Source organism: Corvus cornix, unplaced genomic scaffold (assembly GCF_000738735.6).
Source record: "Corvus cornix cornix isolate S_Up_H32 unplaced genomic scaffold, ASM73873v5 scaffold3, whole genome shotgun sequence".
NCBI classification, from domain to species: Eukaryota; Metazoa; Chordata; class Aves; order Passeriformes; family Corvidae; genus Corvus; species Corvus cornix.
Window position 1 is genome coordinate 25,254 of NW_024108688.1, and position 70,081 is coordinate 95,334.

The 70,081-nt window shown below is 52.1% G+C and overlaps 1 protein-coding gene and 1 pseudogene across 1 annotated transcript; one reads left to right on the forward strand and one right to left on the reverse strand.

The window, feature by feature from the left end:
* Nucleotides 1–16,065: 16,065 nt before the first annotated feature.
* LOC120412210 lies at nt 16,066–33,403 on the reverse strand (annotated as a pseudogene).
* Nucleotides 33,404–43,587: 10,184 nt separating this feature from the next.
* LOC120412208 (zinc finger protein 3-like) lies at nt 43,588–45,066 on the forward strand. Its single transcript, XM_039572554.1, has 2 exons — nt 43,588–43,792; nt 43,980–45,066. The coding sequence occupies exons 1-2, from the start codon at nt 43,771–43,773 to the stop codon at nt 44,645–44,647; spliced, it is 690 nt and encodes a 229-aa protein (XP_039428488.1). The 5' UTR covers nt 43,588–43,770; the 3' UTR covers nt 44,648–45,066.
* The last annotated feature ends 25,015 nt before the right edge of the window (nt 45,067–70,081 follow it).

Consider the following 70,081-nt stretch of genomic DNA (forward strand, 5'->3'; position numbering starts at 1 on the left):
TGAGAAGTGGCTTGAGAAGCTAGAAAGAAAGAAAGAAAGAAAGAAGGAAGGCTCAATAATGTGAAACCAACAAGAAAAATGAAAAAATAAGAAAGAAGAAAGAAAGAAAAAAAATTTAGAAAAAAAAGAAAAATATTAAAAAACGAAGAAAGAAAGAAAAAAGCAAAAAGATAATGAAAATGAAAGAAAGGAAGAAAAAAAGAAAGATTAAGTAACATGAAATCAACATGAAAAGAAATTATAAAAAAGACAAAAAGCAGAAGAAAAAGAAAAAAGGAAGAAAGAAAAAAAAAGGGAATGAAAGACACAAGATGAAAGAAAACAAAAAAAAAGAAAGAACACAAAAAAGAAGAAAGAAAGCAACAAAAATAAAAAAAGGAAAATGAAAGCAAAAAAATAAAAAATAAAAGGAAGAAAGCAAGAAAGCAAGAAGAAACAAAGAAGGAAAAAACCATTAAAAATGAAGAAAAAAAGGAAGTAAAAACACAGAAAGCAACAAGAAAAGGAAAAAGAAAGGAAGAAAAAAAGAATTAGAGAGAGAAAGAAAATGAAGAGTCAAGTAAACAAGAAAATGAATAAAGAAAAGAAGAAAGAAACAAGGAAGAAAGAAAAAAAGAAAAAAGAAAGACACAAGAAAAGTAAGTTAAAAAAAAGAAAGCAAAAAAAACCACAGAAAGCAACAAAAAACAAAAAAGGAAAAAGAAAAAAGATTAAAAAATGAAGAAAGAAAGAAAACTAAAAGAAATCTACAAGAAAATGAAAAAAGTAAAGAAAAATAGAAGACTCAATAACTTGAAACCAAGAAGAAAAATGAAAAAAAAGAGAGAAAGAAGAAAGAACAAAGCAAAAAAAGAAAAAAAATGAGAGACACAAAAAAAATAAAAGTGAAAAAGAAAAGAAGACAGAACAAAAAAATAGGAAAAAGAAAGGAAAGAAAAGAATGAAGAAAGATAGCTCAAAGAAATCCAGAAGAAAATGAAAAAAGTGAAGAAAAATAATTGATTAAAAAAAGACTCAATAACATGAAACCAACAAGAAAAATGGAAAAACAATGAAAGAAAGAAGAAAGCAACAAGAAACAATAAAAAACTAAAAAAAAAGCAAACCAAAAAAAGAAGAAAGAAAGGAATAAAAAAGCAAAAAGATAATAAAAATGAAAGAAAAGAAAGGAAGAAAGAAAGGAAATCAAAAGACAAATTAACAAGAAAATGAAAAAAGTGAAGAAAAAAGAAAAGAAGAAAGAAAGACTAAATAACATGAAACCAACAAGAAAATAAATGTAAAAAAAGACAAAAAAGGAAGAAAGAAACAAGGAAGAAAGAAAAAAAAGAAGAGAAAGAAAGACACAACAAAAGAAAACAAAAAATGAGAGAACACAAAGAATGAGAGAAAGCAAAAAAGAAGAAAGAAAGCAACAAAAAAGAAAAAAAGGAAAAAGCAAAAAAAATAAGGAAGGAAGCAACAATAAACAAAAAAGGAAAAAAAACATTAAAAATGAAGAAAGAAAGAAAGAAAACCAAAAGAAATCCACAAGACAATGAAAAAAGCAACGAAAAATAAAAGAAGAAAGACTCAATAACGTGAAACCAAGAAGAAACATGAAAAAAAAAGCAACAAGAAAGAAAAAAGAAAATAAGAAAGAAAAGAAATTTAAAAATTAAGAAAGAAAAAAAGAAAGCAAAAAGAAAGAAAGAAAGAAAGAAAAGAAAGAAAGAGAAAAAGAAAGCAAGCCCTTTCCTTCCATGTGGCTCCCTGGGTGTGTATTATTCCAAACCCATAGTTCAAATCAGTCCATATGTTCACTCTTTGTCCTTCAGTGATTTCTGGGAATGATCATTCATTCTGCTTTTTGTGCTGCTGTGTTCAAAGCTAAAGCCTGGGCTTCTATGAACTGGGTCGAGGTTCCCACTGCACACCCAGCTGCCCCTTTTCCATCTGTACCACGCTGCTCCCACCAGGGTGCAGGTCCAGTGCTGGCTCCTGCATGGGATTGCTCTCGAGATCCCAGAGTCTGCCAGAACACACTTGTTCCATGGATCCCAGGCAGTCATGGCACAAAGACTCCAACCCTTCTCTTAGAAGGGACTCGAACACTTCCCTGTTCCAACCTTGGGGACCTTGAACCAAACCCTGCAAAGCTTTTGTTGCAACTTACAGGCAGGTCAACAGTTTACACAAGTAAAAGTAAAAAGTAAAAGTGTGCTTTTATCTGACCAGGGCTCTTTCTCTGATTTCGTTTGGACCAGGGATCAAAGGTTCTCCCCAGAATCCTTCAGTGCTGCCTGCAGGTCCTGCCATCCCTCAGATCTGTTGAAATTCGTGAGGCCACTGGGTGTCCCAATGGTGCCTTGGTTTCATGGGGCCCCGCAGTGTAACCATGGTCTCCTTGGTTCTGCAGTGTCAGAATGGACCCTTCATTGCAAGAGGCCCCACAGTGTCACAATGGTCCCTTGATTCCATGAGGCCCCACTTTGTCACAATGGTCCCTTGGTCCCATGGGCCCCGCACTCTGACAAGGGTCTCCATGGCTGCATAAGGCCCCACAGTGACACAATGGTCTCCATGGTCCAGAGACCAGGGCAGAAGTGTTCCACAAGGCCCCACAGCGTCACAAGGATCTCTCTGGATCTGCAGTGTCAGAACTGACCCTTGGTTACACGAGATCCTCCTGTGTCACAAGGGCTCGTTGGTTCCACAGGGCCTGATTCTCTAACACTTCAAAGATGGTGTTGGACAGTTTCTATTTTCCCGCAGTTTGGTGACGAAAGGAGCATGCTGGGCAGAGCACGGAGATGCTGCTGCTCTCTGCTCAGGGAAAGGGCCCAACAAGGTTGAGGGGTTGGGAAGCTGCTGGAAGGGCCGTGCCCCACATGGTGCAGCTTTCCTGGGAGGGAGGGAACAGCAGGAGAGACACGCACTGCCCCACAGAGCAGCTGGGCAGGGCAACACTGGGCATGAGGAGGAGGAAATGTGCCTCCCAGGGCAGCGCTGTGGCAGGAGAAGCATCCAGAGGGAGGATGAGCTCAGGGCATGTGTGTGTGTCCAAGGCACAGAGGGTGAGGCTGGGCACAGCTCAGGCCAGGGCTGGCAGTGGCAGGGCAGAGCTGGCGGGGCAGCGAGATGCAAGCGTGCAACCTGCAGGGACACAGCAGCAGCTGTGGGACAGCGCAGAACAAGCTGTGCTGGACATGACCAAGGTCCCTGGCAGGGCTGGCAGTGCCCAGGAGAAGCCAAGCCTTGGTGCCCTGGGGCACAGCAGCATCTGGGCCACCAAGGGCTGGGAGGAGACACCTTGTGCTGAGGCACTGGGGCCTCCTGGCACAGCCCCAGCAAGGCTGGGCACTGTCAGCCCCTTGTCCTGCCCTGAGCATCCCCCCACATCCCAGTGCCCCCAGCAGAGCCCTGAGCAAGGCGCAGGTGAGGGACAGGATCTGCCTTCTCTGTGGCTGGGGCTCAGGCCTTGGCCTTTCTGCTGCCCCCACCCAGCCCAGGCTTTGCTCAGCATCTGAGCTGCCTGCACAGAGCCTCTGCCTCCCTGCACTCCTGGCCTCAGGGATCTGCTGCAACGAGTCCCTGGGGAGCCTTGGTCAGGAATGGCCCTGGGGGGCTCAATGCTCCCAGGGAATGCAGGCTTTTCAAAGGACTTTGGCTTTGGCTTTTGCCTGGCAGTCTCTGAGAGCTTTGTGCAATCCTGGCCCCCAATTATCTGCTCTAATGAGTCCCCTGAGAGCCTTTGTCAGTAACAACACTCAGTGGGGCTCATTAATGCTTTCAGATACTCAAGGGTAATTAAAGTACCTCTTTCTCACACTGAGTCTCTGAGAGGTTTGTGCAGTCATGCTCCCCAATTATCTGCTTTAATTAGTCCCTTGAGAGCTTTGTATTGACACTCCATGGGGTCATTAATGCTTTGACATACTCAAGGTCTTTAAAGTACTTTGGATTTTCCCTTTGACACTGAGTCTCTGAGAGGTTTTTGTGCAATCCTTGCCTCCAATTCTCTCCTCCAAGTAGTCCATGAGGAGCCTGTGTTGGGGATGGACCTCAGTGGGACCCATTAATGCCTCGAGACACTTTGGGTGTTTCCTCTGCCTTTGACTCCTGGAAAGGTTTGTTAAATCTCCTCTCAGGCCCTGAGGTTCCAGGGCTCAGCTCCAAATGCACCACGGGGCTCATTAGGATCAAGCAATTCCTGACAAACCCTGGCTCTGCCTTGATTTCCCTCTGGCCTGGTGCAGTTCATTAAGAAGGTTTCCTGCTGCAGTTATGGAGAAATATTTCAAAAGGGCTTCTAATAAATCCACATTCCTATTTTAAAGGGTTTGTTTTATTACTGTTCTCTTTAGAGAAGAGGTGATTGCAGCATTCAGTGATTGATATTGATCCAGGGTCTGTCCTGAGGAGGTCTGGCCTGGTCACAGAAGCTGTGCCTTGAGGTCTGACCCAGTGTGGACAACCTTGCTCCACATTCCCAACTCCATCCTGTCTCTCCTCACTCACCTGGGACCTGCTGTGCTTGGAGAACTGGCTGCACTCAGGCAAAGAGGAGTTTTCTTCTTTTTGAAGCAGTCTAAAACTCCTGAGAGTCCCGACTGAAAACAGACACCCTCCTCAAGTGTGTGCCAAGCCCAAGGTGCCACCAAGACCACTCTGGACCTGCTCTGAGCCAGATGTGAGGGTCGATTATCATCCCAACCTGTACGGGGGCCATTACAAGGGGCTGTGGCCATGGACACTTCACTGACCCCACTGATGGGTTGGATGCCATGGCAATCCTCAGCAGTTCCAGTTCCCTTGAAAACCATGCCAGGACCCATTTCTACAGTCAGGGTCCATGGTCACTTGCACACAGACCTGTGGCTGCCCTCGGCTGCCATGGCAGCCCTCAGGACAGAGCGGTGCCGGGGCTGGTGCCAGCTACAATTGCAGTGACACTCGCTGATGCCCTCAGGTGCCACGGCAGCGGCCACAGGGACCCGTTCCTCACTTTGGTGCCACGGACACCAACGCCTGGCGCCGCTGCCATGGGGATTGGCACGGTCACCTGCACTCAGGGCCCGTGGCTGGGCACTGCTGCCATGGACACGGGCATGGAGCCCTGGGCCACGGTCGGCTGCCGTGGCCACCAGCCCAAGGTCCCGTGTCCAGGGCCGGGGACATGGAAAGGAACCCGTGGAGCCGTGGTGATGCTGGGTGGCCATGGGGTGCTGCTGTGGGCTGGGGCAGAGGGAATTTCCTTGCCAGGCCTTTCTCTGGGGCTGTATTTGGGTCTGTGCTGAGCACAGCGTTGGTCACACAGAGATGGTTTTGTTCTTGCTGAGCTTGCACAGAGCCAAGGCCTTTCCTGCCCCTTGTCCGGCCACACAGGGGAGGGGCTGGGAGTGTGGGGGCGCTTGGGAGGGGTCACAGCCAGGACAGGTGACCCCAACTGACCCCAGGCATATCCCAGACCACAGGACATCATGCTCAGTGTATAAAGTGGGGGGACAAGGAGGAAGGGGGGACACTTGGAGTGAGGGTTTTTGTCTTCCCAGGTAACACTCAGGCAGGACAGGGCCCTGTTTTGCCAGTGGGCAGGGTCAGCACCAAACACACAGACACCAACTGAAGCAATTGTGCAATTTATAGAATGCAAATCTGCAAAGAATCCAGAAGGAGCAGCTCAGCAATGTCCCCAGTCATCACTGCCAAAGATTGCCTGCAGTGATTAACCAAGATCCAGCACCAGTTACCCTCAGACTTTACCATCACCCAGAGCCACCCATCAGCAGGGGGAAGCTGTCCCAGCCAAGGACTGGAGAGCCACTCCCGGATACTGGGAATTCCTGCAGCTGCCTCCAGCCACAGCTGAGGCTCCAACCCCACTGGGAGAGGGCCCAGCTTTGGTAGCGCTGAATAAACAAACTGACAGCACTTCTAGTGCGGGAACATCTGCTTTCATCCTCCTCTTGGGTTCCTCCCTAAGCCTGGCCAGGGCTCAAGCAGGAGCCAAGGGAGTTGACTTTGACCATACAGCCCCAAACAAGGCCAGATGTCGGATTTCATGGCCTTGACTTTGACCATACAGCCCCAAACAAGGCCAGATGTTGGATTTCATGGCCTTGTCCGGCTTCTAAAGACAGAAAGGTCAGTACATGTTTCACTAATGAGTACATACATCTATCACAGTGCTAATGATCATGCATATTTCAGTAATGAGCAGATACAAAGATAACCTTTGGTTGGGAGGTTCATCCAGAGGTCACCTTTGGCTCAGGGCCTGTTGTTCAGGCCTCAGTCAGGCCTCTTGTTCAGGCCTTGGCACTTCATGGACGGAGTTTAGTACTGGGCTTGACAGTGCTGGGTTAAGGGTTGGACTTGATGAGCTCAAAGATCTTTTCCAGCAGGAAGGATTCTGTAATTCCAGGATTCTGTCTGCTGCATTCAGCCAGGTCCAAAGCATTGCTTTGGTCAAAAAGTCTCCTCTTGCTCAGCTCTTGTGGCCTAAGGCTTCAGCTCCTTCAGCTCCTGGTGCTGAGCTGCTCATGCTGAACGAGACGACTCAGAGAGAAGAATACAGTTCATCCAATTCCTTCTGGCACACGGAGAGGGGAGGCTGTGAAAACAGGAGCATTGTTTGCTGTGGCCTCCTCTGTGCCCTTCACGCCTCTCAGGGCTTTGAAACAGCCAAGAGCTTTCTCCAAGAGTGCAATGAAGCAGCTGTTCCTGCTCCCAGCTCTCGCCCTTCCCAGGCTCTGCACTTGACTGCTTTTGTCCCTCTTGCTGTGCCCTCTGTGCCCCTGGGGCTCAGTGGCTGCTGCCCAGGGCTGTGGAACTGGCACAGATCAAGTGCTTGAGACCCTCCTTTCTCTGCCCTTGGAGCTGCACAGCAACAGGGAAAAGCCTCAGCCATGCAGGGTCAGAGCTTCCGGGCTCTTTCTGAGCAGCTCAGCCAGCGGGAAGGGAACTGCTCCACACAGGAACCAGGAGCAAAAGACATTCCTTTTTAGGGTATATTTTCTTTTTTTAAAAAAAAAGGAAAAAGAAAATTAAAAAAATCTAGGTAAAATGTGAAAGATACAAACAAAACTCAGCTGTGTAGTAAGAAATCTTCTGTAACTTTCAATTAAGAGGTAACTGATCTTTTGAAGAAGAGAACTTAGTTATTGTCTTGGGGTGACTTCATGATGTGTATCCCCTATTACTGCACTATGCCCAGAAATTAATTTTGTGCCTGAGCCTTTAAACTGAGCCTGAGAGAGGGGAGAGGAGAAAATCGAGCAAACTGTTCAAAACAGCTGCTTAAGGACACAGATACGCACTTATGACCGCATAACCTCAGCAGAACCTAGCCCATGTTGTGCCACCTTGGATTGCAGATCCTGGGCAAACTTCCAAGCGATCACCTCATGCTTGTCATGCTCCCCTGAATTTGGGAGAGCCTTATACACTGGGAAAGCTTGGATCTCCCCTTTTGGGGAGTCACTACCATCCTGAACTTCTGGCACAGCCTGTGGATGGAGTGTAACAGCTTCCCAATTACCCCCAGAATCCTCAGATCTATTTGGCATTCCAAGTGTTTCCAATAATTTCCAATCTCCCTCCTCCAACACTCGCATTTTAATTGACTCTAAGAAGCGATTGTAGTGGGTCGGACGCACTGTTACCATGCAGTCCTGAAAGGTCCAGGGGCGAGACTGGAGCAGCCTTTTCCTTCTCTGCCCGGCTACGGCAGTTTACACCCCGGGGCCAGAACCTCATCTGCCTCAGTTGCTGACGAGGAATCATCAGGCAAAGGCAACTCTGAGATGCTGGGAGCAAACAGAGGTGGACGGAGAGGCGCACTTTGGCTAGGTTGGCTGGGGCAGAACAGACAGCACAGACTACAATTGGCTGCGCTGCAGTTTGAACATCAGCTTCTTTACGGGATGCCGTCTCGGCCGGTCCCGACCGAACTGGTACTGGAGCTGCTTCAGCCGTCTCCGGGGCTGCAGCTGCACCCGGCGCTGTGCCCGTCTCTTGCACCACGCCAGTGCCCAGCGCTGCCGCTGTCCCCCACGCCGCAGCTGCACCCAGCACCACGCTCGTCTCTTGCACTGCGCCAGTGCCCAGCACTGCCGCTGTGGGTTCCGGGTTTGCTGGTGCTGCTGGCTCCTGTGCAGCGGTCGTGCCGGTGCTCAGCGCCGCTGCCGAAACTGCTGCCAATTCTCGCTCCCTTGCCGCATTCGGCGCTGCCGCTCCTGGCCGCTGCTCTGCAGCCGCCAACCACTTCCGGGTTTTCCTGCGGCAGCACTACTTCTGGGTTTGCCGCTGGCTGCACCGCTTCCTCGTTCAGAGCCGCGTCTCCCACGGGCGGTGTGGGCCCAGCGCGCCCCGCACAGCCGGGTGCCTCTGGCATCTGCAGCAGCTGCTTTTGCAAGCTGAGCAGTTCCTCCAGCTGCCGTGATATGTTCGGTAACTCTGTCAGCAAAGGCAGATGCTGTATTAAAAGGTCGATGGCTCGGTTCTGCAGTGGTGCAGAACAGTCCAGCATCAAGGAGGGCAGTGGACCACACCCAGGCAGTCTCGGTGCAGTCAAGCCTGGCGCTACACCGGCTAAGAAGGGACATCCGGGCGGTTTTGGCTCTGCTGGCACATACGCAAACAGGCTAGGAGCCTCTCTGGGCGTCCATGTTGCTAAGCCGCTAATTCACGGCCCGGGATAAGCCATGCCCACCGCCGAGCTGAGCGGCAAGGCAGGCTGGGCGCCCTCCCGCTGCCCCGACACCCCTGCCTCTGCCGGTGCAGGGTCCCTGGGGATGCGGAGTCCTGCGATTGTGCAGGCGCAGGTGTTTTTTCAGATTCACCACCACTTGCCCCGGCAGCCCAGTCAGTGGGGTCCCTCGCGGACATTCCTCCATCACTCATTACTGAAACAGGCGAGGCAGCTCTGCTGCCACAGTCAAGGTCTGTTAGCAGAATAAATAATGAACACCAGGTTTAGTATAATTCTAACACTGCTGGGTCCCCAGTCGGGAGTTCGTGCTGGACAGCACAGCCAAGTTCCTGCCATAAGGCAAAGTCCAGGGCACTATCTCTGTCCATGGAAATCCTTTTTAAAGTAGCCCAGTCTAATAATTCCCGAACTGAGTTCTCGGGAATGGAGGTATGCATTATACTAAACACACCTTTCCAGACCATTACCACAGCGTCGGTTTGTGAGCCGCTGTTCGCCATTTCTCAGTCCCATCGGACCTCCCGGACCCAGGGGGGGAAGGGGAACAGCGTACCTCTAGAGAAGTTTGGCTTGGCTTGCAGCAGCAGGACACTTCGCAGCGTGCAGATCACGTCGGGCAGCACCAAATATTACCGCAGGACTGAGCCCTAGGGTATATCACTGTGTCCCGCAGCCATAGGGAGGAGGAGGAGAGAAGATCCAGCAGGCAGGAATTGTGCAGCAAGACTGATTTATTTAATTATTTTACAAACTCTTTTATAGACTTCTTTCTTCATAGTCTAATTGGACAAGGATCAGCCACCCCTTGGGGGTGATAGGCTAAAATCCTAAAACATCCATTGTCAAAATATTTTTCTACTGTACCATAAACAAGACTTTTCAAGGCTGCAGGTGTTTGGTTGTTTACATAACTCTGCTACCACTTCTGTGAGAGAAAAGTCTCTCACGGGGTTAGAAAATAGCAAAAACATCCTTGCTAGCAGCATTTTTGTATCCACACACCTCTGCGTTCTCCTGCTGCAGAAGCAAGAGTGGAGGAAACACCCTTCTTGCTTTTCAGACAGCTTTTGGCTCCTTTTCTCTGGAGGGAGACAGAAAGTTGAACTTTGTTTTCCTGGGACTTCAGTTTTTCCCTTCTTCTTTTCTGGATTGTTTCAAGATCAAAACACATCGGGAGAATTTTCCACCAAGCCCCCGGAGGTGGGCCCACACCCATCCAGCTCCAAGGAGGAGGAGAGAGAGACCACACCTACAGAAGGACTTGGAAATCTTCTCAGGTTTCTCTCCACAGCAAGAGGTTTTATTTTTTAGCATTATTATCCTTTTCCTGTGTGTTTGTTAAATAAATAGGTTTTTTTATCTCTTTCACTTTCCTCCAAGGAAAATGTCTTTTTTTTCCTGAACCTGGTGGAGGAGGGCTGGTTGTAACCTGCCTTCTATCAGAGGATATTTTCCTCCAAGTTTTTCCAAAGCAGAACAAATATTTAGTGGCGCCCAGTGTGAGGCTCGAAGGAAGGTGAAACAACCTGTACTAATTACATTTTGGGTTGAATTTAATTACTTTGTGTTGGGGTAAAGTAGTCACCATGTTAGTTGAGCTCATAATGTCTCTCTGGCTTGATGTACTCATGTCTTTCTGGTCCCTAGGCCTGTTTGCCTATTCACAGCTTGCTCCAATCTTGTCCCTGATACGTAACTTTTACAGAGCAGGGGCACCAATCCGGATTTCTATTCTTCTGTGCTTGGTGATAATGATTTATAAGAAGTTAACAGAGGTACTGGCAGTTGTACAAAGTGTGTATGATATGTGGTTTCTCCATCCTAACCCCAGTCCTAGTTTCAGTAGCCTGTTTTGGGAATTTATTAGTAATTGCACCCAGTTTGTTAGAAGAGGATGAGACAGGGTTTCCCAGCCTTTCATCTCATTTCCCTTTAAATTTGATACGTTAGCTTTTGAGAATGTTCAGTTTCCCCTGGATGTTAAAGAGACCACCTTCCTGGTACTTTATCTGGTAAGCTCCCTCTATGTGGTTGCAGCTTGTCTAGAATAAGAGCTCAGATGTACAAGGTGACTGATGAGACACCTGACCCAGAGGTGGAAAATCCTGAGTGGTGTGGGGAATGGGAGGATATGGGCCAAACCCTGAAGGAATTCTCTGACCCAATCACTTGGAATTTCCCCTCTGAAAAAATTCAGAACCCAGCTGAGGTGGGGAAATATCTGAAAGAGAAATACGGTGACAATTCTAATGAGAAAAAGCTCATTGCAATATGTTAGGCCTTGGCATATGCCTATTGCACACTGCTAGGTACTGTAGAGCAGCAGATAAAGGCAGAGGGGCGGGAAGATAAATCAGCTGACACCCCAGTCACTCAGGCTGCAGCCAAACCAGACAGCGAGCCTAAGCCATTGACAGTGGCTCTTGTCGTGAGGAAAAAGCACACAACCAAAACCGATTGCACAGTGAAAGATGATGATGATGCAGGGCAAGGAACCTCAAAGCCACCAACTGACTCAGGCACAGAAACCATTAGTGAGTTCATGTCCATAAAAGACCTTCGTAGCCTAAGAAAGGACTACACCCCGACGGTATGATGAATCCATAATAAGTTGGATGGCCCATAGGTGATGATGTGATGCTGGACGGTGCTGAAGCGAGGCATTTGGGATCCCTGTCATGTGATCCATCTATCGACCAAGCGATGATAAGGAGGGCTGAGTCTGTCAGTCTCTAGACATGGGTCTTGAGTGGCCCGAGGGATAGATATCTGTGTGGAGATGATTTCTACATGCAGCAATCCCACTGGAAGAGCATAGAACAAGGGATCCAGCGCCTGAGAGAACCAGCGGTGGTAGAGATTGTCTACACACATGACCCAGGATTGAGGAGTCCAGACAGGGTCAGTGTTGACCCAGTGACGTGACAAAAACTCATACGACTTGGGCCACAAGAATATGCCTCTGCTTTAGCAATAATGAAACTGGATGACAGTGGGAAATGGCAGTGAAGCTCCGAGCATATGTAGATGCCATGCATGGCCCAACACATGGAAGAATCGCAGTGGTGGAAACATGTCTGCAGAAAGTGGAAGATAAGATGGAGAAGAATCACCAGGAACACAAGAAGGAGATTAAAAAGGCCCTTCTCCAAATCTCGGCGTTACAGGCCAGAGATTCGGCTATCAAACACAGACGTTCCCCAGAGAGAGAGAGAGAAGGTACATCCCACAAAGTGAGCTGTGGTATTTCCTGTATGATAGTAGGGAAAACATGAGGAGGTGGGATAGACAACCCATGTCTGCTCTGGCAGCACGAGTGCGTGAACTGAAGGAGCGCAAGACTCAGAAAGGAAGTTCCACCAAAAAGGAAGTAGCTCCAGTTGCCTGGAGCCAAACTGCCAGAAATCATGGAAGAGAAGATGACATGTCCAATCCCCTTGAAGGAACCTCTAAGAAGCATGCCCAGGGAAAGAAGGATAACCAGGCCTAGAGGGGCCCTGCCTCTAGCCAGGTAGAGGCCGGGGAAAACCGTGTTTTTGGGCTCTGTGGATTTGTTGGCCTGGCACATCAGAACCACAAAAATATGCCTTGGTTGACACTGGTGCGCAATGTACAACAATCCCATTGCAACATGTGGGGGTAGAGTCTGTTTCTATTGCTGGTGTAACAGGTGGATCACAAGATTTGACCCTGGTGGAAGCTGAGGTGAGCCTGACTGGAAATGAGTGGAAGAAATCTCCCATTGTGACTGGCCCAGAGGCCCCGTGCATTTTGAGCATAGACTTCCTCCGAAGTGGGTATTTCAGAGACCCAAAGGGATAAAGGTGGGCTTTTGGAATAGCTGCTGTGGAGACAGAGGGCATTAAGCAAATGAACACCTTGCCTGGACTATCAGAGAGCCCATCTGCAGTAGGCCTTCTGAACGGGGAAGAACAACGAGTACCAATTGCTACCTCGACAGTGCATCACCGACAGTACCGGACAACTCGAGATGCTGTGATTCCCATCCACAAGATGATCCATGAGTTGGAGAGCCAAGGGGTGGTCAGCAAAACCCACTCACCCTTCAACAGCCCCATCTGGCCTGTCTGCAAGTCTGACGGGGAATGGAGATTGACTGTGGACTATCGTGCCTTGAATGAAGTGACTCCACCATTGAGTGCTGCTGTACTAGACATGTTGGAGCTCCAGTACGAGCTGGAATCTAAAGCAGCAAAGTGGTACGCCACTATTGACATTGCTAATGCATTTTTCTCCATTCCTCTGGCAGCAGAGTGCAGGCCTCAGTTTGCCTTCACCTGGAGGGGTGTGCAGTACACCTGGAACGGACTGCCCTAGGGGTGGAAGCACAGTCCCACCATCTGCCATGGACTGATCCAGGCTGCACTGGAAAAGGGTGAGGCCCCAGAACATCTGCAGTACATCAACAACATCATTGTGTGGAGGAACACAGCAGCAGAAGTGGTTGACAAGGGAGAGAAAATCATCCAGATTCTCCTGCAAGCTGGTTTTGCCATCAAAAAGAACAAAATCAAGGGACCTGCCCGAGAGATCCAATTCCTGGGGGTGAAGTGGCAAGACAGATGACATCAGATTCCCACTGATGTCATCAATTAAATCACCATGATGTCTCCACCAACCAACAAAAAGGAAACACAAGCTTTCCTAGGCGCCACAGGCTTTTGGAGGATGCACGTTCCTGAATAGAGTCTAACTGTGATCCCTCTCTACCTGGTTACCCGTAAGAAAAATGATTTCCACTGGGGCCTTGAACAGAAGCAAGCCTTTGCCCAGACCAAGCAGGAGATTGCTCATGCCCTTGGCCCAGTCAAGACAGGACCAGAAATGAAAAATGTGCTCTACTCTGCAGCCAGGAACAATGGTCTGTCCTGGAGCCTCTGGCAAAAGGTGCCTGGGGAGACTTGGGGTCAGCCACTGGGATTCTGGAGTTGAAGCTACAGAGGGTCTGAAGCCAACTACACTCCAACAGGAAAGGAAATCCTGGAAGCCTATGAAGGAATCCAAGCCGCCCTGGTGGTCACTGGCACTGAAGCACACTCCTCCTGCCACCCCAACTACCAGTGCTGGGGTGGATGTTCAAAGGAAAGGTTCCCTCTACCCACCATGCCACCGATGCCACATGGAGCAAGTGGATTGTCATAAGACAATACGCCCGTATTGGAAACCCGAATCGCCCTGGGATCTTAGAAATAATCACAAATTGGCCTGAAGGTGAAAGCTTTGGTCTCACTGATGAAGGCGAGCAAGAACAAGTGACACGTGCTGAGGAAGCTCCACCATAAAACCAACTGCCAGTGGAAGAAACACGCTACGCTCTTTTCACTGACAGTTCCTGTCGCATCACTGGAAATGGAAAACAGCCGTATGGAGCCCCACACAACAGGTTGAAGAAGCCACTGAGGGAGAAGGTGGATTGAGCCTACTTGCCGAACTCAAAGCCATCCAGTTGGCTCTAGACATTGCTGAAAGAGAAGTGGCCAAAGCTCTACGTTTACACCGATTCGTGGATGGTAGCCAATGCTCTGTGGGGATGGCTGGAAAGGTGGAAAAAGGCCAATTGGCAGCATAGGGGAAAATCAATCTGGGCTGCTGAGGAGTGGAAAGATATTGCCACTCGGGTAGAGAAGCTACCCGTAAGAGTCCGCCAAGAGTGGGGCTGATGAGGAACACTGAAAAAACGAACAGGTAGATCAGGCTGCGAAGATAGAGGTGTCAAAGATAGATTTGGATTGGCAGCACAAGGGAGAGCTGTTCCTAGCTCGATGGGCCCATGATGCCTCAGGCCATCAGGGCAGAGATGCCAACTATAAGTGGGCACGATATCAAGGGGTGGATCTAACCATGGACAGTATCTCCCAGGTTATCCATGACTGTGAGACATGTGCTGCGATCAAGCAGGCCAAGCGGGTGAAGCCTCTGTGGTATGGTGGGCGATGGTCCAAATACAAGTATGGGGAGGCCTGGCAGATTGATTACATCACACTGCCTCAAACCCGCCAAGGCAAGCGCTATGTGCTCACAATGGTAGAAGCCACCACTGGGTGGCTGGAGACCTACCCTGTGCCTCACGCTACTGCCCGGAACACCATCCTGGGCCTGGAAAAGCAAGTCCTTTGGAGGCATGGCACCCCTGAGAGAATCGAGTCTGACAATGGGACTCATTTCAAGAGCAGCCTTATAAACACCTGGGCTAGAGAACATGGCATTGAGTGGGTGTACCACATCCCTTACCATGCACCAGCAGCTGGGAAAGTGGAATAGTGCAATGGCCTGCTCAAAACCACCTTGAAGGCACTGGGTGGGGGAACTTCCAAAAACTGGGAGATACATTTAGCTAAGGCCACATGGTTGGTGAATGCCCAACCGAGCAGGGCCTGCCCAATCCAAACCCCTGCATATAGTAGATGGAGACAAAGGCCCAGTAGTGCATATCAGGGGACTCTTGGGAAAATCTGTTTGGATTACTTCTGCATCGAGTAAAGACAAACCCATCCGTGGGGTTATCTTCGCTCAGGGGCAAAGTTGCACATGGTGGATAACGCAGAAGGATGGAGAGACACGTGTACCGCAGGGAGATTTGATGTTGGGCGAGAACTGCTTGTAATGTTTGAATGTCTGTATGTTTGTCGAATGTCACTGCCACTGTTTGAACACAGCTGTATATATATGTATAATGTGCGTGTTTAGAGTCGAAATGTATTACTTTGGGCATTGAGCAGATGGTATGGAATAATGGGTGGAATGTCCTGGGGTGATGTTATGAAGCCACTTTATTCCTTAACCATCTCCTTAAAGCCCAAGGACGCTGCTTCTTTAAGATGGACCCGGGGGGCAAGAGCTACGGGACCCAGGTATGGGGCGGTTGAATGGTTCCGCCCAACGGCTCGGGGGCTTCAGGGTCTCAGCGGGGCTGAGGAGGGAGTGTGCTGGGAGTGCAGTGCTGTTCTTTGGGTTTCTTTTGAGTTCTGGCTAGCTGGATAAGTTTGGTTGTTTTTTCTTCTTTTCCCTTCCTTTGCCTCACTGCCTCCCTTCCCTCCTCGTCGGTCCAGGGAGCCTGTGGGGGTGGTCCCGGTGGGGACGTGGGGTGGCCCCAGCTGATCCAAGCCCAAGTGTCTGTTCCCTGTCCGGGAACTTGTTGTATTTTGAGGGGGTTTTTTTATCCCGTTCTACCCTGTTTTGTTTGTGTGCTAATAAACAGTTTGGGGTTTTTCCCCCCACTTTCACTTCTTGTGACCCATTTGTCTCATTGACGGGGGAAGAGGGGAGGCCCTTTTCCCTTTGGAGGAGACACTCAATCCAGAGTCTTTCCTCCTGAAGTTTTGTCTCCAAAACCGAGATAGAAGGAAACTATTTAGGTTGAAAAAGATCTCCAAGATCATCCAGGATTGCTGGATGCCACCAGAAGAAACAACTGGACAGAGCAGGTGAGAATTTTTGGGCTGTAAACTCAACAAATCAGCTCTTCCCAATGAATTTCCGATTTCAATCAGAGTCCCGATGGATGTTCCAGCCCCTGCATTCACCCAGGTGCCTACGGGGATCCAGGAGGACGTGGAGAGCACCAGCCAGGGCTCTTCCCAAACTGGATCACGGGAAATGTGGGTCACCAGGGCTCTGCCAAACGTGGGTCCCCCACTGGGGGATGAAGTTGGAGTAGAGGATGAAGCTCTTCCTGCACTCGGGGCACTCGCAGGGCTTCCCTTACCGGTGCCTCCGTTGGTGTCTGGTCAAGTGAGAGCTCCTGGAGAAGCTCTTCCCACACTGGGGACACTCGTAGGGCCTCTCCCCGGTGTGGATGCGCCGGTGGGTGACGAGGTGGGAGTTGTACCTGAAGCCCTTCCTGCAGTTGGGCAGCGGAAGGGCCTCTCCTCTGTGTGAATCCGCTGGTGCTGGAGGAGAGTGGAGCTGGTCTGAAACCTCTTCCCACACTCGGAACACTCGTAGGGCCTCTCTCCCATGTGGATCCTCTGGTGCTGGATCAGGTTGGAGCTGTCTCTGAAGCTCTTCCCACATTCCCCACACTCATAGGGTCGTTCCCCCATGTGGATTATCTGGTGGCGGAGCAGGTTGGAGCTGTCTGTGAAGCTCTTCCCACATTCCCCACACTCATAGGGCCCTTCCCCAGCGTGAATCCTCTGGTGGCGGAGCAGGTTGGAGCTCTGGCTGAAGCTCTGCCCACATTCCCTACACTCATAGGGCCGTTCCCCAGTGTGGATCATCTGGTGGCGGGTCAGGTGGGAGCTCCACATGAAGCTCTTCCGGCATTCTTCACACTCATAGGGCCGTTCCCCAGTGTGGATCCTCTGGTGGGCAATCAGGTGGGAGCTCTGGCTGAAGCTCTTCCCACATTCCCCACACTTGTAGGGCTTCTCCCCAGTGTGAAGCCGCTCATGGACCACCAGGTCTGAGCTATGGCTCGATCTCCGGCCACCTTCCCGGCACAGGGTTGGTCTGTCCTCCTCAGAGCTGCGTTTGCAGCCCCTCCTCCTGCGGGGACTCCGCGCTTTTTCCTCTCCGTTGGATTCCTGCACCATGGAGCCGCTCAAAACGGCCTCTTTCACCAGGTTCTGCTGTGGGGATTTGTCCTCCCTGGGCTCCATCCTCAGCTCCTTGTCTGGGGGAGGAAGGACAAGGAGAGGATGGGATTTGCCTCTGTGCCACAGGGAAGGGCAAGGAGATCCCCCATGTCTGTCCCCGGTAGGACCGCGTTGGCAGTGGGGTTGTCCTGCAGCTGGGGGCGATGCTGGGCTGGGAGATGGAGCAGCAGAGAGGGGAAAGGGGCAGTGACTTCCTCCTCACCTGCCTGGGTGTCCCGGGGCATCTTCCTCTTCCTCGCAGCCTCCTCCTATATCTGGCCAAGGTTTGGGAATGGGAAATCCTGGTCTGGGGGAAACAAGGGATGAGCACATTGAGTTTGAAGGTCCCTCTGCCCAAGTCCATCTCTAGAAGCCACCAGGCATCGTGTGTCCATAAAAACCTGCTCAGAAAATGCCTCCCAGGAGTTCCCTGTCTCTGGTCCCTCCCCTTTGGTGTTCGGGTTCCCCCCTGTCCCAGCTGCTGAGGGTCAGGCTTGTATTGGGGGTCCCCCTCTCTACTTGGTCCCCGCCCTCCCCAGGCTGCTGGGAGTCCCAGGAATCCAAAAAGCTCCCCCCTCTTCTGTCTCCCCACTTAGGAATGCTGGGGGTGATGGGCTCCAAGGAGTCCCCCCTGCCCCTCTCCAGGCTGTTGAGGGTCCTCTCCCATCCCTCCTCCTCCTCCTCCCTAATCCCACCTCCTTCTGCTTCCATCCCTTCTCTCTCTCCTTCTTCATCCCTCCTCTCCCATCCCTCCTCCTCCTCCCCCCAGCACCAGCCACACCCTGGGTCCCCCGTTCCCAAGCCCCTCGCAGCCCGTGGGAGCAGCGGGGATGGAGCCGGGACAGGTCGGGATGGGCAGTGCGGGGCTCTCGGCTGCTCCCACCTGCTGGGGGCGGGGGAACCCAGCCCGGGGAAAAGGAGAGGGAAACATTGGGGGCTGCAGATCCAAACTGGGCCTTGCTGGCCACCCTGCGTGGGGACTTGCAGCCCTTGGGGCTCCTCTCGGGAGCCTGGAGAGCCGGGAGGGGGAACGCAGAGAGGGCTGGGGGATGACTGGGATATACTGGGAGAGACAGGGAGTCACAGGGATCGTACTGGAGGCTCCTGGGGTCATGCTGGCATTGACACGGAGCAACTGGGATCACACTGGGCGCCAATGGAATCAGACTGGGAGTGACTCGGAGTGACTGGGGTCATAGTGGGAGTGGCTACAATGACACTGGGATAATGGCGGGTGTGAATGGACCCCGGCTGGGGGTTACTGGGAGCTGCCAGGCCCATGCTGGGAGCCACCTGTGCACACACTGGGAGGAACTGGGAACAACTGGGAATGACAGGGTGCATGCTGGTGACACCTGGGATGTACTGGGAGTGACTGGGATAATACTGGGGGCAAGTGAACCATGCTGAGGCAACTGGGAGTGCCTGGGAATGACTACGAGAATGTTCAGCACTACTGGGATATACTGGGGAGCCTGAGACCATTCAGGTGGCGACTGGAAGCAACTGGGAATGTGTGGGGGGAACTGGGACCAAGCTAGGGGCAACTGGGGCAAGTGGAAGTGACTGGGACCCGCGGCGGCACCAAGGCCTCGGAGCGGCTCCAAAGGGCCCCGCCCGCCGCCGCTCCCCAAGGCCTCGCCGCTGCTGCCGGGGATCGGACACCGCAGGCGGCCCCGGCCCCTTCCTCTTCTTCCTCCTCCTCCTGCCGGGATTCAGCCCCCGCCGCCGCCCGGCTCCTTCTGCCGCTCCTGCCCGGCACGAAGCGGCGGTGCCGCTGACGGGGCCGGAGCGCGGCTGCCCCGCGACTGCCCCGCGCCTCAGGGCCGGGCCAGGGAGTGACCGCACGGCTGGGGAGGGACCCCCCGCTGGCCAGGGCAGGGACTGAGCCCATGGGAGGGACCCTGTAAGAGACTGTCCGAAAATCCCTCATCTGCCTCACGATCATCACCGAAGACAGAGACTGAGCACAGGAGTCCTGGCCTGGCTGAGGTGGGATTGTCTGCCAAGTGTTGCCTACGGGTGTGCCCACTGGGAACTGGTACGCATTCCTGAGGAAAATTAGTGCAGGTCACAATGGACTGCGCCGTTCTTGCTGCCCAGGCGGGAAGGACTGCACTGAAGTGGACAGGAATGACCTGTCCTGTACACCTGTCCTGTACACCTGTCTTGTACGTCTGTCCTGTACCTGCTTCCCAAAGCAATGGACCCCATAACAATGGCTGTAGATTTCCCAACCTCTTGGCCAGTTGCCCCTCGCTTCTGAAAAGGACTATAAAGGGACTTTCTGAAATAACTGAGTCTGAGATCTCCCCACGGAAGGAAGACGAATCTATTGGCGGAAGACCACGAGGACTTCGTCTCATCCGTTGGTAGCTATTGCCCCTCTTTTTCCCCTTCTCTACTTTGTTTCTCTCTCTCTCTCTCTCTCTCTCTCTCTTACTCTCTTCTATTGCATTACTGTGTTGTGGGCACTTAATAAAGGTGCATTGTTTTGAATAAAACTGAAATCTCTTGTGTCCTTTTACACTCTGAGATCGATAAACGAACCATCACGACCCCCACTTGCATTAGCAGATCATGACAGGGTGCTTCCAATAAACTCAATCCCAGCCCCAATGTGTCGATGGCAGCCCCAAATGGCTCGATCTGTCAGCCCCAAGCCCCGTGTGTATGGAGTCAGGAACCACTGAAGGGGAATTGGTGTCCAGGAGGGGTGGGATGGGATGGGATGGGATGGGATGGGATGGGATGGGGTGAGGATGTCATTGTGGGGGTCGGATGAAGTTTAGGAGGGATGGGGTGGTTTGGGCACTTGGAGTGGGGCACTCCAGGGAGGGAAAGCAGGAGCCACTTTGGGGGAGGCTCCTGCTTCTTTTTGACAATTTTGGGGCTTCTTAGTTACGTCTGGGAGGGTGCCGTTAATTTGGGGAAGGTGCCGTAAAGTCCCCGCTATTTGGGGAGCTGAGGTGATGTCCCCTATATTTTAGGAAGGTGAGGGGAGCCCAATTGGGAGGGGATCCTGCTGCTTTGCCCCCCTTCAGTGGGGTGAGAAACGGATTGAGAAGCTTGAAAGAAAGAAAGAAAGAGTAGAAAAGAACAGAGATAAAAAGAAAGAAAACAAGGAAGCCCGCAACAAGAAACAAAAAAGAAAAAGAGAAAGAAAACAGAGAGATAAAAAGTGATAGAATAGAAAAAGAAGGAAAGAAACGAAAAAAGAAAGGAAGGAAATGAAAAGACAGAAATCAACAAGAAAATTAAAATAGGGAAGGAAAAGATATGAAAACATGAAAGTTTTTTCTTAATAAATATGAGAGAAAGAAAATGAATGGAAGAGAAAGAGAGAAAGCAGCAATAAAAGGAAAGAAAAGGAAAAAGAAAAGGAAAAAAGTAAGCAGAAAAGAAGGGAGGGAGGGAGGGAAGGAGGGAGGGAGGAAGGGAGGGAGGGAGGAAGGAAGGAAGGAAGGAAGGAAGGAAGGAAGGAAGGAAGGAAGGAAGGAAGGAAGGCAGGCTAAATAAAATGAAACCAATAAGCAAATAGAAAATAAAAAAAAGAGAAAGAAAGGAAGACAGAAAGAAAAAAGGACCCAAAAAAGGGGGAAATAAAGAATGCAAAACCAGAAAGTAAACAAGAAAGCAAGGAAGCAAGAAGATACAGAAAAAACTACGGAAAGTAGAGAAAGAAATCTAAAAGTTTTTTTAAAAAAGAAAGAACAAATAAAAAGAAAGAGAAAAAGAAAGAGAAAGCAAGTAAAGAAAGCAGCAAGAGAAGGAGAACGAAAAGGAAAAAGAAAAGCTGAAAAGCAGAATAGAAGAAAGAAAGAAGGAGAAAGAGGAAGATAAAAGATAGAAAGCCAAGCAAAAAACAAAAAAAGAAAGTCACAAGAGACAATAAAAAGAAAAAAACCCCATAAAATAAAAAAATAAGGAATAAAGAAAAAAGCAAAAAGGTAAAAAAATGAAACAGAGAAAGACACAATAACATGAAGCAAACAAGAAAACAAAAAAGAGAGAAAGAAGAAAGAAAGAGACGAGGAAGAAAGAGAAAAAGGACAGAAAGAAAGACATGAGGAAAATAAAAGAAAAAAGAAAGAAAGAAGAAAGACAGAAAGCAAGAAAAAAAAAGGAAAAAGAAAGAAAAAAGATAAAAGATTGAAGAAAGAAAGAAAGCTAAAAGAAATGAACAAGAAAATGACAAAAGCAAAGAAAATAAAAAATAAAAGAAAGAAAGACTCAATAACGTGAAACCAAAAAGAAAAATGGAGAAACAATGAAGGAAAAGGAAAGAAACAAGAAATAATAAAAACTAAAAAAAAACCAAACAAAAAATCCATTAAAAATGACGAAAGAAGAGAATATAACAGCAAAAAGATAATAAAAATGAAAGAAAAATAAAGGAAGAAAGAAAGAAAGAAAATCAAAACACAAAAGTTAACAAGAAAATGAAAAAAGTGAAGAAAAAAGAAAAGAAGAAAGAAAGACTCAATGACATGAAACCAACAGGTAAATAATTTTTTAAAGAAGACAAAAACAGGAGAAAGAGTGAAACAAAGAAGAAAGAAGAAAAGAAAAGAAAGAAAGACACAAGACAAAAGAAACCAAAAAAATGAAAGAAAACAAAAAGAAATAAGGAAGAAAGCAACAAAAAAGAAAAAAAGGAACAAGAAAGCAATAGATAAAAAATAAAAGGAAGAAAGGAAGAAAGCAACAAGAAAGTAAAAAGAAAAAATTAAAAAATGAAGAAAAAAAGAAAGTAAAAAGACAGAAAGCAACAGAAAGAAAAGGAAAAAGAATAAAAGTAGAATAGAAGAAAAAGAAAGAAATAAAGCAACAGGAAACAGAAACAGAAAAAGAAAGTATAGAGACACAAAGGCAAAGGAAGAAAGAAAATGAAAAGTCAGAAATGAACAAGAAATTGAAAAAAGAGAAGGAAAAGGAAAAGAAGAAATAAACAAAAAAGAGTAAATAATATGAAACAAGAAAATAACAGAATAAGAAAAAGAAAAAAAAGAAGAAAGAATGAAAGAAGGAAGAAAGAAAAGAAGAACAAAAAAGAAAGACACAAGAAAAAATAAATGAAAAAAGAAAGAAAGCAAAGAAAGAAAGTAAGAAGACAGAAAGCAAGAAAAAAGAGAACAAAAAGAAAAAAAGAATAATAAAATGAAGAAAGAAAGAAAGGCTCAATACATGAAACCTACGAGAAAAAGGAAAATTGAAAGAAAGAGATAAAGAAAGGAGAAATCAACAAGGAAAAAAAGATTTAAAAAAGAATGAAACCAGGAAGAAAGAAAAAAAAAACAGAAAGAAAGACAAGAATAAAAAGTAAAAAAAGAAAGGAGGAAAAAAGAAAGACAGAAAGAAAAAAAAAACAAAAAAAGAAAAGAAAGAAAAAATATTAAAAAATTAATAAAGCTAAAAGAAATCAACAAAAAATGAAAAAAGCAAAAAAATAAAAAAGATAAAAAAAGACTCAAGAACGTGAAACCAAGAAGAAAAATGAAAAAAAAAGAAGAAATCAACAAGAAACCAAAAAAAGGGAAAAAAAGAGAAAACAGAAAAGAAAGAAAGAAAGAAAGAAAGAAGCAAAAAGATAAAGACATGAACAAAAGAAAGAAGACAAGGAGAAAGAAGAAAAGTATAATAAAGGAAAAGAAGAAGCAAGAAAGAAGGAACAGAAAAAGAAAGAAAGCAAAAAAGACTAAAAAATTAAAAAAAAAGAAGGAAGGAATTCGGAAGGAAGGAAGGAATTCGGAAGGAAGGAATTCGGAAGGAAGGAATTCGGAAGGAAGGAAGGAATTCGGAAGGAAGGAAGGAAGGAATTCGGAAGGAAGGAATTCGGAAGGAAGGAATTCGGAAGGAAGGAAGGAAGGAAGGAAGGAAGGAAGGAAGGAAGGAAGGAAGGAGGGAAGGAAGGAAGGAAGGAATAAAAACCAACAACTCTTGGTATGGTAGTCCAAGAACTGATGATTTATTGAGGAAAAGATAAGAGTAAAATAAAAGGTAAAAAAGTCCGGGCGCAGATATCGAAAACCCCTTTAAGCCGCACCGGCTATATGCCTCAATGCAGTGCTCCAGCAGCGCTGGGTCGGCCTCAGCTAGTCTGAGGCCAGAATTCTTTAATGAAGTCTCTAGATAGAGGTTAGGACCAAATGTGCCAGCGTCGGGTCTCTCCAGCAGCTAGTCTGAGGAGAAAGGACGAATTTTCAGTATGTGTTGGGATTTTTATATCCTCTATGCCCTCCCAGATACGCCCACAGTCCACCCACAGTCCTGCCTCCAAGGCTTCAAATGGCTGGTGAGGGGATTTCTGAGGTAAGGTCTTTCCTGCAATGGCTCACTGCTGCTGGGGGACAGCGGGAAGGGGCCATGTCATTGCCTTCTGTGGCGGAAACGGCTTCTCATTTGGATGCATGGCTGCCACGGAGTCAAGTTGCAGTCCCTCAGGGATAGCTCTGGGGTGCTGCCTGTGGGGACAGTTTGAAGTCTCTGGGGAGGGAGACACTTACAAAGGATTATTAGGTTCAGCATTAAAATCTGTAATCAATAACCGATTTAATAAAAAGAGTGACCTGACTAACACAACTTTATCACTACTTTTCAACATAAACACATACCTGGCAATCAAAAAGGGATATGAATAGTAATCACCATCAAACATGTAACTAGGGAACATAAAAAATTTTAACAGGGAATAACAAGGTTCAATAACAATTATTGACTTCTTAACAACTGATTATTTTTAATTATCTTAATTAATTAGACTTACAAAATCCAAACATTCAACTATGCAAAAGCCAATTCCATAACTTCATGAATAACAGAAAGAAAGAAAGAGGAAGAGAGGAAGAGAGAAAGAGAGAAAGCCAGAGAGAGAGAGGAGGAAGGAAAGAAAAGCAAAAGGAAAAGAGGGAGGGAGGGAGGGAGGGTGACCTCAAGGATGACAAGCTCTTCCTCAGCCTGGGCACCTTCTTCAAAGACACGCTCCACGCCCCATATGCAGGTGAGTGCACAGCCAGGAGGATGCTCCCAGAGCTGGGCATGGCACGGCCTGGCCGGGCACCAAAGGTTCCCCCTTTGCTGGGGCGGCTGCAGCCAATTCTTCAGTGGCTGCCAAGCTGCTTTTGGGCTCTGGGCAGCTGCTGAGGAGGTGGATGTGCCATGGCTGGCTGCAGGCTGGGCGGGCACATGTCCTGCCCTCCTGCTCTGCTCCCAAAGGCAGCAATGCTGGGCAGCTTTGGGCCCAGCTCTGAGCACGGCCAGCACGGCCTGGGCACTGCGGGCGGCTGGGACAAGGGGACAGGAGGCTTCAGCTGACGGGCGGGTTCTGGTTTCTCTCCTTGCAGCCAGGCTCTGCCGATGCTGAGGCTGCTCCAGGCTCTGCCAGGGCTCTGACAGCTTTGCATCAGACGAGCCCCTTGCGAGCACAGCGACGGAGCTTTCCGCTTTTGCAGGTGAGTGAGACTCTGGTGCAGGCCAAGAGATTGCACTCAGGGACACACATGCCACCAGCAGGAACCCAAACTCTCCACAGTGCCAGCGGAACGCCTGGATCTGCACAGGATGTTCTGTCTGTCCCACTCTTCCTTCCTTTTGGGCTGGAATTGTGCCACTGCACCTTCTTCCTCCTCTAGAAGTGCCACGAGTGGGCCAAAGCTGGCGAGTGGGCCGTGTTCCTGAGGCAGTGCAGTCTGGAGCTGATGGATGAAGAATTGCCCTTCTCCACTGCCAAACCAGAGCAAAAAGCCCGAAGTGGGACTTTGTGTCTTGAAGAAAGCCCTGACAATTTCCGAGGGAATGTGCAGCTCACTGGCAGGGTGAGAAGGAAGGGCATCTTCTCAGGGAGTTGGGGTGGGACAGAGTTTAGGTTGCCAGTCCTGCTCGGAGCTGGCAGGGCACAGAGCCGTCCTCAAGCCCAGCCGTGCACCACAGCAGTGTCTCAGGGCTGCTGTGCCAGGTTACGGTGTCATTCAGAGGCGCTCTGCAGCCCTCAGCTGTCCTCACTGCCGTGTTCCCATTGCCTTTTCCTCGGCCCTCCACCACGATGAGCTCTGTGAGTTTTTTCCCAGCTCTGTGTACAGAACAGCTGTCCAAGAGCCGAAGGGAGCAGCATTTAGAAGCAGTTCCAAGATTTCTAGGCAGGAAGGGGAGCTGGTGGCCATCCTTGGAACTTGCCGTGTTCATCAGGAGGGGGTGCTGGTTCTTTGGGAATATGGAACAATGGGAACACAAGTGTTTGGAAAAATCCCAGTTTTCTGTGGATTTGTGTGGATACAAAAATGCTGCTAGCAAGGATTTTCTTGTTATTTTCTAAGCCCGTGAGAGACTTCTCTTTCTCACAGAAGAGGTAGCAGAGTTATGTAAACAATCAAACACCTGCAGCCTTGAAAAGTCTTGTTTATGGTACAGTAGAAAAATATTTTGACAATGGATGGTTTAGGATTTTAGCCTATCACCCCCAAGGGGTGGCTGATCCTTGTCCAATTAGACTATGAAGAAAAAAGTCTATAAAAGGTTTGTAAAATAATTAAATAAATCAATCTTGCTGCACAATTCCTGCCTGCTGGATCTTCTCTCCTCCTCCTCCTCCCTATGGCTGCGGGACACGGTGATATACCGTAAGAGCCAGGCCTGCGGTAATATTTGGTGCTGCCCGACATGATCTGCACTCTCTGACATGTCCTGCTGCTGCGGGCCAAGCCAAATTTCTCTAGAGGTATGCTGTTCCCCTTCCCCCCGCCCCAGGAGTTCCAACGGGACTGAGAAATTGTGAACAGCGACTCACAAACCGACACTGTGGTAATGGTCTGGAAAGGTGTGTTTAGGATAATGCATACCTCCATTCCCGAAAACTCAGTTCAGGAATTATTAGACTGGGCTACTTTAAAAGGGATTTCCATGGACAGAGATAGTGCCCTGGACTTTGCCTTATGGCAAGAACTTGGCTGTACTGTCTGTCACGAACTCCCGTCTGGGGACCCAGCAGCATTAGAATTATACAAAACCTGGTGTTCATTATTTATTCTGCTGACAGACCTTGACTGTGATAGCAGGGCTGGATCACCTATTTCGGTGATGAGTGACAGAGGAATGTCCGAGGGGGACCCCGCTGACTGGGCTTCCGGGGCAAATGATGGTGGATCCAGAAAAACCCCCCCGGTTCCACAGACAGAGCCTGCGCTGCCTCACCCTGCACAATCACAGGACTCCGCGGCCCCCAGGGACGTCGGGGCAGCAGGAGGGTGCACAGCCTGCCTTGCTGCTTGGCTTGGCGGCGGCCACAGCTTATCCAGGTCTGTGAATTAGCGGCTTAGCAACTTGGACCCCCAGAGCGGCTCCTAGCCCGTTTGCATATGCACCAACAGAACCAAAATTGCCCAGGTCTAACTTCTTAGCCAGCGTAGCGCCAGGCATGACTTCTCCGAGACTGCCTGGGTCCGCTGCCCTCCTTGGCGCTGGACTGTCCTTTACCACTGCAGAACCAAGCCATCGATCTTTTAATACAGCATCTGCCTTTGCTGACAGAGTTACCGAACCTATCCCGGCAGCTAGGAGAACTGCTCAGCTTGCAAAAGCAGCTGCTGCAGATGCCAGAGGCACCCTGCCGCACAGGGTGTGCAGGGCCCGACCCGCCCGTGGGAGACGCGGCTCCAAACCAGGAAGCAGCGAGGCCAGCGGCGAACCCGGAAGTAGCGCTGCCGCGGGAAAACCTGGAAGTGGCCGCGGCTGCAGAGTGGTGGCCGGGGGCAGCAGCAACGGCAGCGGTTTTGGCAGCGGTGCCGAGCACCGTCGCGGAGCAAGAGACAAGTGCGGCACCGGGTGCGGCTACAGTCACAGAGATGTTTGCAGCAGCTCCAGTACCAGTTCGGTCGGGACCGGCCGAGACGGCATCCCGTAAAGAGGCTGCTGTTCAAACTGCAGTGCAGCCAGCTGCAGTCTGTGCTGTCTGTTCTGGCTATAGCGAACTTAGCCAAAGTGCCCCTCTCCGTCCACCTCTGTTAGCTCCCAGAGTTGCCTTTGCCTGATGAATCATCATCGGGAAGTGAGGCAGGTGAGTTTCTGGCCCCAGGTGGTAAGGCAGCTGTAGCCAGGTGGCGAAGGAAAAGGCTGCTCCAGTCTCACCCCTGGACCTTTCAGGACTGCACGGTAACAGTGCGTCCGACCCACTACAATCGCTTCTTAGAGTCAATTAAAATGCGGGCATTGGAGGAGGGTGACTGGAGGCTATTGGAAACACTTGGAATGCCAAATAGATCTGAGGATTCTGGGGGTAATTGGGAAGCTGTTACACTCCATCCACAGGCTGTGCCAGAAGTTCAGGATGGTAGTGACTCCCCAAAAGGGGAGATCCAAGCTTTCCCAGTGTATAAGGCTTTCCCAAATTCAGGGGAGCATGACAAGCATGAGGTGATTGTTTGGAAAGTTGCCCAGGATCTGCAATCCAAGGTGGCACAATATGGGCTAGGTTCTGCTGAGGTTATGCAAATAATAAGGGTGATAAATACAGATTTGCTTTCTCCATTTGATATCAGACACTTAGGTCAAATTCTATTTCAACCTGTACAATTTACAGTTTTTGAGAAAACCTGGAGAAAGCTGGCCGACAAGGCTGCATAAAGGAATATGCAGCTCCCTGCTGCTGATCCTAGACAGACAGCAGGAATGGACGCTTTGATGGGGACTGGTCCCTTCTCTGATCCCAGTCTACAGGGTACTTTGTCCTCTAGCGTCCTGCAGCAAGCTCAACAGGTCGGCATGGCTGCCCTGTTGAAAACCATAGAGTTGTCGGCACCCAGAAAGCGATATACTGAAATAGTTCAAGGGAAATCAGAGTCATTCCTCTCTTTTGTAGAGAAAGTCACTGCTTCTCTCGAGAAGCAGGTTGAGGATGACGGGTTAAGACAGTTGTTGTTAAGGCAGTTAGTGAGAGATAACGCAAACGAGGAGTGCAGAAAAATCATAGATGCCTTACCAGGGGATCCTGAGGTAACAGACATGGTCGAAGCCTGCGCTAAGGTGGGATCTGGGAACCAGAAAAGGTCTGCTTTGGCTGCGTTCCTGCAGCCTGTTCACACATCTTCTGGTCGTGAACCAAAGCAACCAAAACAGGCCAAAAAACGGAAGCGGCCTAAGCCGAGCCAAAAAGAGAACACACCAATCCCCCAGTGCAAGAGGTGTGGCAGGCCAGGGCATTGCTTGGACTATTGTAGATCCCAGACTCATGCTGATGGTCGGCCTTTGTCGGGAAACTTCCGCGGGGGTGCAAGGAGGGGGAATTGATCTCTGATGCAGTCGCTCCCCCAGAGAGTGGCACAGGTACGGTCACAGGCCTACCCAGCAACCCTAGAGACAGCACCCAGGGATCAGATGGTTTTGGCATCCACACCGCAGCTGCAGTCGTCTTAGACTCTAGTGGTATTTATAAGGTTCCCTTGGACGCATATGGACCCTTAGCCCAGGGATCCAGTGTGATGCTGGTGGGAAAACCTGACATTGCCCATCAAGGAATCTTAGTGAACTCAGGAGTTATTGATGCTGACTTTAAAAGCCAGATTTGCTCTATGGTCTCCACGTAAAAACCCCCTGTAACTATTCCTGAAAAGACCTGCCTTGCTAAATTAGTGCCTTTTAAGTCTTGTGTCCCCAGGATAGAACAACAAACTCACGAAGATAACGGCCGTGGATCTACGGGACTTCCACAGGCCTTCTGGACTGCAGACATCTCTGACCAAAGGCCACAGATGACATGTACCCTGATCCTGCTGAACGCCCGTCCGCCCTGGACTCAGCTTCGAGGTTTGATTGATACAGGTGCTGATGTAACTATCATCTCCTTCTCTGCATGGCCTCCCTAATGGCCTTTAGCCCCGGTGGGATCGGCCATCGCAGGATTAGGAGGAACCCCACAGAGCTATTTAAGCAAACGGCCTGTGATGGTGAAGGACTCAGAGGGGCACACAGCTGCAATTAGGCCTTATGTTACTACCACTTCCCTTAACCTTTGGGGATGAGACGTGTTGGCAGCTTGGGAGGTATGGATTGGGACAAAATTTTAGCAGGGGTCACTGTTTGTAAGGGCACACAGTATCCTACACTGCCTTTGCAGTGGCTGACTGACACACCAATCTGAGTCAGACTGCTCAGTTAGTTGAATTAAGGGCTGTTACCATGGTCTTTCAACGATTCTCACAGGAACCTTTGAATTTGGTTACTGAAGCCAACTAGAAAAAGCTCGTATACAATTAATCACCTTACAGTACCACAAAATTCAAATTATCCTGTTATTCTGAATCATTTTCTCTCAGTCTGCAGGCGAGACACAGCTGCCCCGGGCAAAATTCTGGGTACGGAATTTACTCATTAACCAGTGGGAAGGCCCTCATGAGCTTATCGTTTGGGGTCGTGGGTATGCTTGCGTTTCCACAGATACTGGGATACTGTGACTACCTTCAAAATGCGTTCACCCTGACCTACGGCACCAGAGGCAGAACAGGCAACCTCCAAATGATGACCAGAACACCAACCATCCAAATGGCGGCCAGAATGTAGATCATCAGCCTAATGACTCTTCTGATGATGACCAGGATGTCAACCATCAGGTAGATGGTCCTTCTACAAGCAGAGACTGGGATGGTCCTTCCACAAGCAGAGACTGAACTTTAAATTTCTTGTCATGGAGTCCGATAGTTAAAGCCTTAAGGACATATTTAGAATTAATAACTGATGTAAATTTCTATTTAGGATTAATAGTAGAGTTGTTATCTAACAAAAAGGGGGAATTGTGGATACAAAAATGCTGCTAGCAAGGATTTTCTTGCTATTTTCTAAGCCTGTGAGAGACTTTTCCCTCTTACAGAAGAGGTAGCAGAGAATGTAAACAACCAAGCCACCTGCAACCTTGGAAAGTCTTGTTTATAGTACAGTAGAAAAATATTTTGACAATGGATGTTTTAGGATTTTAGCCAATCACCCCCAAGGGGTGGCTGATCCTTGTCCAATTAGACTATGAAAAAAAGTCTATAAAAGAGTTTGTAAAATAATTAAATAAATCAATCTTGCTGCACAATTCCTGCCTGCTGGATCTTCTCTCCTCCTCCTCCCTATGGCTGCGGGACACAGTGATATACCCTAGAGCCCGGGCCTGCAGTAATAGATTTGTGCAAAGGGGGGAGCAGCAGAAACACTTTGTGTCTGCTTTTGGGGACACAAGGTCCAAGGAGCTGCGGTGGCAGAGGGTGACCTGGGCTGGTGGCTGCTGAGGTCCTGTTTCAGGACATCCTGGAGTAGCACAGCACAGAGCTCCAAGCACCCACAGCCACACTGCTGCAGTCTCTGGGTTGCTGCACCTCTGACACTGAACCGTGCCGTAAATCAAAGCTCTCCTGATGGGAGAGAATATTTTAAAAGTCCTTGCAAGTTGTTCCAAAAAATAAACCGAGACTTTTCCTGGGGTTCCAGTGCTGCTAGATAGTTGTTCATTAAGTCTTATCAGAGAAACAGAGCCGCCAGCGTGACCCAGGTTCAACACAGAGCACAGAAAGCAGGCGGGAAGTTGAATTATCAAGATTTACACAGCCTTTTAAAGATAATTTAACCAATGGTTACTAGAAATGTATATTATTTTTACTTTCCTAACAATTATTCAGTAACACAGCCAGGAAATGCAGAATTCTTTGTCCGATCATCCCAAATTATTTTACTGCAGAATATGGAGTAGAATAAGAAGAAGGAGGTTTGGAGAACAACAAAAATCCTCCATTTTGATATTTTTTGCTCTTATCTATTTACTACAAAGAGAAGCCCAAAACCTCTAAATTTTCACCCTGTGACAATCTATCACCTAATTCACACCATTGTATTTTCTAGTTCTTGTCTGATCGTAGGCAGTTTTTTCCAAGGTTGGAGGTTAAAACAATGTTGTTCAGGGGGGTAAAAACGCTTCAAAACAGGCAGAGAAATATTCTCGGCACTCTGGGTTCCTACACCTCCTGGGGGAAGCAGGGGCTGGCTCAGGAGCTCTGTGGGGAGGGAAAAGGGGATGACACCGGGTTGGGGGTCACACACGCTCTGGGGGGGACACGCACGGCCCCTGGGGACCCCTCCTCCTGCAGCGCCAGGAGGATGAACCCCAACATGGGAGTCCCCAACCCCAGCAGCATTTTGGGGGGGAGGGTCTGGTTGAAACTTTGGGGGTCTGGGGGCACCACAAGCGCCCCAAAACCCCCTCCCAGCCCAACAGCCTCTCCTTGACCTCTCAAACCACCCCACAGATCCCAGCCAGGAACCCCTCCAACCATTCCCTGCAACATAAATAACCCCAAGAACCACCCAAATTCTCTCCAAGACACACAGCCAAGGCAAGACCCCCAAAACTCCCTCACAGACCACCCCAAAAGCCCCCTCCAAGCACCACTAATGCCCATCAAGACTGACAGAAGCCCCTCCCACTCCCCCCAGGAACCCCTAAACCCCCTCCCAGCACCCCATGGCACTGGCCAGGAGAGCTTGGTGGACAGGAACATCCCCAGCTGGGAGCAGCTCAGGCACTTCAGCAGCGATTTGGGCACTTTGGAGGTCACACCCCAAAGGGGGAGACCCAGGCCAGGGACTGGGACAGACAACCGGAATTCCTGGAGAACAGACGGGCTCAGGTGGACACGTTCTGCCAGCACAACTACGAGATTGTGGCCCCAATCTGCCTGGCTTCGCAGCCCTACAACACCCAAATCCCCCCCAGTATTCCCCTGAACCCCAAATTCCAGGAAAATGGTCCTGGTTTAGATCTCTCTGTTGAATTTCTTTATTTCTATCCCAATTTTGGTTGTTTCAATGGGATTAACATAGAAAGTACTTAGATGTCAAAAGACCTCCAAGATCATCCAGGGTTGCTGGATGCCACCAGAAGAAACAACTGGACAGAGCAGATGAAAATTTTAGGGTGTAAAGTTAAAAATTCAGCTCTTCCTAATGAATTTCTATGTTGATCTGGGTCCCGATGGATGTTCCGGCCCCTGTGTTCACCCAGGTGCCTACAGGGATCCAGGAGTGTGTGGAGAGCACCAGTCAAGGGTCTTCCCAAACTGGATCATGGGGAATGTGGGTCACCAGGGCTCTGCCAAACATGGGTCCTGCGTTGGGGGATGGAGTAGAGGATGAAGCTCTTCCTGCACTCGGGGCACTCGCAGGGCTTCCCTTACCGGTGCCTCCGTTGGTGTCTGGTCAAGTGAGAGCTCCTGGAGAAGCTCTTCCCACACTGGGGACACTCGTAGGGCCTCTCCCCGGTGTGGATGCGCCGGTGCCTGATGAGGTGGGAGTTGTGCTTGAAGCCCTTCCTGCAGTCGGGGCAGCGGAAGGGCCTCTCCTCTGTGTGAATCCGCTGGTGCAGGAGGAGAGTGGAGCTGGTCTGAAACCTCTTCCCACACTCGGAACACTCGTAGGGCCTCTCTCCCGTGTGGATCCTCTGGTGGTCGATCAGGTTGGAGCTCTGGCTGAAGCTCTTCCCACACTCCCCACACTCATAGGGTCTCTCTCCGCTGTGGATGCGCCGGTGCCTGAGGAGGTCGGAGTTGTCCCTGAAGCCCTTCCTGCAGTCGGGGCAGCGGAAGGGCCTCTCTGTGTGAATCCGCTGGTGCCGGAGGAGATCGGAGCTGGTCTGAAACCTCTTCCCACAGTCAGGACACTCGTAGGGCGTTTCCCCAGTGTGAATGCGCTGGTGGACGATCAGGTTGGAGCTGTCTCTGAAGCTCTTCCCACATTCCCCACACTCATATGGCTTCTCCCCAGTGTGGATCATCTGGTGGCGGATAAGGTTGGAGCTGTACCTAAAGCTCTTCCAGCATTCCTCACACTTGTGGCACTTGTTCCCAGTGTGAAGCCACTCATGGACCACCAGGTCTGAGCTCTGGCTCGATCTCCGGCCACCTTCCTGGCACAGGGTTGGTCTTTCCTCCTCAGAGCACCCTGGACTGCGTTTGCAGCCCCTCCTCCTGCGGGGTCTCCATGGTTTTTCCTCCCCATTGGATTCCTGCACTGTGGAGCCGCTCAAAATGGCCTCTTCCACCAGGTTCTCCTGTGGGGATTTGTCCTCCCTGGTCTCCATCCTCAGCTCCTTGTCTGGGGGAGGAAGGACAAGGAGAGGATGGGATTTGCCTCCGTGCCACAGGGAAGGGCAAGGAGATCTCCCCAGTCCGTCCCCGGTAGGACGGCGTCGGCAGTGGGGTTGTCCTGCAGCTGGGGGTGATGCTGGGCTGGGAGATGGAGCAGGAGAGAGGGGAAAGGGGCAGTGACTTCCTCCTCACCTGCCTGGGTGTCCCGGGGCATCTTCATCTTCCTCACAGCCTCCTCCTCCATCCAGCCAAGATTTGGGAATGGGAAATCCTAGAATGGGAAGAAAACAGGGGATGAGCACGTTGAGTTTGAAGGTCCCTCTGCCCAAGTCCAGCTCTAGAAGTCACCAGGCATCTGGGATCCATAAAAACCTCCCAAACACCAATATTTAGCCCTGAGAAAGCCTCCCAGGAGTTCTTTTTCTGTGGTCCTTCCCCTTTGGTGTTCGGGGTTCCCCCCCATCCCAGCTGCTGGGGGTCACGCTTGTATTGGGGATCCCCCTCTCTACTTGGTCCCCACCCTCCCCAGGCTGCTGGGAGTCCCAGGAATCCAAAAAGTTCCCCACTCTTCCGTCTCCCCACTTAGGGATGCCAGGGAACCCCACTTATGGTCCTGGGGTCCCTTCTCCCCTTATTCTCTGCTTCAGGGTGCAGGGGGTCCCAGGAGTCCCCTCCCCCTTCCCCTCTCCAGGCTGTTGAGGGTCCTGTGAATCGTGGTGCTCCCCCCTCTCTGGGCTCCCCACTTTGGGGTCCTGGGGGTCACAGGGGTTCGCTCCTCCAGACTGCCGGGGGTCCCCTGCTCCCAGTACTGCCCCTCTCTGTTCTCCTCACTCTGGGGCTCCCGAGGTTCCCCTCTCTGGCTCCACTGATGGGTCCTGCAGGCCCCTGGCTCCTGGACGGAGGCAGCGGTGCCTGACCCGGGTGGATCCAACCCCCACTGCGGGAGGGACCCACATGCCTCTGACCCCCACCAGGTCTCTGCCAGCGGCTGCCACAGGGATTCCCCCCAAAACACGTCCTGGGGACCTATGGCTCAGCTTTGGAGTCCTGCAAGATCCAAACATCCCCCCCAAAAACACCGGCCCAGGGATTCCCCAGAATATTTGGGCAAAACTCTCCCTCCCTGGGCACCTGAGGGATGGGGGGACAATGCTCCTTGGGGTGAGGGGCCTGCAAATTCTGGGAGCGCTGGACCCACGAGCTTCCTCCTCTTCCTCTGCCTTCTTCTCATCTTCCTCCATCCATTCTCCTCCCTAATCCCACCTCCTGCTCCTCCTCTCTTCATCCTTTCTCCCACTCCTTCTTCCCTCCTTCTTCTCTTCCATCCCTCCTCCTCCTCCCCTGATTCCCAAAACCCCTCACACCCCACAGGAGGAATGGGAATGGAGCCAGGACAGGTTGGGATGGGCAGTGCAGGGCTCTGGGCTGCTCCCACCCACTGAGGGGGAACCTGGCCAAGGGAAAAGATGCAAAATTGGTGGGTGGAGATAAAAATTTGGTGTTGTGGTCACCATGGGTGGGGACTTCCACCCCTTTGGTCTCATGTCAGGATGGAGAGGGAAGTGGGGAATGCAGAGATTGATGGGAGATCCCAAGGGATTTTAGGGACAGGATGAGGGCTGGTGGGAGCCCCTTGTTGGAGGGGGTCAGGCTGGAGACCCCACAGTGTTCCCAGGGCCCTGGGATGGAGAGTTGTCACCACCTTCTGCTTCAGGTGGTGGTTCTGGGGGGACCTGGGCTCCTTGGGGCTCTTCCTGCAGCCGAGAACTTGTAGGGACCCTCCTCCAGGTGGCTCCTACAGGTGTTCCAGGGGCTTGGGGCTCACGGTGAAGCCCTTCCCATAGTCTGGGCATCCATAGGGGCTTCCCAGTGTGGATCCCCTGGTACCTGGTGAGGTTGGGACTCCTACCAAAGCTTTTCCTGCAATCCTGGCCCCTGTAGGGTCTCTCTCCTCTGAGATGGGACCTCTGGGCAAAGCTTGGGCAGACACAGGACTTCTCCCCCACTTGGATCCTGTGCTGGGCGATCAGCTCCTTCCTCCGGCCAAAGCTCTTCCCACAGGAGATCAGTTCCTTGCCATGATGGACACTTTAGGGTTCCCCAAACCCCTCCCACTTCGACTGGAGGTCCCACCCCCCATTTTTCCCCCTCCTCCACCCTTTTCCCATCATCCCCCATTCCTCAGCCACCAACCGACCCCACTAAGGGGAAGGATCCCACTCCCTTTTTCCTCCCTCTCCCCCCCATCCCCCTCCTTTCTCATCTTCCCCCAAAGCCTCAGTGTCCCACGCGCTTGGTTTGGGGCTCTCAGTCCCCTCTCCCACTCAGTTTCAGGAGTCCGATCCCCTTTTCACTGCTCTCCCCCTGTTGCCAACAGGTTCCCCCTTTTCCACCCCTCCCCTCACCCCAGAGCTCCTCGCCCGCGGCCGGGGGGGCTCCCAGCACCACCAGTGCCACCAGTATGGCCCCAGCTGCCCCCACACGCCCTATCCCCAGCGCCGGCCAGGTGCCGACAGCCCCAAAGCAGCCGCGCTGTGCCCTGAGGGGTCCCCAGAGCGGCCCCGCCCCGCACGGCACTGGGAGCACCAGTCCGGACCAGTGCGGAGCGCGGGCGGGCGGCATCAGCCGTGCCCGGGCAGGGCCGGGCCCCGCGGGACTCCCGTCCGCACTCGGCCCCCGCCGGGACAGCGCGGGGGGACCCGGCCTGGCCGCCCCCACCTCCCCCTCCCCAAATTCCGCTCCGAGGGGCGCTGGGGGCGGGGGGGCTCAGGTGGGGCCAGAGCTGCCGGAGCCACGTGTCCCCCGCTGCCAGCACCACCCCCTCAGGATTAGGGGTGCCCCAAAACTCCCTCCGAGCTGCCGGATACCCCGGTCACCTGCGGGATGGGGGGAGCGATGCTCCCAGAGCCGAGAGCTGCGGACACAGAGAGCGATGGATGCACGTGGAGGCTCCTCTTCCTGCCTCCTCTCTCCCTCCTCTTCCTCCCGCTCCTCCCCCTTTATCCCACCTCTTCCTCCCGCTCCAGATCCTCCATCCATCCTCCCCCATCGCTATTCCTGCTCTTCTGTCCCTTCTCCTCCTCTCCTGCCCCTCCTCCTCCTCCTCCCGTTGTTTGTGGCTCCCATCCCGGCTTTGTCTGACATCAGCCCTGGGGCCGTCCCGTGCTCAGCAGCAGCAGCAAGCAGCATCCTGTGCTCTGGCAGCACTCGCTGCTCCTTAGGGAAGGCTTTGGCATTTCTGCCGGGCACAGACACTGAAGCTCACCCCGACCTGCCCCGCTCCCATTGCTGGCCCCTGGGCGCTGGGCAGCTGCTGTGCCAGGGCAGCCAGAGACACAAACGAAGCCAAGTCCAGCCCAGCTGCCCGGGCTGATGCAGACGAGCCCCAGGGCCGAGGTCCTGCAGAGCCCCACGGAGCCCTCGGCTCCTCGCTGGGAACGGGCTGTGCTGCGGCTGCCACAGCGGCCACAGCGAGTCCTGGGGCTCCCCCGGCGCCGCTGCAGCAGCACCCAGGTTCCACCTCCTGTGCCAGGCCCTGGCCAGGGGCCATCAGATCCATGGGCTCCGTGCCGAGGGGGAACACAACAACAATGGATCGGATGCAGCCCCCAAGGACCTCGAGCAAATCGTGCAGGAACATCCAGACCTGGACCTGACGTTTGTGAAGCTGCAGCCGGCAGAGTTCTGTGGTGCAGGAGAGCCGGCAGGGGAAGAGGGGACCTGCAAGGAGCTGCAGGAGAAACACCCTGAGCCTCAAAGGCCGTCAGGGCCTGCATCTCTGCTGGGGAAAGTTCTTCCTGTCTGGGAAGAGATCCCGGGATGAGGCAAAAGCCAAGTTCATGGCTGGTGACAAGATTGCCGTGCAGGGAGAGCAGAGGAGGGATCGCGGGCGGAGACTGGGAGCCTGGGAAGGAGGGAGGGGTGGGGAAGGTGGTTTTTAGGATTTCTTTTAGTTCTCCTTCTCCTGGTGTGATTGGTTTGGAAATAAATTCCATTAATTTCCCCAGCTCGGGTCTGTCGTGGCCCTGACGACAGATCCCAGCCCACGAGCCTTTCCTTCTGTGCTCTGTGTGCTGCAGCTGTGAGCAGAGTGCCAGAGCGGCTTTGGTGGCCCCGGTCCCAACAGAATAACCTCTGCCGTCATTTTATTTTTTTCATAGGTACGATGTGTTATGTTATTATATATACTGTTTTACTTTTATTTTTTTCTCTTATTCTTCTTTTCTTCTATTTTATTGTGGTTTTTCTCTATTCCCTTCCCCCCTCCCCCCGCCGTTGTTCTCCTCCCGGAGGTTTGTGGTGAGGCGCTGTCCCACCGGTTCTCCCCCGGAAACCAACGAAATCAATCGAAATAATGATGAATTTTTGAACTCTTCCCGCTGCTGTTTCCAGAAGGTCCCGGGAGGAGCCGTGGGCGGGGAGGGGGTTGCCGGTGCCGGGGGCAGTCAGCGGTCGCCGGGTGGATCCCGGCGGCGAAGGTCCGGAGGCGGAGAAGCCAAAGTGTCTGAGGGAGCGCGGGAGGAGAGGACGGGGCAATTCCAGCAAATTCACCTCCTGGCATCCCCCGGGACCCTCCTCGGCTGCGCCCTGCGGGACCCCCGGGCCAGGCTGGGCTGAACTCCCGGGCCCTGCGGCCAAACTCTGCCGGGAACCCGCTGGGTTCGGCCCGAAGCGGGGCAAGCACCGGGACCCGCGGATCCATTTTGTCCTGCGGCTGTGGGGCCCCAGCCCCGGCGGAGCAGGACTGGGCGCTGGGACCCCGATCCCTGATTCCCAATCTGCTTCTCTCTCGCCTCTCCTGTCCCTTTCCTTTGGGTGATCGTAACTCCCGGAGCGGCTGCAGAGCCCCGTGCCCAGTTCGGGTTTCCCAGGAAAGGGAGGCCTGGGGCTGAAGTGCCCCGGGATGGCCGGGAATGGGGGTGCGGGGGTCCCCGGGGTCAAGGACACAGGGGATCCAGGGGCTGGGAGAGGAGGATACCCGGGAAAGGGAGTGCAGGGTGGTGTTGGTGCAGGATGAGGGGTGCAGGGGGGTCCCAGTGCCCAGGAATGGGGATTCAAGGGGGTCCCAGGGAGGCTCCCCAAAGCCCCTCGCAGGGAGGAGCAGGAGCTGGGTCAGGAGCGCTGTGGGAGAGAAAAGGGGGTGACCCTGGCATGGGGGGGACATGGGGGAGTCCCACGAGCTCCGAGAGGGGGACACGACCCCCGGGGACCCCCCCTCACCTTCTCCCGCAGGTGGAGGCCGAGCCCCAGCCCAGGAGGACGAAGCCCAGCACGAAGCCCCCGACCCTCGTCAGCATCTTGGGGGGCGTCCGGCGGCAGCTCCGGGGGCGGGAGGGGCAGGATCCAGGAAACAGCGGCGGCTGCAGGGAAGGGACCGGGACAGAGTGGGACAGGCTGGGATGGACTGGGAAACATTGGGACCCAGCGGGATACACCAGGACCAGGATCGGAACCCACTGGCACCAGAATTGGGGTAACAGGGGTTACACTGGGAGCAACTGGGACCACACTGAGGGCTAGCGGGAGCAGCTGGGAGTGGCTGGGAGCAGCCGGGACAAACCGGGCGAACATGGAACAGACAGGGGACACGGAACAGCCAAGGGACACGGGATGTCCAAGGACCGTGGAAGGTCCAAGGAACGCTGAGCGTCGCTGCCGCGGCTGGAAAAGCTTGAATGGAGTTTTTATCCCGTGACGTTCCCGGCGAGCAGCGGCAGCTCCGCGCCCCCGGCGCGGGGGTTGGGGCAGGGGAGCCGCTGGCAGCACCTTCGGGGCACGGCCGAGGGCTGGGGGGCTCCTCCCCACAGTTCCTTTTCTCTCCCCACCTAAAATCGTTCCCTCCCACTCCAATCCCCTCCATTCACATTTTCTCCCCAGAAATAAAGTTTTCTCACTCCAGTTAAACTCTTCTCCCCAGTTAAGCCTTGAGGCTCCTCCGTGCCCCCGGCTCCTCCTGGCAGGACGTGGCCGGGACCTTCAGGAAAGAGCAGTGGAAAGAATTCAAGAAGTCATCATTATTTCGATTGATTTCGTTGGTTTCTGGGAGAAAATCGGTGGGACAGAACCTCACCACAAACCTCCAAGAGGAGAACAACGGGGGGAGTGGGGGGAGGGGCGCGGGGGGGGGGAGGGAAATAGAGAAAAAACACAATAAAATAGGAAGAAAAAAAAGAAAGAAACGAAAATAAGAATAAGAGCAAAAATGAAGTAAAATAGAATATACAACAAGATAGCATAACGTACCTATGAAAAAAAGAAAATAACGGCAGGGATTGTTGTGTTGGGACTTTGGATTTCTTCTTCAAGCTCCGAGCCGGGTCTGAGCCAGAAACCGGAGGGCTGGCAGAGACATCGCTGCTGAGGGGCTGAATATTTGCAAGATTAAAGGATCAAGGAACACCTTGAGTTTGCAGCAGTCCCAGCGCACGCGTTCGATTCGCTCATTTCAAGGTGAAAGCTCAGCTCCACTTGTGACTCTGCTTTGTAGCGATGAATGGAAACATTCAAGGAAATTCCCCTAGAAAGAGCCCGGGAAGGTTCGTGCTGGGAGAGCTCCCTCGGGGCAGCCCCGGCTCCTGCCCTGCTTGAGTCCCTCTCGAGCCCGCTGTGCTTTCCAGCTGCTTCGCTCCAGCTGCCCCAAATGCCCGTGAATTGCACGGAACTGGAACAGATCCGAGTCCTCGTGGCTCGGGCTAAGGGCAGGGAGAGCTCACTCAGGGATCGCCATGGCGGCCACAAGAGCCCCGCCGTGGGGAGATGAACTGGATTTGGGACGGAGGGGATCAGAACAGGAGAGTGAGGAGTAAAATAAACCCCGGTACAGAACCTTCCCCCGACCTCTTTCTCCTTGCCGGACTTCACTTTATCCGCGGCTCCTCCCTGCTGTGCCCAGCGGGGCAGGGAGAAGGGATGGGAATCGCGGTCAGTTCGTGCCGCTGCTTCGCCCTCGGGGACAGGAATCCTTCCCTGCTCCGGAGCGGGATCCCTCCCATGGGCTCAGTCCCTGCCCTGGCCAGCGGGGGGTCCCTCCCATGGGCTCAGTCCCTGCCCTGGCCAGCGGGGGTCCCTCCCATGGGCTCAGTCCCTGCCCTGGCCAGCGGGGGGTCCCTCCTCAGCCGTGCGGTCACTCCCCGGCCCGGCCCTGAGGCGCGGGGCAGCCGCGCTCCGGCCCCGTCAGCGGCACCGCCGCTTCGTGCCGGGCAGGAGCGGCAGAAGGAGCCGGGCGGCGGCGGGGGCTGAATCCCGGCAGGAGGAGGAAGAAGAGGAAGGGGCCGGGGCCGCCTGCGGTGTCCGATCCCCGGCAGCAGCGGCGAGGCCTCGGGGAGCGGCGGCGGGCGGGGCCCTTTGGAGCCGCTCCGAGGCCTTGGTGCCGCCGCGGGTCCCAGTCACTTCCACTTGCCCCAGCTGCCCCTAGCTTGGTCCCAGCTCCCCCCAGCACATTCCCAGTTGCTTCCAGTACCCACCCAAATGGTCTCAGGTACTCCCAGTATATCCCAGTAGTGCTGAACATTCTCGTAGTCATTCCCAGGCACTCCCAGTTGCCTCAGCATGGTTCACTTGCCCCCAATATTATCCCAGTCACTCCCAGTACATCCCAGTTGTCACCAGCATGCACCCTGTCATTCCCCGTTGCTCCCAGTTCCTCCCAGTGTGTGCACAGGTGGCTCCCAGCATGGGCCTGGCAGCTCCCAGTAACCCCCAGTCAGGGTCCATTCACACCCACCATTATTCCAGTGTCATTGTAGCCACTCCCACTATGACCCCAGTCACTCCCACTCACTCCCAGTATGATGCCAGTGGCCCCCAGTGTGATCCCAGCTGCTCCGTGTCAATGCCAGCATGACCCCAGGAGCCTCCAGTACGATCCCTGTGACTCCCTGTCTCTCCCAGTATATCCCAGTCACTCCCACCTCCTCCCAGGTGCTTTCAGCATGATTCCAGTTGCTCACAGCCACTCCCAGTCAATGCCAGTATGATTCCAGTCACCCTCAGTGTGATCCCAGTCTCACCCACTATGGATCCAGCTGCTCCCACTGTGCTCCCAGTATGAACCCAGTTGCCTACAGAGTAGTTGCAGTTCTTCCCAGTTCCTCCCAGTATGATCCCATTTGCCCCTAGGATAGTCCCAGTCCCTCTCAGTGTGATCCCAGTCACACCCAGTTGCCCCCAGTGTAGATCCACTGCATCAGGCCAGCTGTTCCCATTGTGGTTCCAGTCACTCCAGTATGGTTACAGACACTCCCAGTAGATCCCAGTTGCCCTCAGCATGCTCCTAGTCATTCCCAGTCACTCCCAGTGTCCCCAGTAAGGTTCTAGTTACCTCTGAATGATCCCAGTCTTTCCCAGTTTCTCCTACTTACCTCTGGGGCTATCCCACTTTCTGTCAGTGTCCCAAAGTGTGGTCCCAGCTGCTCCCAGTATGGTCCCAGTTGTCCCAGTTGTGGTCTCAGTCCCCTCAGCATGGTTCCAGTACTTTCCAGTGTATCCTAATTGCTCCCAATGTGTCCACATTTTCCTTCCAACATGGGCCCAGTAACTCCCAATAACCCCCAGTCAGGTTCCAGGGACAGCCACTGTAATCCCAGTGGCTCTCAGGATGATCCAATAGGACCCAGAGTCACTCCCAGTATGGTTCCAGTCACTTCCAGGATGATCCCAGTCACTCCCAGTATCATGCCAGGTTCCCCAATCCTGATCCCAGTTGCTCCCTCTCAATGCCAGTATGATCCCAGTAGCCTCCAGTATAATTCCAGTCACTTCCTGCCACTTCCTGTATCATCCCAGTTGCTCCCAGTCACCCCCAGTATGGTCCCTGTCACTCCCAGATACTCCCAGTATTATTCCAGTCATGCCCAGAGTGACTCCCTGTCACTCCCAATCTGGGCCCAGTGGCTCCAAGTCTCTCCCAGTATGGTTCCAGTCACGGCCAGCACCTTTCCAGTCTGATTCCAGTAGGATCCTAGGCACTCTCACACACTCCCAGTACTATTTCAGTCATTCCCAGTATGATCCCAGGCAGTCCCAGCAGGATCTCAGTATGACCCCAGCATGGGCACAGCTGCTCCCATTATCATCCAGTGTGGTTCCAGTTGCTCCCATTTACCCCCACTGTGGTTTCAATCTCTCCCAGTGCATCCCAGTTGCTCCCAGCATGTTCCCAGTCACTCCCTGATGCCTTGAGCTGCTTCCAGTGTGATCCCAGTGTCTCACAACCACTCCCAGTCACCCTCCGTGCAGTCCCAATTTCTCCAAGTAGGGTCCAGTATGATCCCAGTCTCCCTCCGCATGGGCCCAGCTGCTCCCACCGTGATCCCAGTTGGATGCCAGTTGCCCCCACCATGGTTCCAGTTGCTCTCTGTTCCTTCCAGTGTGATCCCAGTTGAATGTGATTCAGTATAGTCCCAGTCACATCCCACATGACCCAAGTCCTTCCCAGCATGGTCCCAGTCATGCCCTGTTGCCCTCAGTGTAGCCCCATTTCTCCCCAGCATGGTCCCAATTGTTCCCATTGTGGTTCCAGTCGTTCCCAGTATGGTTGACAGACGCTCCCAGTATATCCCAGCTGCCCTCAGCATGCTCCTAGTCATTCCCAGTCACTCCCAGTGGCCCCAGTAAGGTTCCAGTTATCCCAGTACAAACCAGTCAGTGCCAGTGGTGCCACTGCTGGCATCCCCCAGCCCTCTCTGCATTCCCCCTCCCGGTTCTCCAGGCTCCCGAGAGGAGCCCCAAGGGCTGCAAGTCCCCACGCAGGGTCCCCAGCAAGGCCCAGTTTGGATCTACAACCCCCAGTGTTCCCAGTTTCCCTCTCCTTTTCCCCGGGCCGGGTTCCCCCGCCCCCAACAGGTGGGAGCAGCCGAGAGCCCCGCGCTGCCCATCCCGACCTGTCCTGGCTCCATCCCCGCTGCTCCCGTGGGCTGCGAGGGGCTCGGGAACGGGGCAGGAGGAGGAGGAGGAGGGATGGGAGAGGACCCTCAACAGCCTGGAGAGGGGCAGGGGGACTCCTTGGAGCCAATCACCCCCAGCATTCCTAAGTGGGGAGACAGAAGAGGGGGGAGCTTTTTGGATTCCTGGGACTCCCAGCAGCCTGGGGAGGGCGGGGACCAAGTAGAGAGGGGGACCCCCAATACAAGCGTGACCCCCAGCAGCTGGGACAGGGGGAACCCTGAACACCAAAGGGGAGGGACCACAGGGAACTCCTGGGAGGCTTTTCCTGAGCAGGTTTTTATGGACACACGATGCCTGGTGGCTTCTAGAGATGGACTTGGGCAGAGGGACCTTCAAACTCAATGTGCTCATCCCTTGTTTTCCCCCAGACCAGGATTTCCCATTCCCAAACCTTGGTCAGATATAGGAGGAGGCTGCGAGGAAGAGGAAGATGCCCCGGGACACCCAGGCAGGTGAGGAGGAAGTCACTGGCCCCTTTCCCCCTCTCTCCTGCTCCATCTCCCAGCCCAGCATCGCCCCCGGCTGCAGGACAACCCCGCTGCCGACGCCGTCCTGCTGGGGACGGACTGGGGGGATCTCCTTCCCCTTCCCTGTGGCACAGAGGCAAATCCCATCCTCTCCTTGTCCTTCCTCCCCCAGACAAGGAGCTGAGGATGGAGCCCAGGGAGGACAAATCCCCGCAGGAGAACCTGGTGGAAGAGGCCGTTTTGAGCGGCTCCATGGTGCAGGAATCCAATGGGGTGGAAAAAGCGCGGAGACCCCGCAGGAGGAGGGGCTGCAAACGCAGCCCAGGGTGCTCTGAGGAGGAAAGACCAACCCTGTGCCGGGAAGGCAGCCAGAGATCGAGCCAGAGCTCAGACCTGGTGGTCCATGAGCGGCTTCACACTGGGGAGAAGCCCTACAAGTGTGTGGAATGCCGGAAGAGCTTCAGCCAGAGCTCCCACCTGATTGCCCACCAGAGGATCCACACTAGGGAACGGCCCTATGAGTGTAGGGAATGTGGGAAGAGCTTCAGAGAGAGCTCCCACCTGATCGTCCACCAGCGCATCCACACGGGAGAGAGGCCCTACGAGTGTTCCGAGTGTGGGAAGAGGTTTCAGACCAGCTCCAATCTCCTCCTGCACCAGCGGATTCACACAGAGGAGAGGCCCTTCCGCTGCCCGACTGCAGGAAGGGCTTCAAGCACAACTCCACTCGTCAGGCAGCAGCACATCCACACTGGGGAGAGGCCCTACGAGTGTCCCCAGTGTGGGAAGAGCTTCTCCAGGAGCTCTCACTTGAGCAGACACCAACGGAGACACCGGTAAGGGAAGCCCTGCAAGTGCCCCGAGTGCAGGAAGAGCTTCATCCTCTACTCCAGCTTCATCCCCCAGCAGAGGACCCACGTTTGGCAGAGCCCTGCTGACCCACATTCCCCATGATCCAGTTTGGGAAGAACTCTGGCTGGTGTTCTCCTCCTGGATCCCTGTAGGCACCTGGGTGAACACAGGGGCTGGAACATCCATTGGGACTCTGACTGAAACATGAGATTCATTGGGAAGAGCTGATTTGTTGAGTTTACGGCCCAAAAATTCTCACCTGCTCTGTCCAGTTGTTTCTTCTGGTGGCATCCAGCAATCCTGGATGATCTTGGAGGTCTTTTGCAACCTAAGTAATTTCTATGTTAATCCCATTGGAACAACCAAAATTGGGGTAGAAATAAATAAATGAAACAAAGAGATCCAAAGCGGTACCATTTTCCCGGTATTTGGGGATGAATTTGGGGTTCAGGGGAATATTCGGGAGGATTTGGGTGTTGTGAGGCCATGGGCTGGGCAGACGGGGCCACGATCTCGTAGTTGTGCTGGCAGAACGTGTCCACCTGAGCCTGTCTGTTCTCCAGGGCTTGCGGGTGTCTGTCCCAGTCCCTGGCCTGGGTCTCCCCGTTTGGGGTGTGCCCCCCAAAGTGCCCAAATCGCTGCTGAAGTGCCTGAGCTGCTCCTGGCTGGGGATGTTCCTGTCCACCAAGCTCTCCTGGTCAGTGCCATGGGGGGCTGGGAGGGGATTGAGGGGCTCGTGGGGGGATTGGGAGGGGCTTCTGTCACTCTTGATGGGCATTTGTGGTGCTTGGAGGGGGCTTTTGGGGTGGTCGTTGAGGGAGTTTTGGGGATCTTGCCTTGGCTGTGTGTCTTGGAGAGAATTTGGGTGGTTCTTGGGGTCATTTATGTTGCAGGGAATGGTTGGGGGGGTTCCTGGCACAGAGCTGTGGGGTGGTTTGAGGGGTCTGGGAGTGGCTGTGGGGCTGGGAGGGGGTTTTGGGGTGCTTGTGATCCCCCAGAGCCCCAAAACTGCCACCAGACCCTGCCCCCCAAGATGCTGCTGGGGTTTTGGGGGCTCCATGTTGGGGTTCATCCTCCTGGCACTGTGGGAGAAGGTGAGGGGTGTCCCCAGGGGCCGTGCGTGTCCCCCCCATAGCGTGTGTGTCCCCCCATCCCGGTGTCACCCCCTTTTCCCTCCCCACAGGGCTCCTGCCCCAGCCCCTGCTGCTGCCGGGAGGGAATTTGGGGAGGGGGCAGAGGGGGTGCGCAGACCCCGCCGGGGGATGACCCCGGCCCAGTGCCCTTCGGTCAGCACCGAGCTGGGCTTGGGGCCGCAGGAGGAAGAGGCCGATGGGAAGCAGATCCTGCAGGGGGGACAGGGCTTGGGCTCAGGGCAAGGTCCTGCCCTGCACACCTGGCTCAGGTGTGAGCCTGCCCCGGGAAGGGAGCGGGACATTCCCATCCCCACGGATCAGGGCTGGGAGCAGCGCTGGGAGCACGGACATGGAAATCCTGGGAGCCACTGGGACCGCACTGGGGGGTGAATTATCCCCCCCAGCACCTTTCCAGGCCGCCCTGCGAGCTGAGAAATGCTCGCTGGGCCTCGGCCTTGGCCAAGAGCCCCCGGGCTCAGCTGCTCTGAGCTCAGGCGCTGCCGGCTCCCGCAGCCCGCCCAGGGCCGCCCTGCCCGTGCCGGGGCTGTGCTGGAATTCTCTGCTGCTGCTGGGCCACTCGGGGGGTCTGGCCCAGCAGGAAAGGTGACCCTGAGCCAGGAGCTTTCCTTGGCCGCAGCAAAGCCTCGGCACGGAAAGACCTTCCCAGCGCTGTGCCCTGGGCCGGGAGGGATTGTGCCACCAGAGCTGTCCCTCCATTTCTTCTGCCAGGCAGCTTTAGCACATGAAAAGTGGAGAAGCCAGAGCTGCCTCTCAGCTTTCCGCAGTCCTGCAGAGGAATCCAGAGGTGTGGGAAGCAGCCTGGGAACAGGGTTGAGGTGCCAGGGCAGGGGAATTGAGAGCCCTTTCCTCCCGCGTGGGCCCAGGCTCTGGCCCTTGCCCTTTGCAATGGCCCTGCAGCTGCCAGAGGGGCCTTTTTGGCTCAGCTGAGAGCAGTCCTGCTGCAAGGCTGTCCTCGAGCTGCTTGGGCTGCACATGTGCCCAGGGAATGCTCATTGCTTGCAGTCTCAGGCGCTGTGGGTGTGCAGGTGTAACTACTGCAGGAGGGAACAGCTCTGCTGGGGGCAGTTCTCTTTTTCTTGGTGGTTTTTCTGTTGAATGAACGTTCCCTGCCAGCTCTGGGCAGAGCTCTGTAGCTGTATGTGCCACTTGTCTGTGGCACTGTGGCTCAGGAGGTGGCCAAGGGGAGCTTGGCCGAGGTGTGGGCAGAGGAATGGCCATCAGGCCAGGCTGGGGGGTCAGCGGCCGGTCAGTTGCGTTGCGTGGCCGCGGCTCTGGAGGCTTGTGTGGGAGCGTGTGCAGGGCTGGAAGGCTGGGGCTGCCGCCGCTGTGTCCCAGAGCCGGGAAGGCCGGGGCTGGCCCGGCCCTGGCCCGGCCCCGCCAGCTCTGCCAGCTGCCGGCGGGGACACAAAGGGCAGCTCCGAGCTGCGGCCGCTGCGCTGCGGCCGCACAAAGGCAGCGCCCGCAGAGCTGCCAGGGCAAGGTGCTGGCCCTGGCTCGGGGCTGGGCCGGGGCCAGCGGCAGAAAATCAACTTGCAGCTTGGGCCCCGCAGCAGGGAGGAGCAGCAATTGCTGGCTGAGAGAGACTCTTGCCAAGGGCCTGCGGGGCCGGGCCCCAGGGAACGGCTTCCCGCTGCCCGAGGGCAGGCTGAGATGGGATGTGGGGCAGCAATGGTTCCCTGGCAGGGCGCTCAGGGCCTGGCACAGGCTGGCCCCAGAAGCTGCGGCTGCCCCCGCATCCCTGCAAGTGTCCCAGGCCGGCTCGGCCATTGGGGCTTCCTGCCCACGAGGGCTGGGCTGGGCTGGGCTGGGCTGGGGCTGCTGAGGGCGGGATGGGCTCTGGCTGAGACAGCTGAAGGCTGCGCATGATGAGGCCGGGGGGACCCCGTTGCTCAGTGGGTTCTGGGCTATCCCACATTCCTGAAGGGATGTCAGGGTATGTCCCGTTCCTGAGGCAGTTTTGGGGTCCCCCCAATGCTTCGGGAGGGGTTCTGAGAGGGGGGCTCTGGTACTTGGAAGGGGGACCTATTGTCACGGGGAGCCCATTTTGGGAAGGATGCTGCTGTTTCTGGCAATGTTGAGAGGTTCTGAATGGGCTGTGGGGCCCTGGCTCTCATTTTGGGACTTGAGGTGAGCCCATGGGCACAGCAAGGGCTGAGGAGAGGTTCCAAGCTCCCATTTGGGATGGAGGGATTGAGCAGGTGCCTCCAATCAACTCAATGCCAGCCCCAATGTGTCGATGGCAGCCCCAAATGGCTCGATCCGTCAGCCCCAAGCTCCGTGTGTGGGAGTCAGGAAGCACAGAAGGGGATTGGTGTCCAGGAGGGGTGGGGTGGGAATGGATGGGATGGGATGGGATGGGATTGGGATGGGATGAGATGGGATGGGATGGGATGGGATGGGGTGGGGTGGGGAGGGATGGGATGGGATGGGGTGGGATGGGATGGGGTAGGGTGGGGATGGGGTAGGGTGGGGATGGGGTGGGGTGGGGATGGTATCATGGGAGTGGAAATGAAGTTTGGGAGTGATGGTGTGGTTTTGGGCACTTTGGCGTGTGTCACTCCAGGGAGGGAAAGCAGGAGCCGCTTTTGGGGAGACTCCTGCTCTTTTTGACAATCTTGGGGCCTCTAAGTGGCTTCTAGGAGGTTGCAGGGAATTTGGGGAAGGTTCAGTAAACCCCCTGCAATTTAGGGGGCTGAGGTGAAGTTCCCCACATTTTGGGAGGGTGAGGGGACCCCAGCTGGGAGGGGATCCTGCTGCTTTGCACCCCTTCGATGGGGTGAGAAGTGGCTTGACAAGCTAGAAAGAAAGAAAGAAAGAAGGAAAGGCGGAAGAAAAGTTCAATAGAAGTAAGAAAAAAAGAAAGGAAACAAGCAGGAAAGCAACAAGAAACAGAAAAGAAAAGAAAAAAAGAAAGAAAACAAAGGGAAAAAAGATCAAAACAAAAAAGAAAGAGAGATAGGAAAAAAGAAAGGAAGGAAATGGAAAGACAGAAATCAACAAGAAAATGAGAAAAGGAAAAGGCAATGGCAAGAAGAAAGAAAGGATGAAAATTTGTTCTTAATAAATATGAAAGAAAGAAAATGAATGGAAGAGAGAAAGGGAGAAAGAGAAAAAGCAGCAATAAAAGGTAAGAGAAAAAAAAAAGAAATGGAAAAAAATAAGCAGAAAAATACAAAGGAAGGAAGGGAGGAAGGTAGGATGGAAGACTAAATAAAAGAAACCAACAAGAAAAAAGAAAAGAAAAAAGAAAGAAAGGAAGAAAATAAAAAAGGAAGGATGCAAAGAGAAAGAGAGAAAGAAAGAAAGAAAGACCAAAAAAAGGGGGGGAAAGATAGCAAAACCAGAAAGAAAACAAGAAAGCAAGCAAGAAGATAGATTAAAAAACAGGGGGAAAAGGAGAAAGAAAGCAAAAAGATAAAAAAATGAAAGAATGGAAAAAAGAAAGAGAAAAAAAAAGAAAAAGCAAGGAAGTAAGAAGGAAAGCAGCAAGAGAAGGAGAAAGAAAAGGAAAAAGAAAAGCAGAAGAGCAGAATACGAAAAAGAAAGAAAGAAAGAAAGAAAGGAAGGAAGAAACAAAGCAGAAAGAAAGAGAAAGAAAGAAAGAAAGAAAAAAGAAAAAGGAAGAGAGAATGAGAGAAAGCCAGAGCAAGAGAGAGAGAAAGAAGGGAAGAAAAGCAAGAAGAGAAAAGAGGGAGGGAGGGAGGGAGGGAGGGTGACCTCAAGGATGAGAAGCTCTTCCTCAGCCTGGGCACCTTCTTCAAAGACACGCTCCACGCCCCATGTGCAGGTGAGTGCACAGCCAGGGGGATGCTCCCAGAGCTGGGCATGGCACGGCCTGGCCGGGCACCAAAGGTTCCCCCTTTGCTGGGGCGGCTGCAGCCAATTCTTCAGTGGCTGCCAAGCTGCTTTTGGGCTCTGGGCAGCTGCTGAGGAGGTGGATGTGCCATGGCTGGCTGCAGGCTGGGCACATGTCCTGCCCTCCTGCTCTGCTCCCAAAGGCAGCAATGCTGGGCAGCTTTGGGCCCAGCTCTGAGCGCGGCCAGCACGGCCTGGGCACTGCGGGCGGCTGGGACAAGGGGACAGGAGGCTTCAGCTGACGGGCAGCTTCTGGTTTCTCTCCTTGCAGCCGGGCTCTGCCGATGCTGAGGCTGCTCCGGGCTCTGCCAGGGCTCTGTTGGGGCTCAGCCCTGGGCACGGCTGGGCCCGCTCTCCCCTCACAGGGCTCTGACACCTTTGCATCAGACCAGCCCCTTGCGAGCACAGCGATGGAGCTTTCTGCTTTTGCAGGTGAGTGAGACTCTGGTGCAGGCCAAGAGATTGCACTCAGGGACACACATGCCACTGGCAAGAACCCAAACTCTCCACAGTGCCAGCGGAACGCCTGGATCTGCACAGGATGTTCTCTCTGTCCCACTCTTCCTTCCTTTTGGGCTGGAATTGTGCCATTGCACTTTCTTCCTCCTCTAGAAGTGCCACGAGTGGGCCAAAGCTGGCGAGTGGGCCGTGTTCCTGAGGCAGTGCAGTGTTGGGGTCCCTTCCCCCCTTCCATGTGGTCCTGGAAGAGGGGCTCTGGGGGCGAGGCACAGGGTTTCCCTAGCCCCTGGTCTGCCGCATTCCCCATTGGTTGTTTTGTGTTCTCCTGCCCGGCAAGGACCCTCGGGTCCTTTGATTGATGCAGTTTCCTTGGCATCCTCAGCCATGCGGCTGGGAAGATAAACATCTCTGAAAATATCCACCAAGAATTGGTCCATATGTTTCTTTTCCACGGGCCTCGTTGATACGCGTGTTGCAGTATCCGCACTGTAACAAATGATGGATTATGCAAGCAGTACGATCCCTGATCCCTAAGGACAGTGACTGATTTGTGAGTAAACTCTGGATTTCTCTTCTTGTTTGTGTTTTGCTGTTCCATCTCTAAACTATGGAGGAACCATGGAAAGACTCTTGGCTCTCAGAGCCGCATATGGACATTTATCTTAAATTTGAAAAGATTTTTGAACAACGATTTGTAAATTTTAGCTTAATTCAATCTCAAAAGGAACTGAAACATGGTTGTTTAAGAACTTCTTCTATGTTTCTTGGGGCTTGATTCTTATCAAAGACTTTTGGAAGACCATTTGGACAAAGTTAATTTCTGAGACATAATATATGCCGATGGAAGAATATTTTCGTGAATATTATTTAATTACTGAGACTGTTGAGCAATGTCAGCTGTGTCTTGGCGAATGGAAGTGTGCCTCAGAGACCATGCGGCCTCGGCCACGTGCACCAAGCGCTCTCCGAGCAGCAGTGAGGCAGCTCCCACCTGCGGGCAGAGCGACGCAAGCTGCAGCATTGGCAGTGGAGCAAGGTGTGGCAGGAGTGGTGCGACCCGGCGGTGGCCGCCCAGCCCGGCGCAGTGCGTGGTGGAGCGAGTCTCGTGAATGCCCGGCCGAGAGGGGCGGCATGCGGGCGGCGGCCGGTGGCGATGGCTGCGGAGCGGAGCCGTGCCCAGCCAAAACACACACTGGAGCAGGGTGAGGGGGGGGGCAGGGCACGGGGGCGGGTCATCGCCTGGGGGCCCGGCCGAGACGTGGGTGCGGCGCCAGGCAACGGCAGTGAAGCTGCAACCAGAGGAGGCAGCGCTCAGGGAGCTGAGCGGCGTGGCCCGGCCAGGTCTGCGCAGCCCCGAATGCGACCCCGGGAAGAGCACGCAGGCATGAGCAGCCCCGACGGCCCCGGCATATCTGGCAGCTCTGGCAGTTCCAACACAGGAGTGAGTGAAAACGAAAGTGAAACCAGGAATGCAGCGAAACAGAAAACAGCAGCCATTTGGAAAAAAGGAAAAAATCATCATAGCTAAGGTTTTAGGAATAGTAAAATGGTATAATGTTAAACAAAATTATGGTTTTATAACAAGATGTGGCAACCAGGAAGACATATTCTTTCATAGAACTGCTATTAAAAAGAATAACCCCAAAAAATACATCCCAAGCATAGGAGATGGAGAGGTGGTGGAATTCAAAATTGTGCAAGGTAGAAAAGGGTTACAAGCAGCGGAGGTCACTGGGCCTGATGGTGTTTCTGTGAAAGGCAGTATATGTTCTAAAAGTCGTAGTCATGTTAGATAACATCCCCATTATGAGCCCCCCCTACAGTCTCCCTTTCCTAATCCTACCTTCCCCCTTTATCCTATATCCTATTATCCCCAGTGTATTCCCAATCGATTTTTTCACCCACGGTTTCCCTCACAAAACCATACCTTTACCAATTGTTTCCCCAAAAATCCCTTTCCAATGCTGAGTGGGGGATGAAGAGGGGGAGGGAAGAAATTGACTATTGTTGTTTAGAGTTCTAACAGGTACATATGGAAGAAAACTTCTCCTGCTTCAGTTTCCCCACAAAGCATGCTTGGAGAGTCCTGTCTCACTTCTGTCAGCCTTAAGATCTTCCAGAGAATCTGTTTGGACATTTAAAGACTCAGGAGGGTGGCTTGTTTTGTTTTGAAACTGTTCTTGTTATGTTTATCCAGTTGTTTTCAATGTTAAGTTTTAAATCTTCTTTTTGTTAAAAATAAAGAGGTGAAGTGTTGGGGTCCCTTCCCCCCTGACATGGGGCTCTGGGAGAGGGGCCCTGGTGGGGGAGACATGGGGTTTCCCTAGCCCCTGGTAAACCTTGTTCCCCACTGGTTGTTTTATGTTCCCCTCTCCAGCAAGGACACTTGGGTCCCATGATTGAGCAGTTCCTCGGCAGAGCCCTGGACAGGTGGCAGGAAAAATAAACACCTCTGAAAATATCTACCAAGAATTGGTCCATATATTTCTTTTCCACGGGCCTTATTGATTGATACACATGATGCAGTATCCCCACTGTAAGAGTGCAGTCTGGAGCTGATGGATGAAGAATTGCCCTTCTCCACTGCCAAACCAAAGCAAAAAGCCCGAAGTCGGACTTTGCGTCTTTAAGAAAGCCCTGACAATTTCCAAGGAAATGTGCAGCTCATTGGCAGGGTGAGAAGGAAGGAAGGGCATCTTCTCAGAGAGTTGGGGTGGGACAGAGTTTAGGTTGCCAGTCCTGCTCGGAGCTGGCAGGGCACAGAGCCGTCCTCAAGCCCAGCCGTGCCCCACAGCAGTGTCTCAGGGCTGCTGTGCCAGGTTACGGTGTCATTCAGAGGCGCTCTGCAGCCCTCAGCTGTCCTCACTGCCGTGTTCCCATTGCCTTTTCCTTGGCCCTCCACCACGATGGGCTCTGTGAATCTTTTCCCAGCTCTGTGTCCAGAGCAGCTGTCCAAGAGCTGAAGGGAGCAGTGTTTAGAAGCAGTTCCAAGATTTCTAGGCAGGAAGGGGAGCTGGTGGCCATCCTTGGAACTTGCCGTGTTCATCAGGAGGGGGTGCTGGTTCTTTGGGAATATGGAACCATGGGAACACAAGAGTTTGGGAAAATCCCACTTCTCTGCAGATTTGTGCAAAGTGGGGAGCAGCAGAAACATATTTTGTCTGCTTTTGGGGACACAAGGTCCAAGGAGCTGCGGTGGCAGAGGGGGACCTGGGCTGGTGGCCGCTGAGGTCCTGTTTCAGGACATCCTGCAGTGGCACAGGACAGAGCTCCAAGGACCCACAACCACACTGCTGCAGTCTCTCTGGGATGCTGCACATCCTCCAGGAAAAGCTGCTGTCACACAATGCACTGGGATTGATAATCTCTATTTGCAGTGTTTTAGGCCCGTGTTTCAAACTGCAATAGTTTTACACTCATGACACAAGTCATGCCCAATCCATATTTCAATTTCCTACTGCTTCAACCACAACTTAAATTAACAGTATTGGAAACAAACCTCATAATCTTTAAAAAAGGCTGATGAGCTCTGTTAGATGGATCCACACCATCAGCACATTCACAAAGTAAATACCTGAGATCTCTTTTTAAAAGACCTCTTCATCCAGAGTTACAGAAGATTTTTCACGACACATTTGGGGTTTGATTTTATCTTTCATAGTTTTTAATGTTTTTTCTTTTCTTTTCTTTTCTTTTTTCCTAAATTTTAAACTGAAACCACAACCTGAAAAAGGAGTGTCCTTTGCTCCTTGTTCCCGTGTGGAGCAGCTCCCTTCCTGCTGGCTGAGCTGCTCAGGCAGAGCCCGGCAGCTCCTGACCCTGCAGGGCTGAGGCTTTTCCCCGTTGCTGTGCACAGAGTGATGGAGCAGCACTGCTGAACACGGTGTGGACACGCAGAGGGACCAGAAGCAGCTGCCTTTGTCCACCTGAAGCTCCCAGGCCCAATCTCTGAGCAGACAGGGCTGGAAGAGACTCGCAGGCTCCCTGTTTGCTGTGCTGCCCCACTCGTGAGCGGCCCAGCTTTGCGTGAGGCACAGGGAGAACAAGGGGCAGCTCCCTGCCAGCCCCGCAGCCCAGGCACCCCTCAGGCCCCAGGGCTTGGGGCACTGTCAGCACCCGCTGCTCCAGCGCCCGCTCCTGCTGGCACTGACAGCAACACCCAAACTGTGGCTGATCCCGAGGGAGCAGCAGCAGGGCCTGGATCTGATCCCTGACTCTGGGCAGGGCTGGACAAATGACCCCCACAGCAGCAGCAGCAGCAGCAGCAGCAGCAGCAGCAGCAGCAGCAAATGGAGCTGACTTTCAGCACAGCCCCTGCCACTGTTGCCTCCCGTTTGCAGCGGTGTCACAGCAGCCTGGGGCACCTGGGAGCCCTCAGTGCCAGCAGGAACTGGAGATGGCAGCCCTGGGCTCCTGGAGGGTGTGCAAGGAGCAGAGGTGGGCACTCCCTGTCCATGTGGAGCTTCCAGGTGGCAAAGGCTGCTGTGAGCAGGCAGCTCCAAGGGCAGAGAAAGGAGGGTCTCAAGCACTTGATCTGTGCCAGTTCCACAGCCCTGGGCAGCAGCCACCGAGCCTCAGGGGCACAGAGGGCACAGCAAGAGGGACAAAAGCAGTCAAGTGCAGAGCCTGGGAAGGGCAAGAGCTGGGAGCAGGAACAGCTGCTTCATTGCACTCTTGGAGAAAGCTCTTGGCTGTTTCAAAGCCCTGAGAGGCGTGAAGGGCACAGAGGAGGCCACAGCAAACAATGCTCCTGTTTTCACAGCCTCCCCTCTCCGTGTGCCAGAAGGAATTGGATGAACTGTATTCTTCTCTCTGAGTCGTCTCGTTCAGCATGAGCAGCTCAGCACCAGGAGCTGAAGGAGCTGAAGCCTTAGGGCACAAGAGCTGAGCAAGAGTAGACTTTTGGGCAAAGCAATGCTGGTTCCATGGACCTGGCTGAATGCAGCAGACAGAATCCTGGAATTATAGAATCCTTCCTGCTGGAAAAGACCTCTGAGCTCATCAAGTCCAACCATTAACCCAGCACTGTTGAGCCCAGCCCTAAACCATGTCCCTGAAGTGCCAAGGCCTGAACAAGAGGCCTGACTGAGGCCTGAACAACAGGCCCTGAGCCAAAGGTGACCTCTGGATGAACCTCCCAACCAAAGGTTATCTTTGTATCTGCTCATTACTGAAATATGCATGATCATTACCACTGTGATAGATTTATGTACTCATTAGTGAAACATGTATTGGCCTTTCTGTGTTTAGAAGCCGGACAAGGCCATGAAATCCGACATCTGGCCTTGTTTGGGGCTGTATGGTCAAAGTCAACTCCCTTGGCTCCTGCTTGAGCCCTGGCCAGGTTTAGGAGGAACCCAAGAGGAGGATGAAAGCAGATGTTCCTGCACTAGAAGTGCTGTCGGTTTGTTAGTCCAACACTATCAAAGCTGAGCCCTCTCACAGCGAGGTTGGAAGCCTCACCTGTGGGTGGAGGCACCTGCAGGAACTCCCAGTGTCTGCGAGTGGCTCCCCAGTCCTGGGCTGTGACAGCTTCCCTCAGCTGATGTGTGCATGTGGGTGATGGTAAAGTCTGAGGGTAACTGCTGCTGTCTCTTTCTTAATCACTACGGGCAATCTTTGGCAGTGATGATTGGGTGCATTGCTGAGCTTCTCCTTTTGTGATTCTTTGCTGCTTTGAACTTCTATAAATTACACAGTTGCTTCAGTTGGTGTCTGTGTGTTTGGTTGCCACGGCAGCCGACTGTGGCCCAGGGCTCCGTGCCCGTGTCCATGGCAGCAGTGCCCAGCCACGGGCCCTGAGTGCAGGTGACTCTGCCAATCCCCATGGCAGCGGGGCCAAGCGTTGGTGTCCGTGGCACCAAAGTGAGGAACGGGGCCCTGTGGCCGCTGCCGTGGCACCTGAGGGCATCAGCGAGTGTCACTGCAATTGTAGCTGGCACCAGCCCCGGCACCGCTCTGTCCTGAGGGCTGCCATGGCAGCCGAGGGCAGCCACAGGTCTGTGTGCAAGTGGCCACGGACCCTGACTGCAGCAATGGGCCCTGGAGTGGTTTCCAAGGGAACTGGAACTGCTGAGGGTTGCCATGGCATCCAACCCCCTGGGATGTCAGACAGCCACCCTGGGATGTCACAACCCATTCTGTGATGTCACAGCCTGCTCTGTGATGTCACACCCACTCAGTGATGTCATAGTCTACTCTATGATGTCAGACCTCTGCCCTGGGATATCACAGCTATATCTATGATGTCACAGCTCACTCCCTCTGTGATGTCACATAGCCATCCTGTGATGTCATAGCCACTCTGTGATGTCACACCAGCCATCTGTGATGTCACAGAGCTGGTCAGTGATGTCACTGTAGACTCAATGATGTCATACCCCCACCCTGTGATGTCACAACCCACTCTGTGATGCCACAGCCCATTCTGGGATGGCCCAGCCCGCTCTGTGACATCGCACCAATACCATGTGATTTCACAGCCCACTCTGTGACGTCACACAGCCCCTTTCTGACATCACAGCTGCTCTGTGGTTCTGTGACACAGGCACAGAGGTGTTACCAAACTTCAGTGAAACAAAACCTCCTCAGCACCAGTGCAGCACAAAGCCGCAGCATTCTTTATTGGGCTGGATGCACGAGGGGAGAGCCCCTCCCAAAGTCGTGTGTGCTGAGTTCAGGAATGTTCCTGTCTGCAGACTGTGTTTCACAGACACATTCTGAGATTGTCCCACAATAAACACACACATGATAAGCATTTCTCCAAAATCATTGCATATTTCCCCCACCCCTTTGCACATCCGTTCTTCTACCCTGGGGGCAGCATTTGTGTATCTACAATTCCCCCTTTTTGTTTGATAAGATAACAAATCTACTATTAATTCTAAATAGAAATCTACATCAGTTATTCATTCTAAATATGTCCTTAAGGCTTTAACTATCGGACTCTATAACAAGAAATTTAAAGTTCAGTCTCTGCTTGGGGAAGGACCATCCCAGTCTCTGCTTGTAGAAGGACCATCTGCCTGATGGTTGATATCTTGGTCATCATCAGAAGAGTCATTAGGCTGATGATCTACGTTCTGGCCGCCATTTGGATGGTTGGCATTCTGGCCATCATTTGTAGGTTGCCTGTTCTGCCTCTGGTGCCGTAGGGCAGGGTGAACGCATTTTTCAGGTAGCCACCGTACCCCAGTATCTGTGGAAAGGCAAGCATACCCATGACCCCAAACGATAAGCTCATGAGGGCCTTCTCACTGGTTAGTGAGTAAATTCCGTACCCAGACTTTTGCCCGGGGCAGCTGTCTCTCGCCTGCAGACTTCAATGAGAGAAAATGATTCAGAATAACAGGATTATTTGAATTTTGTGTTATTGTAAGGTGATTAATTGTATACAAAGCTTTTGCTAGTTGGCAGCAGTAACCAAATTCAAAGGTTCCTGTGAGAATCGCTGAAAAGCCATGATAACAGCCCTTAATTCAACTAACTGAGCAGAGTCTGACTCGGATTGGTGTGTTAATGAACCACTGCAAAGGCACTGCCCTTACGCACAGTGACCCCTGCTAAGAATTTGTCCCAGTCCGTATCCCCCAAGCTGCCAACACGTCCCGTCCCCAAAGGTTAAGGGAAGTGGTAGCAACATAAGGCCTAATCATAGCTGGGTGCCCCTCTGAGTCCTTTACCATCACAGGCCGTTTGCTTCAATAGCTCTGTGTGGTTCCTCCTAATCCTGCGATGGCCGATCCCACCGGGGCTAAAGGCCATGAGGGAGGCCATGCAGAGAAGGAGATGATGGTTACATCAGCACCTGTATCAATCAAACCTCGAAGCTGAATCCGGGGTGGACAGGCATTCGGCAGGATCAGGGTTCATGTCATTTGTGGCCTTTGATCAGAGATGTCTGCAGTCCAGAAGGCCTGCGGAAGTCCCGTAGATCCACTGCCGTTATCTTCATGAGTTTGTTGTTCTATCCTGGGGACACAAGACTTAAAAGGCACTAATTTAGCAAGGCAGGTTTTCTCAGGAATAGTTACGGGGGGGTTTTGTGTGGAGACCATAGCGCAAATTTGACCTTTAAAGTCAGCATCAATAACTCCTGAGTTCACTAAGATTCCTTGATGGGCAATGTCAGGTTTTCCCACCAGCATCACACTGGATCCCTGGGCTAAGGGTCCATATGCATCCAAGGGAACTTTATAAATACCGCTAGAGTCTAAGATGACTGCGGCTGCGGTGTGGATGTCAAACCCGTCTGATCCGTGGGTGCCGTCTGATCCCTGGGTGCTGTCTCTAGGGTGGCTGGGTAGGCCTGTGCCTGTACCTGTGCCACTCTCTGGGGGAGCGACTGCATCAGAGATCAATTCCCCCTCCTTGCAGCCCGGCGGAAGCTTCCCGACAAAGGCCGACCATCAGCATGAGTCTGGGATCTACAATAGTCCAAGCAATGCCCTGGCCTGCCACACCTCTTGCACTGGGGGATTGGTGTGTTTTCTTTTTGGCTCAGCTTTGGCCACTTCCGTTTTTTGGCCTGTTTTGGTTGCTTTAGTTCATGACCAGAAGATGTGTGAACAGGCTGCAGGAATGCAGCCAAAGCAGACCTTTTCTGGTTCCCAGATCCCACCTTAGTGCAGGCTTCGACCATGTCTGTTACCTCAGGATCCCCTGGTAAGGCATCTATGATTTTTCTGCACTCCTCATTTGCGTTTTCTCTCACTAACTGCCTTAACAACAACTGTCTTAACCCGTCATCCTCAACCTGCTTCTCGAGAGAAGCAGTGACTTTCTCTACAAAAGAGAGGAATGACTCTGATTTCCCTTGAACTATTTCAGTATATCGCTGTCTAGGCGCAGATATCTCTATGGTTTTCAACAGGGCAGCCATGCCAACCTGTTGAGCTTGCTGCAGGACGCTAGAGGACAAGTTACCCTGTAGACTGGGATCAGAGAAGGGACCAGTCCCCATCAAAGCGTCCACTCCTGCTGTCTGTCTAGGATCAGCAGCAGGGAGCTGCAAATTTGCTAATGCAGTCTTGCCAGCCAGCTTTCTCCAGGTTTTCTCAAGAACTGTAAATTGTACAGGTTGAAATAGAATTTGACCTAAGTGTCTGATATCAAATGGAGAAAGCAAATCTGTATTTATCACCCTTATTATTTGCATAACCTCAGCAGAACCTAGCCCATATTGTGCCACCTTGGATTGGTGGTCCTGGGCAACTTTCCAAGCAATTACCTCATGCTTGTCATGCTCCCCTGAATTTGGGAGAGCCTTATACACTGGGAAAGCTTGGATCTCCCCTTTTGGGGAACCAGTACCATCCTGAACTTCTGGCACAGCCTGCAGATGGAGTGTAACAGCTCCCCGGTTACCCCCAGAATCCTCAGATCTATTTGGCATTCAAAGTGTTTCCAGTAACCTCCAGTCACCCTCCTCCAATGCTCGCATCTTAACACACTCTAAGAAGCGATTGTAGTGGGTCGGACGCACTGTTACCGTGCAGTCCTGAAAGGTCCACAGGCGAGATCGGCGCAGCCTTTTCCTTTGCCGCGCGGCTACAGCCGCCTGACGACCTGGGGCCAGAACCTCATCTGCCTCACTGCCTGACGAGGAATCATCAGGCAAAGGCAACTCTGCGGTGCTGGGAGTGAACAGAGATGGACGGAAAGGGGCACTTTGGCTAAGTTCGCCAGAGCCAGAACAGACAGCACAGATTGCAGTTGGCTGTGCTGCAGTTTGGACAGCAGCCTCTTTACGGGATGCCGTCTCGGCTGGTCCTGATTGATCCGGTACTGAAGCCACTGCCGCTGTCTCTGGGGCTACGGCCACGCTCGGCGCCTTGCTTGTCTCTTGCACTGCAGCTGCGTTTGGTGCGGTCGCCACTTCCTCTCGTTCCCCAGCCGCGTTTGGTGCCACTGCTGGCCCGTGCTCCGTGGCCACTTTCAGCGCTGCCACTGGCCTGTGTTCCACGGCCGTGCCCGGCGCCGCCACCCCTGGCCAAGTCTCTGCGGCCGCTGCCACTTCCGGGTTTTCCCACGGCAGCGCTGCTTCCCGGTTCGCTGCGGGCCGCACCGCTTCCTGGTTTGGAGCCACGTCTCCCGCAGCCGGCGCAGGCGGTGCTGGGGGCGCTGGCTCGGCGCACCCTGCACGTCGGTGGCTCGGGCATCCGCTGCTCTAGCAAGCTGAACAGGTCCTCCATCCTTCGGGATAGGTTCGGTAACTCTGTCAGCAAAGGCAGATGCTGTATTAAAAGGTCAATGGCTCGGTTCTACAGCTGCGCAGAACAGTCCAGAGCCAGGGAGGGCAGCGGACCACACCCAGGGAGTCTAGGGGCAGGCACGCCCTGCGCTACGCCGGCTAAGAAGTTAGATCCAGGTGCATACGGAACCGAACTAGGAGCCGCTCTGGGGGTCCAAGTTGCTAAACCGCTAATCTGCAGCCCTGGATAAGCCGTGGCTGCCGCCAAGCCAAACAGCAAGGCAGGCTGTGTGCCCTCCCACTGCTCCGACCCCCCCGCCTCTGCCGGCGCAGGGTTCCTGGGGCCGTGTAGTCCTGCAATTGTGCAGGGTGAGGCAGCGCAGGCTCTGTCTGTGGAACCGGGGGGGTTTTTCTGGATCCACCATCATTTGCCCCGGAAGCCCAGTCAGCGGGGTCCCCCTCGGACATTCCTCCGTCACTCATCACTGAAATAGGCGATCCAGCCCTGCTATCACAGTCAAGGTCTGTCAGCAGAATAAATAACGAACGCCAGGTTTTGTATAATTCTAATGCTGCTGGGTCCCCAGACGGGAGCTCGTGTCGGACAGCACAGCCAAGTTCCTGCCATAAGGCAAAGTCCAGGGCACTATCTCTGTCCATGGAAATCCCTTTTAAAGTAGCCCAGTCTAATAATTCCCAAACTGAGTTTTCAGGAATGGAGGTGTGAAATATGCTAAACACACCTTTCCAGACCAGTACCACAGCGTCGGTTTGTGAGCCACTGTTCACAATTTCTCAGTTCTGTCGGACTTCCCAGCCCCAGGGGGGAAGGGGAACAGCGTACCTCTAGAGCAATTCAGCTTGGCTTGCAGCAGCAGGACATGTCAGAGAGTGCAGATCATGTCGGGCAGCACCAAATATTACCGCAGGCCTGGTTCCTACGGTATATCACCATGTCCCACAGCCATAGGGAGGAGGAGGAGGAGAGAAGATCCAGCAGGCAGGAATTGTGCAGCAAGATTGATTTATTTAATTATTTTACAAACTCTTTTATAGACTTTTTTCTTCATAGTCTAATTGGACAAAGGACCCTTGGGGGTGATAGGCTAAAATCCTAAACCATCCATTGTCAAAATATTTTTCTACTGTACCATAAACAAGACTTTCCAAGGTTTCAGGTTGCAAGGTTGTTTACATACCCTGCTACCTCTTCTGTGCGAGAAAAGTCTCTCACGGACTTAGAAAATAGCAAGAAAATCCTTGCTAGCAGCATTTTTGTATCTACAAGCACTGAAGGATTCTGGGGAGGACCTTTGATCCTTGGTCCAAAGGAAATCAGAGAAAGACTCCAGTAAGATAAAGGCACCCTTTTCCTTTTCTTTTTCTTTTTCCTTTTCTTTTTCTTTTTCCTTTTCCTTTTCCTTTTCCTTTTCCTTTTCCTTTTCCTTTTCCTTTTCCCTTCAAGGTGTAAACTGCTAATCTGCCTGTAAGTTGTAGTGATGATTGTTGCCTGCAAGGTGCAGCAAAAGCTTTGCAGGGTTTGCTTCAAGGTACCAAAAGTTGGAACAGGGAAGTGTTAGAGTCCCTTCTAAGCCAAAGGTTCAAGTCTTTGAGCCATGACTGCCTGGGATCCATGGAACAAGTGTGTTCTGGCAGACTCTGGGATCTCAAGAGCAATCCCATCCAGGAGCCAGCACTGGACCTGCACCCTGGTGGGAGCAGCGTGGTACGGATGGAAAATGGGCAGCTGAGTGTGCAGTGGGAACCTCGACCCAGGTCATAGAAGCCCAGGCTTTACCTTTGAACACATCAGCACAAAAAGCAGAATGAATGACCTTTCTTAAAAATCACTGAAGGACAAAGGGTGAACATATGGACTGATTTGAACTATGGGTTTGGAATAATACACGCCCAGGGAGCCACATGGAAGGAAAGGGCACAGGGGTCTCCTACTGAGTGCAAAAAGAAATCAGTCACCTACTGCAGAGTGTGCCAAAGCCAAAAGAAGTGGCCCTGATGCCCTTGTAAAGCCCATCAGTTTGGAGCCTCCCCAGTTAATACAGGGAATCCATTGGCTGACAAAAACGCTCAAGAGGGTGCTGAAAAAGCTCTCCTTGCACTAATACCTAGCAAAAACTTGAATGTTCTGCAACAAAAACCAGATTCTAGTGATCAGGACAGGCAGTCAGCCCCATCAGCAGCAGCTACGGAAAATCCCAGCAGGTGATTGGTAACCCCGTGTGGGCAGGTAATTGTAGCTCCACAATTAATGTATAACAGAACTAAACATCAGGAAACACATTAGGAAATGGAGAATATGGTGGCCAGTTTACAAAGGCATCTAGTAAGCACAAAAATGGGAAAAAATAATGGATCAGTTGTTGAGAAAGAAGTGATTGGTTTTGAAGGAAGAAGGCTGCCTCCAGGGCTCCTTAAATGGGAGTAATCACCAGGTGATTTTGGCAAACTGATTTTGCAGAAGTGCCCAGGCAGAAGGGAGACTGGCTTTCCCATGTGGCACCAACAAGACAAGGGAAGGCTCAGAAGTTTTGCTGAAATGAATATTTAATAGCAGTGAGACTAACTCTTGTAAGCCTTAAAAGGTGCATGGTTCTCAACAGATCATTGGCGCTGGACTCGCCTGTACGTCCTTTCCAACCAGGAGATCCGGTGTGCATCAGAACCTGGAATTTTGGAACAATCCAGCCAAAGTGGAAGGCACCATATCAAGTCCTTCTGGTAACCTACCCTGCACTCAAGGTAGAAGGAATCAAACTTGGGGCTCATCACATGTGGGTAAAACCAGCGAGCACACATTAAACACAGCAGAAACAAGACTGACTGACACCGTGGAGTTCAGGGTGTTTTACATAAATCCTGTTGGTTTAGGTATCAAATATGATTTTCTAAGGGGATACTATTTATTGGATCTAGATGAAGATGATCAATTGTGTATCTATAATAATAATAGAAATGATGTTCCTGACTTCTGGGAAGGGAAATGTGGTTTTCAAAGTCACTGCAAGATTTTGGCAGATTACAGAATGTAACCCCTGTAACAGCTTGTTTGCCAACACCAACCTCTGCAGAAAATCCAGTTCCGTGGGGAGCTTCAGTCAGCAATTTGACAAAAATCTGGGAACATGTGTGGGAAGGAAATAGCACCCAGGGCACCTGGACAGGGATGGAAGGAGAATATTCCTTACCATGGACACATCAGAGCAATAGTGCTGAGAATTGTAACATCTCCAAACCGGATGTGGAAATTACCTCAGGAAATATTTATCAGCTGACAGATTGCTTTGATATCCCCTGGGGCTGTCAAATTCCAGCAGTATGGAATGGGCCTCAGACAGGCCACTGGGAATACTTCCAGGCAGTTGGGTGTCTGGGCTGGGAAGGGAGCCCAGGCTTCCCACAGGACCCCTTAGAGGTGGGTATCAAATATCCTGATTTAATAGGGTAAAGGCCAAAGGATCCCAGGACAAAGGAAAAGTGGGATTGCCCTTGGACAGACACTTGAGCTGTTTGGAATCCTGAGGTGGCTCCTGGCTGTGGCCCAGGCTCTAAGGCTGGGCTGTGTTTGTTGAAATGATTCTGCCTTTCTCAGTGACACCTGGGCTCACCCAACAAGCAACGAGAGTTGGAGAGACATGGACTGTCAGCAGGACATGGTCAGATCTTAGGAGGCACAGGATGGGTGGGAAGTGATGGAATTTGGAGCACACGTTTGCCCCTGGGCTTCACAACCCTCCAAGTGTGGGGTATACCCAGCCCTTGCCCTTGAGGGATATCTGCTGAGATAAAAGATTTTGCAATCGCCCAGCAGGACTCCCTGGAAAGGCAACCACTTCTTTGGTCACTTCAAGAAAAGACAGACCCACAATCCTTTAGGAGACCCTATGCAGATCCTTTGTAACCCATTGGCCTTCACCCATCCCCTGTATCCCTATAAAAGCTAAGCCCTCTGCCCTTGTGGGACAGAGAGAGCTCTTGTCCCTGGCTTTCCCCTTCGCCAGAGTACGGACTGACAATAAAGCTACCTTCCGTGTGGAACCAGCCACATGAGCCTCTCGTCTCTCTCTCTCTGGTCTGGTGTGGCCTGGGGGCTGCCCTGCAGAGCTGAGCTGGAATCACGAGCTGATAATCCCTAAAGAGCTGACAGTCTCTGCAAGGGCCCTCCTGGCCAGCAGCTGAGGGAAGACACCAGGCCTCAGGAAGGTGATTCCTTTCGGAACCATCTCCCCGGACCAGTCACCTCTTCCTTGGTCTGAGCCGCTGACCCCATCACCAGCTGTAATAATTCAGTAACACGACTAGGAACTGCAGAATTTTCTATCCAATCATTCCAAACAACTTTTACTGCAGAATATGGAGTAGTAGAAGAAGAAGAAGGTTTAGAGAAGAACAACAATCCTCCATTTTGATATTTTTTACTCTTATCTATTTACTACAAAGAGAAGCCCAAAATCTCTAAATTTTTCACCCTGTGACAATCTTACATAGTAGTCTATCACCTAATTCACACCACTGTAATTTCTAGTTCTTGTCTGACTGTTGGTAATTTTTTCCAAGGTTGAAGCTAAAACAGTATTGTTCAGTGGGATAAGAACCCTTAAAGACAGTCAGCTGTTGCAGTGGGGATCCTGCAACATACATATACCAAACCAGGAGTCCCATGGAAAGGAAATATATACAAACAGACAGATTCTTGATAGCTGTTTCAGAGAGATGTTTATTGCTCCAGCCGCATGGCCGGAGCTCTGCTGAGGAACTGTTTCAGTCACCGGACCAAGGGTCCTTCTGCCTGCGCGGGGGAACACAAACCAACCAATGGGAACGAGGCTGAGCAGGGGCAGGGAAACCCCGTGTCTGTGCCCTCAGGGCCCCTCTCCCAGGGCTACACGGCGGGGGAGGGACCCCAACACCTCACCCGTTTTATTTTAATAAAAGGAGAATGAAAACAACTGGATAAACATAACAAGAACAGTTTCAAAACAAAACAAGCCACCCTCCTGAGCCTTTAAATGCCCAAACAGATTCTGTGGAACATCTTAGGGCTGACAGAAGGGAGACAGAACTCTCTGAGGATGGATGGTTTGTGGGGAAACTGAGGCAGGAGAGGGTTTAATTTCTTCCCTCCCCCTTTTCATCCCCCACTCGGCATTGGAAAGGGATTTTTGGGGAAACAATTGGCAAAAGCATGGTTTTGTGAGGGAAACCATGGATGAAAAAACGGATTGGGAATACACTGGGGGTAATAGGACATAGGGTAAAAGGGAAAGGTGGGATTAGGAAAGGGAGACTGTAGGGGGGACTTACAATGGAGATACTGTCTAACATGACTACGATTTTTTGCATATATACTGCCTTTTACAGGAACACCATCAGGCCCAGTGACCTGCGATGCTTGTAACTTTTCTACCTTGTATAATTTTGAATTCCACCACCTCTCCATCTCCCAAGCTTGGGATACATTTTTCAGGGTTATTCTTTTTAATAGCAGTTCTATGCACGAATATGTCTTGCTGGTTGTCACACCTTGTTATAAAACCATAATTTTGCTTAACGTTATACCATTTTACTATCCCTAAGATCTTAGCTACTATGATTTTTTCCTTTTTTCAAGTGGCTGCTGTTTTCTGTCTCGCTGCGTCTTTGCTCTCTCTTTCGGTCGCTCCCGTGTTGGAATTGTCGGGGCTGCTGGTGCCTGCGCGCTCTTCCCGGGGTCGCGTTTGGGGCTGCGCGGGCCGGGCCGGGCCGCGCCGCTCAGTTCTCCGTGCGTCGCCTCCTCTGGTCGCAGCTTCGCTGCTGATGCCAAGCGCTGTACCCACGTCTCGGCCGGGCCCCCAAGCGATGACCCCCCTGCGCCCTGCTCCAGCATGTGTTTCGGCTGGGCACGGCTCCGTTCTACCGCCACCGCCGCCAGCCGCTGCCTGTGCGCCGCCCCTCTCGGCCGGGCGTTCACGGGGCTCGCTCCACCACACGCTGCGCGGGGCTGTGTGGGCACCGCCGGGTTGCGCCGCTCCCACCGCGCCTCACTCCACCGCCAACACTGCGGCTCGCATGGCTCCGCCCGCGCGCGGGAACTGCCTCGCTGCTGCTCGCAGAGCACTCGGTGCACGTGGCCTGGGTCGCACGGTCCCTGAGGCAGGCTTCCCTTCACCAGGACACAGCTGACATTGCTCAACAGTCTCGGTAAGTAAATAATATTCACGAAAATATTCTTCCATCGGCATATATTTTGACTCCAATATTAACTGTGTCCAAACGGTTTTCCAAAAGCCCTTCATAAGAATTAAATCCCAAGAAACATAGAAAAAGTTCTTAAACAACCATGCCAGGAAGTGTTTCAGTTCTTTTTGAGCTTGAATCAAGCTAAAATTTACAAATCGTTGTTCAAGAATCATTTTAAGTTTAAGATAAATGTCCATATGCGGCTCTGAAAGCCAAGAGTCTTCCCACGGTTCCTCCATAGTTTAGATATGGAATAGCAAAGCAAAACCAAGAAGAGGAATCCAAAGTTTCTAGGGTTTACTCACACAAATCAGTCGCTTAGGGATTGGGGATCGTTCTGCTCACAATTCCCCACCATTTGTTGCAGTGGGGATCCTGCAACATACATATACCAAACCAGGAGTCCCATGGAAAGGAAATATATACAAACAGACAGATTCTTGATAGCTGTTTCAGAGAGATGTTTATTGCTCCAGCCGCATGGCCGGAGCTCTGCTGAGGAGCTGTTCCAGTCACCGGACCAAGGGTCCTTCTGCCCGCGCAGGGGAACACAAACCAACCAATGGGAACGAGGCTGAGCAGGGGCAGGGAAACCCCGTGTCTGTCCCCTCAGGGCCCCTCTCCCAGGGCTACACGGCAGGGGGAGGACACCCCAGCATCTCAGTCAGCGAAATATTCTCGGCACTCTGAGTTCCTACACTGCTCCACCTTTTTGCACAAATCCATAGAAAACTGGGATTTTCCCAAACACTTGTGTTCCCATTGTTCCATATTCCCAAAGAACCAGCACCCCCTCCTGATGAACACGGCAAGTTCCAAGGATGGCCACCAGCTCCCCTTCCTGCCTAGAAATCTTGGAACTGCTTCGAAACGCTGCTCCCTTCAGCTCTTGGACAGCTGCTCTGGACACAGAGCTGGGAAAAAATTCACAGAGCTCATCGTGGTGGAGGGCCGAGGAAAAGGCAATGGGAACATGGCAGTGAGGACAGCTGAGGGCTGCAGAGCGCCTCTGAATGACACCGTAACGTGGCACAGCAGCCCTGAGACACTGCTGTGGTGCACGGCTGGGCTTGAGGATGGCTCTGTGCCCTGCCAGCTCCGAGCAGGACTGGCAATCTAAACTCTGACCCACCCCAACTCCCTGAGAAGATGCCCTTCCTTCTCACCCTGCCAATGAGCTGCACATTCCCTCGGAAATTGTCTGGGCTTTCTTAAAGACACAAAGTCCCGCTTCGGGCTTTTTGCTCTGGTTTGGCAGTGGAGAAGAGCAATTCTTCATCCATCAGCTCCAGACTGCACTGCCTCAGGAACACGGCCCACTCGCCAGCTTTGGCCCACTCGTGGCACTTCTAGAGGAGGAAGAAGGTGCAGTGGCACAATTCCAGCCCAAAAGGAAGGAAGAGTGGGACAGACAGAACATCCTGTGCAGATCCAGGCGTTCCGCTGGCACTGTGGAGAGTTTGGGTTCTTGCCAGTGGCATGTGTGTCCCTGAGTGCAATCTCTTGGCCTGCACCAGAGTCTCACTCACCTGCAAAAGCAGAAAGCTCCGTCGCTGTGCTCGCAAGGGGATCGTCTGATGCAAAGGTGTCAGAGCCCTGTGAGGGGAGAGCGGGCCCAGCCGTGCCCAGGGCTGAGCCCCAGCAGAGCCCTGGCAGAGCCTGGAGCGGCCTCAGCATTGGCAGAGCCCAGCTGCAAGGAGAGAAACCAGAACCCGCCCGTCAGCTGAAGCCTCCTGTCCCCTTGTCCCAGCCGCCCGCAGTGCCCAGGCCGTGCTGGCCGTGCTCAGAGCTGGGCCCAAAGCTGCCCAGCATTGCTGCCTTTGGGAGCAGAGCAGCAGGGCAGGACATGTGCCCAGCCTGCAGCCAGCCATGGCACATCCACCTCCTCAGCAGCTGCCCAGAGCCCAAAAGCAGCTTGGCAGCCACTGAAGAATTCACTGCAGCCGCCCCAGCAAAGGGGGAACCTTTGATGCCCGGCCAGGCCGTGCCATGCCCAGCTCTGGGAGCATCCCCCTGGCTGTGCACTCACCTGCACATGGGGCGTGGAGCGTGTCTTTGAAGAAGGTGCCCAGGCTGAGGAAGAGCTTCTCATCCTTGCGGTCACCCTCCCTCCCTCCCTCCCTCCCTCTTTTCTCTTCTTGCTTTTCTTCCCTTCTTTCTCTCTCTCTTGCTCTGGCTTTCTCTCATTCTCTCTTCCTTTCTCTTTCTTTCTTTCTTGTATTCTGCTTTTCTGCTTTTCTTTTTCCTTTTCTTTCTCCTTCTCTTGCTGCTTTCTTTCTTGCTTCCTTTCTTTTTCTTTCTTTTTCTTTTTTTTTTCCATTCTTTCATTTTTTTCTTATCTTTTTGCTTTCTTTCTCCTTTTCCTCCTGTTTTTTAATCTATCTTCTTGCTTGCTTTCTTGTTTTCTTTCTGGTTTTGCTGTCTTTCCCCCCCTTTTTTTTGGTCTTCCTTCCTTCCTTCCTTCCTTCCTTCCTTCCTTCCTTCCTTCCTTTCTTTCTTTCTTTCTTTCTTTCTTTCTTTCTTTCTTTCTTTCTTTCTTTCTTTCTTCCTTTCTTTCTTTCTTTCTTTCTTTCTTTCTTTCTTTTTCCTTTTCTTTTTCTTTCTTTCTTTCTTTCTTCCTTTCTTTCTTTCTTTCTTTCTTTCTTTCTTTCTTTCTTTCTTTCTTTCTTTCTTTTTCTCTCTCTCTCTTTATCTCCTTTCTTTCCGTCTTTCTTTCTTTCTTTCTTTTTCTTTCTTTCTTTCTTTCTTTCTTTCTTTCTTTCTTTCTTTCTTTCTTTCTTTCTTTCTCTTTCTTTCTTTCTTTCTTTCTTTCTTTCTTTCTTTCTTTCTTTCTTTCTTTCTTTCTCTCTCTCTTTATCTCCTTCTTTCTTTCTGTCCTTCCTTCCTTCTCTCTTTCTTTTTTTTTTCTTTTCTTTTTTCTTGTTGGTTTCATTTTATTTAGTCTTCCGTCCTTCCTTCCTCCCTTCCTTCCTTCCTTTGTATTTTTCTGCTTATTTTTTTCCTTTTATTTTTCTTCCCTCTTTCCTTTTATTGCTGCTTTTTCTCTTTCTCCTTTTCTCTCTTCCATTCATTTTCTTTCTTTCATATTTATTAAGAACAAATTTTCATCCTTTCTTTCTTCTTGTCGTTTCCTTTTCCTTTTCTTTCTCATTTTCTTGTTGATTTCTGTCTTTCCATTTCCTTCCTTTCTTTTTTCCTATTTCTTTTTCTTTTCGATCTTTTTTCCTTTTGTTTTCTTTCTTTTTTTCATTTCTTTTCTGTTTCTTGTTTCTTTTCTGCTTGTTTCCTTTCTTTTTTCTTACTTCTATTGTACTTTTCTTCCGCCTCTCCTTCTTTCTTTCTTTCTTTCTAGCTTGTCAAGCCACTTCTCACCCCATTGAAGGGGTGCAAAGCAGCAGGATCCCCTCCCAATTGGGGTCCCCTCACCCTCCTAAAATATGGGGGACTTCACCTCAGCCCCCCAAATCGCAGGGGGTTTATGACACCTCCCCCAAATTCCCTGCAACCTCCTAGAAGCCACTTAGA

Excerpts from the sequence above, each read along its gene's own strand:
- LOC120412208 (XM_039572554.1), top strand. The coding sequence starts at position 43,771 with ATGCCCCGGGACACCCAGGCAG. Across the intron at positions 43,793-43,979 it reads GCCCCGGGACACCCAGGCAG|ACAAGGAGCTGAGGATGGAG; the intron begins GTGAGGAGGAAG and ends TTCCTCCCCCAG.